The 72,089-nt window shown below is 33.4% G+C and overlaps 4 protein-coding genes across 4 annotated transcripts; 2 read left to right on the top strand and 2 right to left on the bottom strand.

Annotated features, from left to right (window-relative positions):
• The first annotated feature begins 18,425 nt into the window (after positions 1-18,425).
• On the top strand, positions 18,426-19,003 carry LOC139901093 (uncharacterized). Its single transcript, XM_071883832.1, has 2 exons — positions 18,426-18,620; positions 18,671-19,003. Exons 1-2 carry the CDS (start codon positions 18,426-18,428, stop codon positions 19,001-19,003), a joined length of 528 nt encoding a protein of 175 aa, XP_071739933.1.
• A 612-nt stretch (positions 19,004-19,615) lies between these two features.
• On the top strand, positions 19,616-37,499 carry LOC139897457 (uncharacterized). The gene is made up of 10 exons (XM_071880158.1): positions 19,616-19,801; positions 19,931-20,002; positions 20,317-20,409; positions 20,572-20,653; positions 20,744-20,800; positions 34,746-34,810; positions 34,896-34,991; positions 35,536-35,622; positions 35,729-35,809; positions 36,942-37,499. Exons 1-10 carry the CDS (start codon positions 19,703-19,705, stop codon positions 37,377-37,379), a joined length of 1,170 nt encoding a protein of 389 aa, XP_071736259.1. The 5' UTR covers positions 19,616-19,702; the 3' UTR covers positions 37,380-37,499.
• Positions 37,500-38,110: 611 nt separating this feature from the next.
• On the bottom strand, positions 38,111-44,761 carry LOC139901092 (protein SEMI-ROLLED LEAF 2-like). Its single transcript, XM_071883831.1, has 20 exons — positions 44,750-44,761; positions 44,331-44,516; positions 43,778-43,852; positions 43,547-43,662; positions 43,246-43,360; positions 43,027-43,155; positions 42,892-42,939; positions 42,628-42,791; positions 42,357-42,553; positions 41,965-42,257; positions 41,602-41,751; positions 41,175-41,510; positions 40,924-41,073; positions 40,616-40,691; positions 40,346-40,473; positions 40,047-40,244; positions 39,681-39,809; positions 39,108-39,233; positions 38,474-38,686; positions 38,111-38,388 (listed from the first exon to the last, which is right to left on the bottom strand). The coding sequence occupies exons 2-20, from the start codon at positions 44,463-44,465 to the stop codon at positions 38,227-38,229; spliced, it is 2,940 nt and encodes a 979-aa protein (XP_071739932.1). The 5' UTR covers positions 44,466-44,516; positions 44,750-44,761; the 3' UTR covers positions 38,111-38,226.
• A 2,606-nt stretch (positions 44,762-47,367) lies between these two features.
• LOC139897456 (gamma-secretase subunit APH1-like) lies at positions 47,368-50,838 on the bottom strand. The gene is made up of 6 exons (XM_071880157.1): positions 50,640-50,838; positions 49,922-50,077; positions 49,553-49,638; positions 48,830-48,955; positions 47,855-47,982; positions 47,368-47,733 (listed from the first exon to the last, which is right to left on the bottom strand). Exons 1-6 carry the CDS (start codon positions 50,750-50,752, stop codon positions 47,587-47,589), a joined length of 756 nt encoding a protein of 251 aa, XP_071736258.1. The 5' UTR covers positions 50,753-50,838; the 3' UTR covers positions 47,368-47,586.
• Positions 50,839-72,089: the final 21,251 nt, after the last annotated feature.

Here is a 72,089-nt window from a genome sequence, read left to right as displayed (position 1 = left end):
AAAGTAAGCCATAATTACTAAAATGCCCTCAGAATGGTTTGAGCGATCAATGAAAGCACCTTATGTTCATGATTTCAGCTATATGTTAAAACAAAAGGTCGAAATTTGTCTAGGATAACATCTAGTTATAACTAGTGAGGAAGAATTTGTTTAGTGAAAACACATAGACACCATAATTATTTAAGGTAACTCCTTTAGAGAGGATAGCGAGGATCATAATTTATATTTCTGATAGGAAATCGCACGAGAGGTGTGATCTCTTGATGAGAAAGACGTTCTCACACCTATGGCGAGTCAATCTATGATTCACTTATGAGTTTAAGTGCGGATGTAAAGAAATATGAATCATTGGCTACAAAGAATAATTTACACCGGGTGAGGAAATATCTGAAAAATGCTTTCTTGTGCCAAAAAGATATTAAATCATGGAATTGACGTTTTACGAGGTTGCTGTGGTTTATCCGTGAGATATTAAAAGTAAAATCTTCTCAACGGTCAACCTTACAAGGGAAAAGTTACGGAGAACATAGAGTTTCAAATGATGAACTCAATGGTAAGTTTCGAAGGGCAAGAGGAATTGTGATTACTACATGGTGTAGAATAATACGAAAATTTTTATATAAACAAGCAACGAAAATTTTTATAGAAGTTCGATTCGTTTAAGGTGACAATTTAAAAAAGGAAACGAAGTTCTTAGTAAAACTAGAGTTATGTACAACATGTACTATTTTAAGTAAAATATCTTTTAAATAAAAGAATTGATTTATAAAAAGTCAAAGTATAATTTTATATGTACTAGTCAAAAATACGTAAGGGTAAATTACTTTATTATATACGATTTATAAAATTTGCAAGAATGACAGAATTTTCCCATTTTGGAGGTTACGGGTTGGAAAAAGTTCGGTGAAAATCAGGTGATGGAATTTTGAAAATTTCAGGCTATTTTTAAGCAAAAATCTTGCGTGGTAATGAATTCTATTGTATTTAAATGCGGTTGTTGACTATCATAAGTTTTTGGAATTCAAAATGTTCATGTGTGAAGCTGTTGCTGGCAAGTGAGATATGGATGGTAGATTATGAGAACGGGACAGTGAATGTGGTGTTTATAATATATTCAAATGAAAATCTTGCGAGTGGTTGTCGCTTATCTTCGACGGGTTTCCTAATGGGTTTATGAAAATCTACACTAGGAGCGTAATTACAGATAACAGGAGGCATGCTTCAAAGAAGTTTCGGGGGTGTCACTTGCCTATTGTTAGGACCATTAATATAGGATCATTTGATGATACATCTAACATGCTTTTAACACCGAGGCAAAATCGTAAGATTTTTCGTAAAAATGGTTAATGATTCAAGGGTCGCGACTTATTGTTTAGGTACAACAAATCACGCGTTGTTTGACCATAAGTAACGTAATGATAATCATATCAATGCTACCTTTGATCATATGGAGCGTGTGAGGGATTACGTGCTTTTCAATATGGTGATGGAAATATATGTACACTTCAGCCTTAACTGGCCAGAAATGTGGATACTATCCACTAGAGTAGTTTTAGATGTGATTAGGGGGGTTTAGCTCAAGCCACAGCTCACGAGAAAATGGAAAAACTTCAGGTCACTTAAGAATATGCATCCTTCCTTCCAGCAAGGAGCTTTGAATATTAAGCGTCAAAGATAAAGAGATAGGTTGTTTAAGAAAGAAAGATTGCAAAGTCTTACAACCTTTATGGTATAGGAGGGATTGTTAATCTACTCATGGATATGAGATAGATAGTTTGGTTAAAACGAGCTCTTGATATATCTGAAAATCGGATAATGATTACCCTTCATGTAATAACATTGAGATTTTTGAATGAATGGCTTGGAAATTTTTCTTTGATTCACTTTCTATTCCATATGTAATGATATTGGAATTTCTATATGAATTACCATAATATAATCACGTCAGCCAAGCATCATTATATTTCACTAATTCATATTTCCATTCCAAGGTCACTCCATAAGGTCAGGACACGTGATCAAACTTAGATAGTTGACGTGGGAATATTGAGTCATGAGTGACATCCCTTCGTGTGAGTCAAAGAATACTTTGAATCACAATGGCAAAGTCAGGTCATAGGATATGTATGGTTATGATAACAATCACACACTAACCGATCCTTTAGAGTCGGGATCAGGCAAGATGATAGGGTTTTGGCTTGATATCCTTAGGAAAGGATACAAAATATCAATAGAGGTAAAAGCAGGTAGTAAGATGAATTGGCAGTATAAAGATTAAGGGAAAGCACTTAAAACTAAGGCAGGAAAGGTTATAGACCTAAAGATTGCTAAGGCACCCATATAAGGCACACATAGAATGCAATCCTGGTTCTCTATAACAAGCCTTGGCTCTCCTAAATTATATAATGGGATAGGTAGGGTGGCATTCTATTATTGGAATACAAGTAAGTCATGGCTCTTATTCTAAGAGTCAGACGTGTAAATATAGTTCCTGTAGCAAAGTGTTTCTAAAGATTTGGATGGTATAGGAGTTCCAAGCATAACAAATATAAGTGAACTTAATGCACATAATCTAGAATGTAATGCAAATAATTAATGCAAATGAACAACTCGGTTATAGACTAGACTCACTAATGCATCCTAACTATTCATGTTAGTCACACTAATGTAACCTAGTTCCCTATAACCAGAGCTCTGATACCAACTGTAACACCCCGCCAAAATCGCCATTGACGCGGGTGTTAACTCTGGTCCCAGTGCTCGGCTTGACTTCTAAGTAACAGCAGAGTTCTACAACAGAAGCAATATATCTAAGTACCTGAGACAAAACATGCTTAAAAGTATCAACCAAAAATGGTTGAGTGAACAATATAGGTTTATCAATAATAACCAAGTTTTTAGACCACAAGATTTAATTATAAAGTTTAATCAGTTCGGTAGTAGTGCTGGTGTATATGATATCGATACTAACCATAAGTTACCCTAAACATATCACGTTCGTGTCGTTCATCGTTATTATGTATCCATTGACCAGCGGTCATCCGGATAGAGACGTCACCCTCAATAGCGCTATCACAATAACTAAGCTTACCAAATTCCAGTAATTAATGATATCATGGTAGGGATTAAGCATGAATCAAAGCATGTTAGCAAACAGTTTGAACTGATCAAAATAAAGTTTGAGTACTTGTGTCTAAGCGTAAAACAGTTTAAAAGCAAGCATGTGTCTCACCCCAAAGTTTATAAAACAGTTAAGAAATAGTAAAAAGATGGGCTATGAAGTTCACCTTAATAGCAGATAGATATTCCACGCAAGTTATATGATCGGAGTGTTGAATATGGAGATCTCAACCTAGAGATATTATGTTTGATTAGTTAATGTCTAATAGACATAAAGTTTGTTTATTAATATAGTAAACTATATTAACAGTAACCGTTCTCGAGAAAAAGTTATATTTATATAAGTGATAATATACTTAGTGTACTTAAGTGTTACTATATAGATAAGTGTATATGTTATACTAATAATAGTATTATTATTTAATTAATCAACTATTATGTATACTTATCATTATACAATTATACCTATGTGATACATACATATATATATTTTTATATTCTTTATTATTATTATACATGTATGTACTCATAACTATACTGTATATATATTCAGTAAGTGTATGTGTTACATATATATAAGTGTATGATGGTACATATACATATTCTTATTACTTTTCTTATTATGTTTACTAACGTATACAACTTACATAATGAACATTCATACATACATACACACGTACATATGCATACACATATACACATACCGTGTATACATGCACATACGTACGTATGCATGCATGCATGCACGTACACCATGATCATAATTACCTTACTAATTACAAAACCATAACTTAATTATCATAACCTTAAATTAGTAACTTTAACATAAAATCATGAGTTTTTAACATAATTGCTAGTAGTCTTTTTAGCCATAATCAATTTATAATCTTTATCTATCTTTACTAACTAGTTAATAACTCTCCACAAAAAAAATCATAATCAATCACCTAACCATATTCTTTTATCTTTTAACCATCTACTTACATATCAAGATCAATCTTTAACCTTATTAATAACCATAACACTTTTAATTTTCACATTCATAATCTATTTTTAACTTTTTCACCTACATAAAATCATAAACCTTATATTTGTAGTAACCATAATATTAACATAATCCTTACAACCCTAACATGTTAAATCTTATTGAGCTTACCCTATGTCATATTCATATTCTCATAATCACATTCATTATCAATTTTTAACACATAAAATCATAATCTTCTTATTAATCATAAAACTTGATCAAGATCATATTTCATACTTCATTATCAATTCTTATACATAATACTTAATATAATACTTATGAGTAATTAAATTAAGTACAAGATTAACTAGGGTTTTTAGACTACCTTAAGAAGATTGGAGGCCAAGAATGGATGAGCTTTGTGGTGCGTAAACAGACAGAAACCAGCAGCACAACAAGACCCAAAACAGATGGGTTATTGGGTCAGTTTTATCACGCAGAAATAGAAAAAAAACACTGCAACACAGGAGCAACGAGCAGGCTTGTTTGGGTCTGTTTTTGGGTCACGAACACCAGCAACAACAGACAGAAAAATGCAGCAACTTAAATCGATCTTGGGGGCTATTTTATTGGCGACTTGCAGCAGTAAAACAGAAGTAAATCGAGCAGGAACTAGGGCTGTTTAGGTGGCGATTAAGAGCTGTGGTGGTGGTCGAATTGCAGGCTGTTTTGGTGTGATTGTATGTCGACTGCACAGCAGGTTTTTGGGCTGCACAAAGCTGTCAAATAAAGGCTGTTGTGGAGGGTTCTTGAAGTCGATGCAGCAGGCTGAATGAGGGCTGTTTTTGGTCGACAAAATAGAGGGAAAAAGGGCTGGCTAAACTGTCGACCAATGCAGTTTAATATGGGATTTTTGGGGTTTATTTGGTGGTGCAAATTATGAAAGAGCATGAGCCTTTTTATAGAAGTTTAGCAAGAGTTGTGGTTTAATTAGGATTCATGAAAACTTGGTAATCAAGGATGATAATTAGTGTTAGACTAGGATTAGTGAATTAGGGATCAAGTTAATATTTTTTTTTTCCACAGCCGATGTACATATACATGCACTATATTTATTTTAATTTTTTTTTATTACGGCATTTATTATTTATTAAGTATTATATATATATATATATATATATATATATATATATATATATATATATATATATATATATATTATTAATATTACTTAATATTAGGGTTACATTTTATTTAAATATTAGACCCTAACTTTTATAAATTTTACTAAGTTCATTTGAGTTCTTATAAATTTTAATTCATATAAATGTTACATTTAATTTATGACATATTGTTTATATTATTTATTTAGGATTATTAAAGGTTAGGGTTATTATGTAATACTATATGGTATTAGGGTTTAGCATATACTGCATAGGGTTTGGTTTAGGGTTTTAAATTATAGTAGGGTTTTAGTATTAATTAATTTATTTATTATATCCAGATAACAACCCTACTGCTAATACGCAGAGTATGACATCGAAACCCTATGGGCAACTTGGTAAATTCGGAAGGGAAAAGTGAGGGTTGTTATACAAAAATATTAGATTTTAAAAGTGGGACTATAACTCACTTTCACAGATTTTTACTTCATCGGGAAGTAAGACTTGGCCACGGGTTGATTCACGAACCTATAACAAATATGTACATATATATCAAAGTATGATCAAAATATATTTACAACATTTTTATTATGTTTTAATGATTTGAGTTTGTTAAGTCAGCTGTCCTCGTTAGTAACCTACAACTAGTTGTCCACAGTTAGATGTACAGAAATAAAGCAATATATATTATCTCGAATCAATCCACGACCCAGTGTCTACAAGTCTCAGACTCGATCACAACTCAAAGTATATATATTAATTTGGAATCAACCTCAACCCTGTATAGCTAACTCCAGCATTACTGCATATAGAGTGTCTATGGTTGTTCCAAATAATATATATAGATGGGTCGATATGATATGTCAAAACATTGTATTCGTGTCTATGGTATCCCAAGATTACATAATATATGTTAGAATACATGTATCATACAATATAAGTTAGTTAAGTTATGATTTGTATAGATTTGTTACAAATTTCACGTAGCTACAACAAGCAAAATTATCCAATCTTGTTTTACCCATAATTTCTTCGTTTTAAATCCGTTTTGAGTGATTCAAGTTGCTATGGTTTCATAATGAACTGAAATTTATGAAACTAAACAGAAAAAGTATAAGTTTATAGTCGGAAATATAGATTACAAGTTATTTTTTAAAGAGGTAGTCATTTCCGTCGAAAGAACGACATCTTGATGACCATTTAAAAAAACATACTTCCACTTTGAGTTTAACCATGATTTTTGGATATAGTTTCATGTTCATAAGAAAAATCATTTTTTCCAGAAGAACAACTTTTAAATCAAAGTTTATCATAGTTTTTAATTATCAAACCCAAAACAGCCCGCGGTGTTACTACAACGGCGTATGTCCAGTTTTACGGTATTTTTCGTGTTTCCAGGTTTATCATTAAGTTAGCATATCATAAAGATATAGAACATGTGTTTAGTCGAATTTAAAAGTAAAGTTAAAAGGATTAACTTTATTTGCGAACAAGTTTAGAATTAACTAAACTATGTTCTAGTGATTACAAGTTTAAATCTTCGAATATGATAGTTTTATATGTATGAATCGAATGATGTTATGAACGTCATTACTACCTCAAGTTTAGTAGGTAAACCTACTAGAAGTGACAAAATTTGATCTAGCTTCAAAGTATTCTTGGATGGCTTGAAAGTTATTGAAGTAGAATCATGACACGAAAAACAAGTTCAAGTAAGATTTCCACTCGAAATAAGATTGTTATAGTTATAGAAATTGAATCAAAGTTTGAGTATGAGTATTACCTTGAATTAGAAAGATATCTTACTGTAAATAATAAAGATTTCTTGAGATTGGATGATCACTTGAAATGGATTTGCAAGATTGGAAGTAAGCTAGTAAACTTGAAAGTGTTCTTGGTGTGTTCTTGAGTTGTTGTTTTGTATGTTGATCTATGTTAGGATTTATGAGCTAGATTGAGCTAGATTTTGATGAAGATGATGAAGAACACTTAGAACAATGGAAGAACACTTGAGAGAAAGTTGTTTAATGCATGAAAATTGTGATCAAAATGTGTTTGTGTGTGTGCCCATTCACGTGAACTAGGGGTGTTCATAAAGGCTCCATTAGTTTGTAATTTTATGTAATCATTCATGCTAGTTGCCAAATGATGGTTCCCATGTATGTTGGTGATTCACAAGGGCTGCTAAGAGCTGAATTATTATGTGTATATACCAATAGTATATACATCTAGGAGCTGGGTATTGTACGAGTATGAATACGGGTGCATACGAGTAAGATTGTTGATGAAAATGAATGAGAATGCGATTGCAAGCATTTTTGTTAAATAGAAGTACTTTGATATGTGTCTTGAAGTCTTTCAAAAGTGTATGAATACATCTTAAAATACTACATGTATATACATTTTAACTGAGTCGTTAAGTCATCGTTAGTCGTTACATGTAAGTGTTGTTTTGAGACCTTTAAGTTAACGATCTCATTTAATATTGTTAACCCATTGTTTATTATATCTAATGAGATGTTAAATTATTACATTATCATGATATTATGATGTATGAATATATCTTAATATGATATATATACATTAAAGTGTCGTTACAACGATAATCGTTATATATATATCTCGTTTTGAAATCCTTAAGTTAGTAGTCTTGTTTTACATATGTAGTTCATTGTTAACATACTTAATGATATAAATAATTATCATTTTATCATGTTAAATATAGTGTAACAATATCTTAATATGATACATATGTACTTAGTAAGACATTGTCATAACGATAATCGTTATATATATCGTTTCGAGTTTCTAAATTCAATAGTCTCATTTTATGTATATAACTCATTGTTAATATACCTAGTGAGATACTTACCTTTCATAATATCATGTTAACTATATATATATATATATATATATATATATATATATATATATATATATATATATATATATATATATATATATATATATATATATATCAACTTATAGTTTTTACAAGCTTTAACGTTCGTGAATCGCCGGTCAACTTGGGTGGTCAATTGTCTACATGAAACTCATTTCAAATAATCAAGTCTTAACAAGTTTGATTGCTTAACATGTTGAAAACATTTAATCATGTAAATATACCAATTTCATTATATATATATAAACATGGAAAAGTTCGGGTCACTACAGTACCTACCCGTTAAATAAATTTCGTCCAGAAATTTTAAACTGTTGAAGGTGTTGACGAATATTCTGGAAATAGGTACGGGTATTTCAGCTTCATTTGATCTTCACGCTCCCAGGTGAACTCGGGTTCCCTACGAGCATTCCATCGAACCTTGACGATTGGTATCTTATTTTGCTTGAGCCTTTTAACCTCACGATCCATTATCTCGACGGGTTCTTCAATGAATTGTAGTTTTTCATTGATTTTAATTTCGTCTAAAGGAATAGTGAGATCTTCTTTAGCTAAGCACTTCTTCAGATTCGAGACGTGAAAGGTATTATGTACATTGACGAGTTGTTGAGGTAATTCAAGTCGGTAGGCTACTGGTCCGACACGATCTAAAATCTTGAATGGTCCAATGTATCTTGGATTTAGTTTCCCCCGTTTACCAAATCGAACAACGCCTTTCTAAGGTGAAACCTTAAGCATGACCATCTCTCCAATTTCAAATTCTATATCTTTCCTTTTAAGGTCCGCGTAGCTCTTTTGTCGACTCTGAGCGGTTTTCAACCGTTGTTGAATTTGGATGATTTTCTCTGTAGTTTCTTGAATTATCTCCGAACCCATAATCTGTCTATCCCCCAATTCATTCCAATAAATTGGAGATCTGCACTTTCTACCATAAACTGCTTCGAACGGTGCCATTTCGATACTCGAGTGGTAACTGTTGTTGTAGAAAAATTCTGCTAATGGTAGATGTCGATCCCAACCGTTTCCAAAATCAATAGCACATGCTCGTAGCATATATTCAAGAGTCTGTATCGTCCTTTCGCTCTGCCCATCGGTTTGTGGATGATAGGCAGTACTCATGTCTAGACGAGTTCCCAATGCTTGTTGTAATGTCTGTCAAAATCTTGAAACAAATCTACCATCTCTATCAGTGATAATAGAGATTGGTATTCCATGTCTAGATACAACTTCCTTCAAGTATAATCTCGCCAACTTCTCCATTTTATCATCTTCTCTCATTGGCAGAAAGTGTGCTGACTTGGTGAGACGATCGACTATTACCCAAATAGTATCATAACCACTTGCAGTCCTTGGCAATTTAGTAATAAAATCCATGGTAATGTTTTCCCATTTCCATTCCGGGATTTCAGGTTGTTGAAGTAGACCTGATGGTTTTTGATGTTCCGCTTTGACCTTAGAACACGTCAAACATTCTCCCACATATCTAGCAATATCGGCTTTCATACCCGACCACCAAAAGTGCTTCTTGAGATCGTTGTACATATTTCCCGCTCGGGATGTATTGAGTATCTGGTTTTATGTGCTTCCTTAAGTACCATTTCTCTCATATCTCCAAACTTTGGTACCCAAATTCTTTCAGCCCTATACCGGGTCCCGTCTTCCCAAATATTAAGATGTTTCTCCGATCCTTTGGGTATTTCATTCTTCAAACTTCCCTCTTTTAAAACTCCATGTTGCGCCTCCTTTATTTGAGTAGTAAAGTTAGTATGAATAATTATATTCATAGCTTTTACTCGTATAGGTTCTCTATCCTTTCTGTTCAAGGCGTCGGCTACCACATTTGCCTTCCCCAGGTGGTAACGAATCTCAAAGTCGTAATCATTCAACAGTTCAATCCACCTACGCTGTCTCATGTTCAGTTGTTTTTGATTAAATATATGTTGGAGACTTTTATGGTCGGTATATATAATACTTTTGACCCCATATAAGTAGTGCCTCCAAGTCTTTAATGGAAAAACAACAGCACCCAATTCCAAATCGTGAGTCGTATAATTTTGCTCGTGAATCTTCAATTGTCTGGACGCATAAGCAATTACCTTCGTTCGTTGCATTAATACACAGCCGAGGCCTTGCTTTGAGGTGTTACAATATATCACAAAATCATCATTCCCTTCAGGCAATGACAATATTGGTGACGTAGTTAACTTTTTCTTCAACAATTGAAACGCTTTCTCCTGCTCATCCTTCCATTCAAATTTCTTCCCTTTATGCATTAATGCAGTCAAAGGTTTTGCTATTTTGGAAAAATCTTGGATGAACCTTCTGTAGTAACCAGCCAGTCCTAAAAATTGGCGTATATGCTTCAGAGTTTTCAGGGTTTCCCACTTTTCAACGGTTTCAATCTTTGCTGGATCCACCTGAATACCTTCTTTGTTCACTATGTGTCCGAGGAATTGAACTTCTTCCAACCAAAATGCACACTTTGAAAACTTAGCTTACAGTTTTTCTTTCCTCAACAAATCTAGCACTTTTCTCAAATGTTCTTCGTGTTCTTGATCATTCTTTGAGTAAATAAGTATGTCATCGATGAAAACAATGACAAACTTGTCAAGGTATGGTCCACACACTCGGTTCATAAGGTCTATGAACACAGCTGGTGCATTAGTCAACCCAAACGACATAACCATAAACTCGTAATGACCGTAACGCGTTCTAAAAGCAGTTTTTGGAATATCATCCTCCTTCACCCGCATTTGATGATATCCAGAATGTAAATCAATCTTCGAGTACACTGACGAACCTTGCAGCTGATCAAATAAATCATCGATTCTCGGTAATGGGTAACGATTCTTGATGGTAAGTTTGTTCAACTCTCTATAGTCGATACATAATCTAAATGTACCATCTTTCTTTTTGACAAACAAAACAGGAGCTCCCCACGGTGATGTACTTGTTGCCAAATGATGGTTCCCACATGTGTTGGTGACTCACAAGGGCTGCTAAGAGCTGAATTATTATGTGTATATACCAATAGTATATACGTCTAGGAGCTGGGTATTGTACGAGTATGAATACGGGTGCATACGAGTAAGTTTGTTGATGAAAATGAATGAGAATGCAATTGCAAGCATTTTTGTTAAATATAAGTAATTTGATATATGTCTTGAAGTCTTTCAAAAGTGCATGAATACATCTTAAAATACTACATGTATACAAGGTTGGAGAATTCGGATCTCGGGGAGATCTCGTTTGAACTTTTTTAGGGAGATCTCGGCATCTCGGAATAATCTCGGGGAGATCTCGGACGTTGACTTACGCTGACTTTATAGTTTTTTTTAATAAAAATATACATAAAAACATAAATATATGTATATTTATATACGTTTTTATGAAATTTTACAAAAATATTCGAGAAATGAGCGTTAAAATCTTAGAAATTACGAATTTTACAAGAAAATCTTACAAATTAGCAAGTAAATCCGAGAAATCGTGGCTTTGACTAAGTTTGACCCCGTAGACCGAGAAATCTCGGGAGATGAACATCTCGTCTCGGTTGCCTTCTAAAAACGAGATCTCGGGGGAGATCTCGGGGAGATCTCGGGAGATTTACAACACTGCATGTATATACATTTTAACTGAGTCGTTAAGTCATCGTTAGTCGTTACATGTAAGTGTTGTTTGAGACCTTTAAGTTAACGATCTCATTTAATATTGTTAACCCATTGTTTATTATATCTAATGAGATGTTAAATTATTACATTATCATGATATTATGATGTATGAATATATCTTAATATGATACATATACATTAAAGTGTCGTTACAACGATAATCGTTATATATATATATATATATATATATATATATATATATATATATATATATATATATCGTTTTGAAATCCTTAAGTTAGTAGTCTTGTTTTACATATGTAGTTCATTGTTAACATACTTAATGATATAAATAATTATCATTTTATCATGTTAAATATAGTGTAACAATATCTTAATATGATACATATGTACTTAGTAAGACATTGTCATAACGATAATCGTTATATATATCGTTTCGAGTTTCTAAATTCAATAGTCTCATTTTATGTATATAACTCATTGTTAATATACCTATTGAGATACTTACCTTTCATAATATCATGTTAACCACATATATATATATATATATATATATATATATATATATATATATATATATATATATATATATCAACATATAGTTTTTACAAGTTTTAACGTTTGTAAATCGCCGGTCAACTTGGGTGGTCAATTGTCTACATGAAACTCATTTCAAATGATCAAGTCTTAAAAAGTTTGATTACTTAACATGTTGAAAACATTTAATCATGTAAATATACCAATTTCATTATATATATATCAACATGGAAAAGTTCGGGTCACTACATGTTAGGCCCAATAGATCTATCTTTAGGATTCGCGTCAATTAGGGTGTATGTTCCCTAATTCTTAGATTACCAGACTAAAAAGGGTGATATTCGATTTCGATAATCCAACCATAAAATGTAGTTTCGATTACTTGTGTCTATTCTGTAAAACATTTATAAAAGCAGCGCATGTATTCTCAGTCCCAAAAATATATATTGCAAAAGCATTTAAAAAGGGAGCAAATGAAACTCACGATACGATATTTTGTAGTAAAAATATTCATACGACGACACTGAACAATGCAAGGTTGGCCTCGGATTCACGAACCTATATCATTTATATATATGTTAACAAATATAATGGTAATCGAACAAATTTATGTATTATTAGTGAATCAATTGTTACTTTAATTATGTGTTTCATTAATAACCTAATTAATTACATTTTTTAATTATAAAAATATTAATATAGTTATGTTATATGTAGTAAATATGGTTTTATATAACTAATAGTCATTTGATAAAATAATATTGATAATAATAAATAAAAAGCTGTTTCATCCGATTATAATAATAATAATAATAATAATAATAATAATAATAATAATAATAATAATAGCTATAATAATAAAAATGGTAATTTTTATAAAAATGATACTTGTAATAATAATTAATACTAATAATAATTATTATACGAATAATGATTTTACTAATAATAATAATACTAATATTATAATGATAATAATACTACTAATAATACTAGTACTTATGATAATAATAATAAAAACAGTAATAATAATAATAATAATAATAATAATAATAATAATAATGATAATAATAATAATAATAATAACAAAAATAATAATAATAATAATAGTGAAAATGGTAATTTTACTAATAATAATAATTTCAATAAAAATGATAGTTTTTAATAATAATAATAATACTTACATTAATAATTCTTATGATAATCATAATAATACTAATACTTATTTTAATAATAAAAATGATAAAATTAATAATCGTAATAATAATAATAATATGTAATAACAAGGATGATAATAATAATATCTAATACTTATTATACCATCTCGATTATTTCTGATCGCGACGGTCGATTCGTCTCTAGATTCTGGAAAACTTTACAATCTGCTCTTGGAACTCAACTCGACATGAGTACCGCCTATCATCTCAAACTGATGGTCAAAGTGAACGAACTATTCAAACCTTGGAAGATATGCTACGTGCTTGTGTAATCGATTTTGGCAAAGGATGGGATAGACATCTACCTTTAGTTGAATTTTCTTACAACAACAGTTATCACTCCAACATTAAAGCTGCACCTTTTGAAGCTTTGTATGGCCAAAAGTGTAGATCTCCTTTGTGTTGGGACGAACTCGAGGACAGACATTTAACTGGTCCCGAAATCATTCACGAAACTACCGAAAAGATCGCTCAGATTAAGTAACGATTAGAAACTGCCCGTAGCCGACAAAAGAGCTATGCCGATAAGAAACGAAAGGATATAAAATTCCAAGTTGGAGATAAAGTCATGTTGAAAGTATCCCCTTGGAAAGGTGTTGTCCGCTTCGGTAAACGAAGTAAACTCAGTCCATGATATGTTAGACCTTTCACGATCACTCAAAGAGTCGGTCCCATGGCATACCGATTAGAACTACCAACCGAACTCAGTCAAGTACATGATGTGTTTCATGTCACAAATCTTAAACGGTGTCTTGCTGATGACACACTGGTTATTCCTTTGGATGATGTCCGCATTGATGAGCAAATGCACTTCGTTGAAGAACCTATAGAAATTATGGAAGGAGAGGTCAAACAAACGCGTAAAAGCAACATACCTATCGTTAAAGTTCGTTGGAATTCATGTAGAGGCCCCGAATATACATGGGAACGCAAAGTCCACATGAAACGGAAATATCCCCATCTCTTCCCAACTGCTGATGTAAACGAGGAATCTACCTAAAAACTTCGAGACGAAGTTTTCAATAACGGGAAGGTACTATAACGACCCTCATTTTTCCATTCTACATTTCTCATTTTTCCATTCCATATTTTCCTTATTAAATGCCCAACTAAATAATTAAACTTAATAATTAAACTTTAATTAATGATTGTTAAGAATTATATCAATTAACTTTAGGTAATAATTAACAAATTAATAAAAGATAAAAATAATGAGCTTATTAACTTTTGAGAATAATCAAATAACTTTAAAACTTGTGTACTTAAAATAAATAAACTTGGATAATTAATGAACCATTTAAGCTAAATTAAAGTGCAAGGTTTAAAGTGAAAAAGTTAAACCCTAACCCTAAAAATGCCCTAGCCGAATTTTAAAAAAATAATAATAATATGAGTTACCTAAAATACCCCTCTAAATTTCGGCTCCCATCACCACCCTTACTTCCTCTTCAAGTCCAACTTGTTCCCTAAGTAATTCCTAATTAAACCCTAATTCTAGAATTTTCCTAACACTCCTATAAATAGAGGCCTAACCTAAACCTTTTCATTGTACCAAATCACAACAACAATTCTCTCCCAAAAATCTCTCTCCCTCCCTCTTGTTTTCGGCCAAAACCGAAACCATCATCATCATCACCATCGAAAATCATCAACAATCTTCAAGGGTTTTGCAAGTGATCTTCAAGCGTTCTTCGTGTTCTTCAAGAATCTTCAAGGTGTTCTTCAAGTTTTTTAAGGCTTTGATCTTCAATCTTCATCGTGTTCATCTTTTCTTTGTTAGTCATCTTCGAATCTTCAAAGGTATAAACATAAACCCTAAACTATCTACATAATCTTTGATTTTGTTTAATTCATATTCATGATTATAACTCATTCATACATAAACACACCTAGATCTATATATACATGAAAAGTTTTTTTTTTTTTTAAATATGTATGTATATGTATGTCGACCAAAAGAAAAAAAAAGGGAAAATGAAGTTTGATCTTTAAAACCTAGGTGATTAGATAAAGATTTGTTTGTGTTAATTATGGAAACAAAATAAACATATATATATATATATATATATATATATATATATATATATATATATATATATATATATATATATATATATATATATATATATACATACATATACCAATCGATACATATATACATACATGTAAAAAAAATATTTTAATATATATACATATACATTCGGTACATATAAAAAAAATAATATATATATATACATATACACGAATTATATATATATATATATATATATATATATATATATATATATATATATATATATATATATATACACACACACACTAAATCCTAATTTACTAAACCCTAATACATTAATTAAAACCCTAAAACCCTAATACTACCTTAATTAATTAAAACCCTAATCATTACTTAATCATTACTACACTAAACCCTAAACCTAAACATTTATTACTAAACCCTAATCATTAAAATACTACTTTAATTAATTAACCCTAATTAATTAATGAAACCCTAATATTACTTATACTATTATTTAACATATGTACACTATTACTATTACTAACACTTATAACCTACTACTTATATTATAACACATATAAACGTTTTGGGATATATATTGGATATATATAGATCTTCGAACTTTCTTGACGAATGGTTTCTACGAAACTCTAGGCGGAAGGGTTTGGATTTTCCGATTTAAAGGATCCTATATCTCAAGCCCCTAGACCTGAAATGGCCATTCGAAGGGAAAGGGGTGATTGGAAGTATATCTAGTATGGCAAATATCCTAAAATGGAAACACTTTTAAAAATAGGAACTTTCTAATTATAAACTTATTAAAAATGGAAACTTTCTAAAAATGGAAACTTACTAGGAAGGGAAACTTAGTAAAAGGAACTATACTTAAAACACTTTCATACCTAAACTTAAACATGGGCAAAACACTTAACTATTCTTAAATGTCATTATGTTGACTTTCTGCTTACATTCATCCAACTTTCTATTCCGAGGAATAACCATCTCTCTACTTACTAAGGTGAACTCATAGCCCCTCTCTTTATTGCTAGCAAACTTACTTATTTGGGGTGAGACACATGCTGTTTAACTGGGGGTGTGATAAGAGGTTTCTTGGTTAATGGAGTATGGCAAGAAGATCCGGGGTCATAAAGGATGAAGTGATAAGATATTACAAGGAGCTATTTAGCAGCTCAAATGGGGTTCGGTCATGTTTTTATAACCCCATTTCCAACAGAATTTCAAGAGAAGAAGCTAACAATCTAGAATCACCAATACTCGAGAAGGAAGCGTGAGCTGCTGTAAATGATTGTGGTGGCTCTATAGCCCCGGACCGGATGGTTTCAATTTTAAATTTTTAAGAAGTATTGGCCCATCTTAAAAGATGATCTCATGAAGGCATTCAGGTGGTTTTGGGAGAGAGGAAAGATTTCTAAAGGGTGTAATGCTTCTTTTCTCACGCTACTCCCGAAGAAAAAAAGACCCCTCCACTCCCCGTGCTTATAGACCGATTAGTCTAATAGGATCATATTATAAAATCTTATCAAAGATTTTATCAAACAGGCTCGGGGGTGTTATTGCTAAGATCATAGGAGTAGAGAAAAGTGCGTACATTAAAGGGCGGTCGATTCTTGATGGTGTCTTAATATTGAATGAAGTTGTCGCTAACTTAAAGAAAAGAAAACAAAAAAGTTTCATTTTCAAAATTGACTTTGAAAAGGCATTTGATAGTGTAAACTAGAGCTACTTATTAGAGGTGATGGAGCTTATGAGTTTCGGATTGAAATCGCAAAAATGGATTGTGGCTTGTCTTAAATCTGCTACGGGTTCAGTGCTTGTTAACAAATCTCCCACATCGAAATTCTCACTTGAAAGAGGCATAAGGCAGGGCGATCCTCTTTCACCATTCCTTTTCATCATTGCCGGAGAAGGATTGAATCTACTTGCTAAAGCTACTTGTGAACACGGGTTTTTTTATAGGAGTAGAAATTGGCTGGGAAAAAATACTTCTCTCCCACCTCCAATTTGCTGACGACACTATGTTTATAGGTGTGTGGGGTGGAAGAAATATCCGTAATGTCATGAAGTTGCTTGAATGTTTTGAACTAATGTCGGGTTTAAAGATCAATTTGTCAAAATGTACTTTATATGGCATCGGTGTTAGTAGATTAGAAACCGAAAATTGTGCTTTAACATTGGGTTGTAAAGATGGACACCTCCCTTTCTTATACCCGAGTCTCCCGGTAGGTTCGAGGATGAATAAGTTAAATGATTGGAAGCCGATAATTGAAAAATTCCACACTAGATTCGCGGAGTGGAAGGCTAGGTCAGTCCCGTTCGGGGGAAGATTAACCCTCATCAAATCGGTCCTCACTAGCTTACCGTTGTACTGCTTCTCCCTCTTTCGTGCTCCTACATGCATCATCAACCTTCTCGAAAGCCTAAGGCGTAAGTTTTTTTGGGGCAGGGCGGGTGAAGTCAACAAAATAGCTTGGGTCAAATGGGATGACATTCTTTTTCCTTATGGGTCGGGGGGTTTAAATGTGGATTCTTTGATGGCCAAAAACTTGGCTTTAATGTGTAAATGGTGGTGGCGTTTTCGGGTCGAAAACAAGGCCTTTTGGGTGAGAATCATCAAAAGCATATATGGTCGGGACAGAAGGGTTGGGTGGTAATGAGTTCTCTAATTTTAATACTTCGTGTCCTCAATTTTCCGTCTTGATAGTACTCTTTCTAATGTGGGTGTCGCACTTAATTCCTCTTTTGTGAAAACAATTGGTAATGATAGTGACACGTTGTTTTGGGAAGATACTTGGCATGGTGACGTATGTTTTAAAGTTCGATTTCCAAGATTATTCCAACTTGAAACTGTAAAAATGGCACTTGTATGCAATAAGGTCAGTTGGAGCAATGCCTGTACAAGCTTTCTGTGGCAATGGACTAGACCGTTATTTGGTAGATCGAGTGCTGATTGTGAGATGCTAGAATCATTTTTTGAGTATGCTTCTGTTGATTGCGGCAACACCGACAAGTGGAAATGGCTCATGAATGACAATGGGTGTTCAAGACTAGTATTATGGCAACCGAAATTGATTCTAAACTACTGCATCACTTGTTTCAGGCTAAGGAAACTGCAAGAAATAAATTGGTACCCAGGAAAATAGAATTATTTGCATGGAGGTCATTACGTAAAAGAATCCCGGCCCGGGTTGAGTTTTATAAAAAAGGTATCGACCTCAACTCGGTGAGGTATCCCATGTGTGATGACGGACTAGAGACTGTAGAACACGTGCTTATCTTTTGCAAATACGCAATGGATATTTGGGTTCAGGTTTTTAATTGGTGGGGACTTGGTAATGTGACAACACTCTCTATCGAAGACATATTCAGAGACTCTTCCCCATTACACGGTTCGGGTAATATTAATAGATTTGGCAAGCCGTCAAGTGGGTGAGTGGATACTTAATATGAAAGAATCGAAACAAAAAAATCTTTCGTAACAAAGTATCATCGAGTCCTAATATACTCATCGAGATCCAATCCAAAAGTTTTGAGTGGTCAACCAAAAGATCAAAGAAATTGAACTTCAAATGGCAACAATGGTTTACATGCCCAAGAAGTTGCAGTTCATTTGTTCCAAACCATAATGGGATCGGTTGAAGCTCCAGTTGCAGATCAGATCAAATCATAGTTTTCTTCGAGTTGGTCTTATGTTTTTTCGATAGGGCCTGTTGTACATATGTATTAGAAAGTGCTTAGCTTGTAGAATAGGTTTCAATTGAGGTTGCTTGGATACTTCTCTTGATATCCCCATGTACAGTTTGTGATTTTTCGTTTGATTAAATATACCTTTGCTTTTCAAAAAAAAAAAAAAAAAATTAACAAAAATTAGAATCAGTATCAGTATTGTTAATTATAGCAAATTATTATTGTATTATTGTTATTGTGTTACTTTTACAATTCTATTGATACGGTATATGGTTTTTTTATTTATAATAACTCTACAATTAGTTTTTTTATATGTTTTTTATTTCACGAGGTTTATTTTATTTTACACAGCAAAACACAAAATAAACAACTAGGGTTTAAACTTAAAACCCAAACAAATACAGTCCCAAACGAGAACCCTTCTTCGTTGTCTGTCGTAGTAAGAATGAAAGCTTTAACCTCGAAACAGGTTTTGAAAGAACACAATACAACTGATCCTAACTCCCTTTCCTCTATTACTTTCACACACAGAGCTCTTTCCGATGTACTTGCACTTCCTCTTAATTTCTATTTTAAACTTTTATTATTATAAAATTCTATAAGTTTATTTTATTTATTATAAATTTTCATCGCACCTTCTTGTTACTTTGGTATGTTTAATGTTTATTATTAGGTTTCCTGCTTGTCTGAATTCAAAAAGTTGGAGAAGTTGGACCTTACCTTTAACAATTTGTCATATCTTGAGGTATTTCACTTAACAAATATACGAGTAATAAATTTCAAGACTTTTTTTACATGTTCTGTTATATACATATATTTATGAATTTGAGTTAAATGTGTAGGAGATAACGCGTGGGTGGTTTCTGTCCAAAAAAAAAAAAATAAAATAAAAAATAAATAAAAAATGCTTGAAGTTTCAGTTACAGCCTTAAATGATACTCGTACATTATTGGATGTTATAATGCTGAAATGTTGTTACTTTTGTTGTCTTTGTTGTTGAAGATGATTTAAATTTCTGTTATTTTGTAATTTGTATTTATAAATTTATTTATAAACCAGGGATTGAAGCCATGTGTGAATTTGAAATGGTTATCGGTTAAACAGAACAAGCTTCGAAGTTTAAAAGGCATTGAAGGGTGTATCAATCTTACGGTGAGTTGCATTTGTTTCATATTGAGTTATGTTGCAGTGATATAAAGGAATGCAGTTTCAGATCTTGAAGACTAATTGCTGAACTTGGGATATAAAAAAAATAATAATAATAAAATAAACGACGTTAAGAAACTAAAAAGTTTGGTATATTATGTAAATTAGGTACTTAATGCTGGCAACAACATGATCCAATCAATGGATGAGGTCAGCACTCTTGTGAGATTACGTGCATTAATCTTGAACGGTAACACTCATTTGAATTTTAAGTTTTTGGTATGTTTTTTGGGCTGTCTCTATTTTTTATGAGACTAATACTTCGCTCTATTTTTGACAGACAATGAGATTGTTTCTATTTGCAAGCTTGATAAGATGAAAGAATTGAATACCTTAGGTATGAACAAGATTACGATATATTTTTATGCAAATACTTGGTATATAGCTGATTAATACTTGGTCATGATCTCCTAATTTAGGGGCGGGTAGGCTTAGAGGTGTTAGAGGTGGTTGTAGGGTAGCCACCCTTGGTAGGATTAGAGTGGGTAGCTGGAATATAGGAACCTTGACTGGTAAGAGGAATGAGCTCGCTGATACCTTTCTTAAATGTAATGTAGACATTGTGTGTGTTCAAGAGACTAGATGGACGGGTGAAGAGGCGATAGAGATTGAGGACTATAAGTTGTGGTACTCGGGTTCTAGGATAGCACGGTACGGGGTAGGTATCTTTTTTGGAAAACTTCATAAAGATAACGTTGTTGACGTGGGCAGGTTTAGCGATAGGATTATGTCGGTTAGTTTAATTATTAAGGAGGAGACTTTCACGATCATTAGTGCATACGCACCTCATGCGGGTTTAGGTGATGCAGAAAAGAAGAGTTTCTGGGAATTGTTAGATGAGGTGGTGAAGGGGGTGCCCAGCTGATCATCGACTGATTATAGGTGGTGATCTGAATGGACATATAGGAGCGCAGGCAGAAGGTTATGAGGGAGCCCATGTGGGCTTTGGGTTTGGTCCTAGAAATGAAGAGGGGCGCTCTATTCTTGAGTTTGCCATTGCCCACGAGTTGGTGGTAGCAAACTCTTTCTTCAAGAAGAGGGATGCTCAGTTAGCCACTTTCCATAGCGAGGGTCGTAGCACCCAGATTGACTTTTTGCTTCTTCGTAAAGGGGAACTTAGGACCTGTAGGGACTGTAAGGTCCTTCCAGCTCTGACGTGCTCCTCCCAGCACAGATTGCTGGTTATGGACCTAGTCACTAGGGGAAGGGTTGGCAGGAGGGCTAGGGCTGTACAACCTAGAATCCTTTGGAAGAACCTCTATGAAGCGAATGCGGAGACTTTTAGAGCGACTGTTGTTGATAGATTGAGTGTAGAAGGGGATAACGTTGCCCTACTGACGCAGACCAGATATGGAATCGCATGGCGTCCACTATAAGAGATGTGGCAAAAGAGACCTTAGGAGTGGCAATAGGGACATAGAGAGCCCATAAGAGTAGAAGAGAGTCGTGGTGGCTTAGTGACGATGTCCAAACGAAAGTTGCGTTAAAGCAGATGAGATGAGGTTTAGGGAGCTTGAAACAACCCAACCCGTACTCCGTACGATAATTTTTTTTTTTATAATACACATTTACGCGCCAATTAAATATGTAGACCAAATCACAAGTTCCATTAAACCATACAACCATTACCAATGTTTACAAAAGGGCACAAAGGCCATTAGTTAAGTAAATATAAGTTTGACCGAATACAATGATAGTTTATAAACCAAACGACCCAACGAGCATGGTTTGGGACTAAACTACCCAAAAGGTGGTCAACTTCCAGAAGCTCCTACAAGCACATCATCAAGGACATCTAGTGTCCGACAATCCCCTTCCCTTTATCCTCGCCTGCAACTAAAAAGATAAACAACGAGAGGGGTAAGCTAACGCTTAGTGAATGCAATAATTATACATGATCATATATAACCTACTTACTTGCATACACTTACACAATACCACATACGAGCTAGCAATTCAACAAACATGCAATCCATCATGCATAAACTACTATCCACGTTCCACATTACGCTAGCAACAATAATAGCATATAGTTCACAATATAATATGCTAAGTACAATTCGCACAACCATGGTTAACCAAGTATACAAGAGAACGGTACATGTAAGTCCGTTGGAGTTCATAACATCCACTAGTGTTACTTATACACCGCGTAATCACTAGTCCCCCGGGTGATGTCTTGAACACCGCGACTAACTCACCCTTACAACAATGTGGCGTCTTAAACACCGCGACGAATCCACACTTCATTCAATACAATGAGTGGTGTCTTGAACACCGCGACACTTCCACTCTCACGACATTGTGGTGTCTTAAACAACACGACAATCCCACAAGTCAATTACACAAGGAGTAGTGTCTTAAGCACCGCGACAATACTACTCGTTACCTAGAATGTGGTGTCTTGAACACCGCGACACTTCCACATTCATACCACACAAATAAATACATTATATACGTTCACGCATAATTATTCCACTCACCTTGACGCAAGGATGATGAATAATCGCTTCCAAACTTCAAAGCCAAGTACCTAATACATTAAGTACCAATTCAATACATAAACTAGTGGAATTAACCACATTACATTTACTTGGGCATTTAATGACTCAATTTTGCATTAAATGACCCAACCACACCACAACCGCCCTCTTAATGGCCAAGACTCGACTTTAATTACCAACATTAGTGCATTAAAGTCTACTAGCCTCAATTGACATCCACCTAGGGTAATTTACACCCATTTTACCCAAACTAGGTCAACTAGTACATTCTTGACCCAAATGACATCTCTTTCAATTCTAACAAGTGTTTAATGCTTACAATACCATTAACACTTTCAAACTCACAATTACAAGACCAAAACCCTAGATTATGGCCATTAGGGTTTCATTACAACAACCTAACCCAAATTCACCCATTTTACTCCCAAATGGGTCATACAAGCTTCTATTAACCAAAACCCTAGCCATAATCAATTAAAACTCGAAACTTAGAGTTAGAACTTACCGAGACTATCACCACGTAGCTAGAGTCACAAGGAACAACTTTAATACTTGCTCCAAGGATTAACCCTAAATCCTTCCTCTCTCAATCTCACTTTGAATCCAAATGGGTGTTAGAGTTTTGGGAGAGAAATTGAAAGAAAATGAAAAAGGAAAATGAAATAAATGAACTAGTGGACCAGATTTAATGCACCCATCTGATCTATACGTCCATTTACCATTTTGCCCCTCAAAATCTCTTAATTTAACCTAAAACCGGAACCTGACCAGCAGGCCTGCCGCGGCGCGGCCCTAAACGTCGCGGCGCGACGAATCAAAGTAAAATTCACCATGCTTGTCCTGTTCTGATCTGGAAACGCTTGATGGGTCGCGGCGCGGACCCGTTTGTCGCGGCGCGACATACGCCTGGGTCTGGCCACTTCGACTAGTTAGTCAAATTTCCAAGGTTTCCACAACTAATTCCTTCATTCTCGTTCCCAATACACGTCTAAGCCTCACATCTGAGTCTCACGAGACCTAACACTACACAAGCTCATTTGTACACTTATATACGCACATGTTAACTAGCACACAATAAATTATATATATACGTTTATCTATACAATTACGCATAAGCTTCCGAATCATAACGTACAAATGGTTAAATATGTACCTTTAGTCACGTACGGGAAAAACGGGATGTTACAACTCTCCCCCACTTAGATCGGAGCGCGTCCTCGCGATCCAAGCCGCATGACAAGCCGGAAGATAAACCAAAGCAAACTCTTCGGATTCCCATGTAAACTCGGAACCCTTTCGATGTCGCCATTGCACTTTGAAGGTTCTAACTTCCTTGTTCCGCAACATCTTAACCTTTTCATCAAGGATTGCAACCGGTTCTTCCGCATACTCTAACTTGTTATTCAAAGTAATCTCATCCAATGGCACCCAAGTCGAGTCATCCACAAGACACTTGCGAAGATGGGAAACATGGAACGTATTATGAATTCCCGCAAGTTCTTCGGGTAACTCTAATCGATAAGCAACCTCACCAACACGTGCCAATACCTTGAAAGGACCAATAAACCGAGGAGCTAACTTTCCTCGCTTTCTAAACCGAAACACACCCTTCCATGGAGAAACCTTAAGCATCACCATATCACCTTCTTGAAACTCAATCGTTCTTCTACCTTTATCGGCATAAGACTTTTGTCTATCTTGCGCCGCTTTAAGTCGAGCCCGAATCATTTCAATTTTACTATTCGTCTCCAAAACCAAATCGATACTCCCGATTTCCTTTTGACCCACTTCACCCCAACAAATTGGAGTTCGACATCTTCGCCCATAAAGCATTTCATACGGTGGCATCCCGATACTAGTATGATAACTATTATTGTACGAGAATTCCACCAAGGGTAAGTGCTCGTCCCAACTTCCACCAAAATCAATAATACACGCCCTTAACATATCCTCTAGCGTTTGGTTAGTACGCTCGGTTTGACCGTCCGTTTGAGGATGATACGCCGTGCTCATTTTCAATTGAGTACCCATATCTTCATGAAACTTGTTCCAAAACCGAGATGTAAAGCGAGTATCTCGATCTGAAACAATAGATACCGGAACCCCATGTCTTGATATCACCTCCTTTATAAACAACTTAGCTAAAGTCTCCGATGATATCGTTTCCCGAATGGGAAGAAACAAGGCACTCTTCGTCAATCTATCAACAATCACCCAAATCGTATCGTATTGGGTTCGCGCCGTCTTCGGTAACTTGGTAATAAAGTCCATGGTAATGTGCTCCCATTTCCATTTCGGGACTTCCAATGGTTGTAACTTACCGTAAGGCTTTTGGTGTTCGGCTTTGACTTGCAAGCACGTGACGCATTGTTCAACATACTTAACCACATCACGTTTCATGCCGGGCCACCAATAATCTTTCTTCAAATCATAGTACATTTTCGTTGCACCCGGATGAATGGAATACTTGGACTTATGTGCTTCATCAAGTAGCATTCGCCGGCAATCCCCCATCTTGGGTATCCACACCCTTCCTTGAAAGGACAACAAGCCACGCGGGCCCATTGTAATGAACTCCGATTGGCCAACGATTCGTTCCGTGTGCTTATTGTGAACATAAGCCTCTATTTGATCTTCACCCATCTTTTCAAGAAAGTCATTAGTGATAATCAAACGTAACGATCCCACCTTTATCGCCGGATGTGTACTCTTTCGACTCAAGGCGTCCGCAACAACGTTCGCCTTACCCGGATGATAAAGTATCACGCAATCATAATCTTTCACTACATCCATCCACCTACGTTGACGATAATTCAAATCTCGTTGAGTAAAGAGATGTTTCAAATTCTTGTGATCCGAATATATCGTACACTTGACACCATACAAGTAATGGCGCCAAATTTTCAACGCATGCACAACCGCCGCCATCTCTAAATCATGAGTCGGGTACCTCGTCTCGTGTTCTTTTAATTGTCGAGAGGCATAAGCGATGACTTTACCTCTTTGCATCAGAACACACCCGAGTCCATTCAACGAAGCATCACAATAAACCACCATGTCTTCAATCCCTTCCGGTAACACCAACACCGGAGCTTGACATAACTTCTCTTTCAACAATTGAAAGGCGACTTCTTGTTCATTTTCCCAATTAAATTTAACATTCTTCCTCGTCAACTTCGTCAAAGGAGAAGCAATCTTAGAAAAGTCTTGAATAAACCGACGATAATAACCGGCCAATCCGAGAAAACTTCGGATTTCCGTAGGCGTAGTCGGTCGACTCCAACTTTTCACCGTTTCGATCTTCCCCGGGTCTACCATAATACCTTCTTGATTCACAATATGACCAAGGAATTGAACTTCCCTTAGCCAAAATTCACATTTGGAGAACTTAGCATACAATTTCTCCCTTCGCAACGTCTTCAACACTTCACGTAAATGGTGTTCATGTTCCTTCATACTCTTGGAATAAACGAGTATGTCATCAATGAACACGATTACCGACTTGTCCAACATAGGTTGGCACACTCGGTTCATTAAATCCATGAATGCCGCCGGTGCATTCGTGAGACCAAAAGGCATAACCACAAACTCATAATGCCCGTAACGCGTCCGAAAGGCCGTTTTCTCGATGTCTTCCTCACGGACCCGCACTTGATGATAGCCGGACCGTAAATCGATCTTAGAAAAATACGTGGCACCTTGGAGTTGATCAAATAAATCGTCGATCCGAGGTAATGGATAACGATTCTTGATCGTCACTTTATTCAACTCCCTATAGTCGATGCACATTCGCATGCTTCCATCTTTCTTTTTCACAAACAAAACCGGAGCACCCCACGGCGAGGAGCTTGGTCGAATGAAACCCTTCTCAAGCAACTCTTGGGTTTGATTAAGCAATTCTTGCATCTCCGTCGGCGCTAAACGATAAGGGGTTTTAGCAATGGGAGTAGCTCCCGGAACCAACTCGATGCGAAATTCGACTTGTCTTTCCTCCGGAACACCCGGTAATTCATCCGGAAAGACATCTTCAAATTCGTTAACCACCGGAATCTTACGAATAGGTGGTGGCTCATCACGAGTATCAACTACGTGAGCAAGATAAAACAAGGCACCGCTCTTGCGAAAACGTCGTGCCCTTGCATAAGTGCACAATGGTACGAGTCTTCTCCGTCTATCGCCATGAATAATCAACTCTCCCCCACTTGGGGTCCTAACACGAATGAACTTATCATGGCATGCAATATCGGCTCTATAACGATCGAGCCAATCCATACCAACAACAATATCGAACTCACCCAAAGTCATCGGAATGAGGTCAATTTTAAACGTTTCGGTACCAAACACAACATCACAATTCTTACAAGCATCAACCACTAGCGCCGTCTTGCCATCCGCTATTTCGACTTCAACCGGACGACTCAACTTAACTAGCGGTTTATTTAACTTAGATACAAATCGAGGCGACACAAAAGACAAATTAGCACCGCTATCAAATAATATCTTAGCCGGTTTAGAGTTAATCAAGAAAGTACCTGAGACAACTTCGTTCGATTGTTTAGCTTCATCATTAGTCATCAAATAATTTCGACCCCGGCCCGTACCCGCCGCCTTCTCTAACCGCTTGACATGATCATTAACCAACTCGGGACACTCGGTCTTCTTGTGTCCTTCCTTCCCACAATTGTAACAAGTGAATTTTGTAGTAGAAGATGGTTTGGTGCAATCACGGGCCATATGTCCCCTTCGCCCACAATTATGACAAGAATAGGGGAAATCCCCCGAAGCACCTTTCTTCACACTCCCCACACTCTCGGAGCCTTTCTTAAACTTCTTGCTAGAAAAATTAGATTGACTAGTAGCTTCAAACTTTTTCTTGCCCAAGGTAAGGCTATTCTTCCTCATCACAAGCGCCTCGAAGCCCTTGGCCATGTTAAACAATTCATCAAAGCTTTTCACCACATTCACACTTATCTTCTCTTGATAACTATCATTCAAGATCCGATAAAAATCTTCCTTTAACATCTTATCATTCCCGACATACTCCGGGCAAAATTGAGTCTTAGACAAAAACACGGATTTGAGAGTGTTCAAATCCATTGACCCTTGCCTTAAAGAACGTAGCTCGTCCTTAAGCCTAGTGAGATCGGCCGAAGTTCGGTATTCTTCGAAAAATTCCACCTTAAACTCATCCCAAGAAAAGTCCATGCATTGTTCTTCGCCATAGACTTGAATCTTTGCATCCCACCATAGCTTGGCATCACCTCTTAGCATGCTACAACCATACCTTGTCTTTTTAGCGTTAGGGCACTCACATGTACGAAAAGCCCCCTCCATATCGGAGATAAACCGGGCACTCTTAAGTGGGTCCCGTTCACCATCAAAGGTAGGAGGTTGAGCATCCTTGAAGTTCTTAAAGAAAAAGTCTCGCCTCCCCACATTCTCTTCTTGAAGAACAATTTTAATTTGTTCCTTAACCATATCGACGACTTGTTCTTCAATAGTGTCTAGAAACATCTTCTTAATATCAACAAGAAAATCCGCCCTTTGGCGTTGAAAGATGGCCTCAACCTTGGCCGTGAACTCGGGGTCCTCGCTCGTGCCCCCATTATCGGTGTCGTGTCCGTTTCTCATCTTCATTCTATAAAACGGGAAAGATTAAACAACGAAACCAAAGACATGACACATATATACCATACCACCCCATCTCGCTCAACAATCGTCATACATCGCTCGTTTGACACGATTTGCACCCGTAGCAAGGGTAGCTAGTCATTGCTACACGAGCACGTCGCATTAACTTGCTAGTACAACGTCTATCTCGCTTGATGATTCCAACTACAACACAAAACAATGAGTGCATGGTTAGTTCATATAAACCTACGCACTACCATTCCCGATTCGACCCGAAGTCGTACAAGTCCCGCCTAAAAGCGCATACACATAAAAGTCTAAGTCTAGGCACCTATCTCAAGTCGCCTAAATCCCTTAGACCATGCTCTGATACCACTTGAAACAACCCAACCCGTACTCCGTACGATAATTTTTTTTTTTTATAATACACATTTACGCGCCAATTAAATATGTAGACCAAATCACAAGTTCCATTAAACCATACAACCATTACCAATGTTTACAAAAGGGCACAAAGGCCATTAGTTAAGTAAATATAAGTTTGACCGAATACAATGATAGTTTATAAACCAAACGACCCAACGAGCATGGTTTGGGACTAAACTACCCAAAAGGTGGTCAACTTCCAGAAGCTCCTACAAGCACATCATCAAGGACATCTAGTGTCCGACAATCCCCTTCCCTTTATCCTCGCCTGCAACTAAAAAGATAAACAACGAGAGGGGTAAGCTAACGCTTAGTGAATGCAATAATTATACATGATCATATATAACCTACTTACTTGCATACACTTACACAATACCACATACGAGCTAGCAATTCAACAAACATGCAATCCATCATGCATAAACTACTATCCACGTTCCACATTACGCTAGCAACAATAATAGCATATAGTTCACAATATAATATGCTAAGTACAATTCGCACAACCATGGTTAACCAAGTATACAAGAGAACGGTACATGTAAGTCCGTTGGAGTTCATAACATCCACTAGTGTTACTTATACACCGCGTAATCACTAGTCCCCCGGGTGATGTCTTGAACACCGCGACTAACTCACCCTTACAACAATGTGGCGTCTTAAACACCGCGACGAATCCACACTTCATTCAATACAATGAGTGGTGTCTTGAACACCGCGACACTTCCACTCTCACGACATTGTGGTGTCTTAAACACCGCGACAATCCCACAAGTCAATTACACAAGGAGTAGTGTCTTAAGCACCGCGACAATACTACTCGTTACCTAGAATGTGGTGTCTTGAACACCGCGACACTTCCACATTCATACCACACAAATAAATACATTATATACGTTCACGCATAATTATTCCACTCACCTTGACGCAAGGATGATGAATAATCGCTTCCAAACTTCAAAGCCAAGTACCTAATACATTAAGTACCAATTCAATACATAAACTAGTGGAATTAACCACATTACATTTACTTGGGCATTTAATGACTCAATTTTGCATTAAATGACCCAACCACACCACAACCGCCCTCTTAATGGCCAAGACTCGACTTTAATTACCAACATTAGTGCATTAAAGTCTACTAGCCTCAATTGACATCCACCTAGGGTAATTTACACCCATTTTACCCAAACTAGGTCAACTAGTACATTCTTGACCCAAATGACATCTCTTTCAATTCTAACAAGTGTTTAATGCTTACAATACCATTAACACTTTCAAACTCACAATTACAAGACCAAAACCTTAGATTATGGCCATTAGGGTTTCATTACAACAACCTAACCCAAATTCACCCATTTTACTCCCAAATGAGTCATACAAGCTTCTATTAACCAAAACCCTAGCCATAATCAATTAAAACTCGAAACTTAGAGTTAGAACTTACCGAGACTATCACCACGTAGCTAGAGTCACAAGGAACAACTTTAATACTTGCTCCAAGGATTAACCCTAAATCCTTCCTCTCTCAATCTCACTTTGAATCCAAATGGGTGTTAGAGTTTTGGGAGAGAAATTGAAAGAAAATGAAAAAGGAAAATGAAATAAATGAACTAGTGGACCAGATTTAATGCACCCATCTGATCTATACGTCTATTTACCATTTTGCCCCTCAAAATCTCTTAATTTAACCTAAAACCGGAACCTGACCAGCAGGCCTGCCGCGGCGCGGCCCTAAACGTCGCGGCGCGACGAATCAAAGTAAAATTCACCATGCTTATGTCCTGTTCTGATCTGGAAACGCTTGATGGGTCGCGGCGCGGACCCGTTTGTCGCGGCGCGACATACGCCTGGGTCTGGCCACTTCGACTAGTTAGTCAAATTTCCAAGGTTTCCACAACTAATTCCTTCATTCTCGTTCCCAATACACGTCTAAGCCTCACATCTGAGTCTCACGAGACCTAACACTACACAAGCTCATTTGTACACTTATATACGCACATGTTAACTAGCACACAATAAATTATATATATACGTTTATCTATACAATTACGCATAAGCTTCCGAATCATAACGTACAAATGGTTAAATATGTACCTTTAGTCACGTACGGGAAAAACGGGATGTTACAGAGCTCATTACTTTTGGAGAAGGGACACCTGAAGAGAGAACTAGGGTAGAAGAAAGATATAAAGAAGCTAAAACAGAAGCAAAGAAGGCCGTAGCAATTGCAAAAGACAAAGCATATGAAGATTTATATAGGAAACTAGACTCTAATGAGGGAGCTAATGACATATATAGGATATCCAAAGCTAGGGAGCGAAGAAGCAGGGACTTACGTAACATCAAATATATCAAGGATGTAGCGGGTCAAAGTATAGTGAGAGAAGACCTTATTAGAAAAAGATGGGAAGAATATTTTGCATCCCTTTTCGGTAGGGGAAGACCAGAGTGGAACGGTGAACCCCATGAGGCTCGAGAGTTTCAAAACAACTGTTTCTGCACGAGGATCAACCAGGAGGAAGTTAGATTGGCCTTACGAAAGATGGGGAGAAACAAAGCAGTTGGACCGGACCAAATTCCGATTGAGGCGTGGAAGTGCCTAGGAGGCGATGGGGTTAGATGGTTGACAAACCTTTTCAACACGACGTTTAGAAGCGCAAATATGCCTATGGAATGGAGACTCAGTGAGGTTATTCCCATTTACAAGAACAAGGGAGATGCGCAAATATGTAGTAACTATAGAGGCATAAAGTTACTTAGTCATACTATGAAGCTTTGGGAGAGAGTGATTGAGACCAGGCTCCGACGCGAGACAAAGGTTTCAGAGAACCAATTCGGTTTCATGCCAGGACGCTCGTCGATGGAAGTTATTCACATAGTTAGAAGCCTTATGGAGAAGTATAGGGAAAAACAAAAGAACCTACACATGGCGTTCTTAGACTTGGAAAAAGCTTATGACTGTGTCCCGCGTGAGTTGATTTGGAAGACTCTTAATGTTAGGGGTGTCCCAAGTAGATATATACGATCTATTAAAGATATGTACGATGGGGCGAAGACTCGTGTACGAACGACGATAGGAAACACAGAGTTCTTCCCCGTAGAGGTAGGTTTACATCAGGGATCTGCCCTTAGCCCTTATCTTTTCGCTTTGATCTTAGACGAGTTGGCTCATAGAATACAAGACAACATCCCATGGTGCTTGATTTTCGCCGACGATATTGTATTAGTTTCGGAATCCCAGGATGAGCTTAACAAAAGGCTTGAGCAATGGAGGATCGCCTTAGAATCAAATGGCCTACGGATTAGCAGACTTAAATCGGGGTACCTTAGATGCGATTTCAAGACGAGCGAAGAGGAACACGACGATATAGTGGATACCCGAATTGGGGATCAGATTTTACCCCCGCAAGAGTCCTTTAGATATTTAGGCTCAATGCTTAACAATTCGGGTAGGATAGATGAGGACGCGACACATCGCATACGAGTAGGATGGTTGAAGTGGAGGGCTGCGAAAGGGGTGTTGTGCGACAAGAAGGTCCCCCTTAAAGGGAAATTCTTCAAGGTGGCAATCAGACCAGCCATGTTGTACGGATCGGAGTGTTGGCCAATGACGAAGGCCCAAGAGAGGAGGATGGAGGTGGCAGAAATGAGGATGCTTAGGTGGACGTGTGGTAAGACAATGCTAGATATGATACCAAATGGAGTCTTTAGGGAGAAATTGGAAGTTGAGAACATCATCAACAAACTAAGGGAAGGACGACTTAGATGGTTTGGGCATATTAAGAGGCGCCCACCTTTAGCCCCGGTTAGAAGAGTCGAGACCCTCGCCTTTGGCGGCGTAAGGAGAAGGGGTAGACGTAGACGTAGGATGGAGGATAGATTGAAGCTTGACATGAAGGAGCTTCTACTGACGGAGAACATGACTTCTGATAGGAGCATGTGGAGGAGTAGAATTAGTATAATTGAGTAGGAAAACTTTTTTTTTTTTTTTTTTTTTTTTTTTTTTTTTTTTTTTTTTTTTTGCATTTTAGAAATAGAATATAGGCGTAAGAGTTTTTTTTTTTTTTTTTTTTTTCAATGTGTTAGATACATTTATTATACAACTACATATATAACTATAACTAGTTATTCTGTAGCTACACTATATATATCCCTCTACATGGTATATGTTTCTATGTATATGTATTTAGACTATATATGTATCGATGTATATGCTTGTATCTATATAGGTATCGATGTATCTAAGTGCATGTATTCTTGGTGTATGTATCTTGGCATGTCTTGTATATATATATATATATATATATATATATATATAGGGTCATAATCAAGAGGGAAGCACTTTTTTGGGGAAGGGGGAAGCAAATTTTTTTTTTTTTTTTTTTTTCGTTTTTTGAAAAAACTTTGTTCACGAACATTATAGATTAGATGAATATATGAACATTTAAAAAAGACACTTTGTGATGAATGTCATTATTTTGGCGGGAAAACGCTCGAATAAAAAAATTAAAACATTCAATGCATTGAATATTTTGCTGCTGAGTTTATTTGCATCGTTTTGTTTTCATCTTGTGTGAAGTGTTTTTTTCGAATTTAGCCCGATTTAGGGTTTTGGGTTTTGGGTTTTCGGGTTTATAAACCCGAAAACCCAAAACCCTAAACTCTAAACCGTCCGTGTTAAAATATTCAATCTAAACCCTAAACCCTAATTTCTAAACCCTAATTTATAACCCCCTAATTTGTAAACCCTAATTTCTAAACCCTAATTTCTAACTCAGCAGCAAAACATTCAATGCATTGAATGTTTGTATTTTTTTCTTCGAGCGTTTTCCCGCCAAAATAATGACATTCATCACAAAGTGTCTTTTTTAAATGTTCATATTTTCATCTAATCTATAATGTTTGTGAACAAAGTTTTTTCAAAAAACGAAAAAAAATTACTTCCCCCCACTTCTCCCCAAAAAACTTGATTAAATCTCTCTCTCTCTCTCTCTCTCTTGTATATATATATATATATGTTTTTTTTTGTTTGCCTGTATGTCTACTTGAAATTAAATGGTTATGTGCACTATATTATCCATGCTATTTGCTCTATTGTTGTGTATTACTGCTATATGTGCTATCTTTTATGGTTACTGTGTATTGTTACATCTTTCTAGGCGCACATAACTCTTACAGGTACGTATCATTTGCCCTCTCTTTTTCGTTTTTATGAGCATTTTCTGGCCGGAGGTCCTTAGGAAGCAATCTCTTTTGCTCTAGAGTAGAGGGAGGGACGACCTTATCTAGTCGCAGGTTCTATACTCGCGGGTGGAGTAGTGACTTCCTTTTAATCTAGGGTACGAGGAATGATTGTCTACACCCACCTCTCCCATACCCCACTTCCGTGGGATTGGGTATTGTGCCGCCGCCGCCGCCGCCGTAGTATTAACTTGGTTGTCATTGGTTTTATATTAACACTTAACAGGGTTCTGATCTAATTATTTGACAGTAAAAGTAGTTACCTTTTAGAAAAGCTTTAAGTTTTGTGACTTTGTTGTGTATTAATTTGGAAAATAAGTCACACTGAACCACTTTGTAATCAGTTGTTCATTTTTGACCTTATTAAACATGGTTTATATCTTTTATTTGAGGAATTAGTTGTGAGTTGTTTCATATCATTCTCTAATATAGCATAATACGGTCTCAATTTAAAAATATCTTTTGTGTTACTTGCAGTCCTTTCAAAGAATCCAATTCGTAAAATTGGTGAAAGTCTGAGCAGGGTTAATTCAATCACAAAAGTAAGCAACATGTACAAACTTTTATAAATTAGTGGGTTGTTTATTTTTTTCTCGGTAGTATTAACGTGTTGAAATTTGACTGTAGTTGTCCCTATCAAACTGCAAAATCCAATGCATCGATTCTTCAATCAAGTCCTGTACGGAGTTGAGAGAGCTCAGGCTTGCTCACAATGAGATCAGGGTATGTTTTGATTCTTCTTTAGAAGTTGGCAATTTTGACCCATTTACTTATAAATGGGTTACTTTGGGTTATACCTAACCTCAAAGGTCAAACCTGTAAAAACACTTTCCTACTCAAACATGCCGAATGGGATAAAAGTAAACTAAGGGTGTATTAAAATTTTAAATGTTGATAACCTTGATAGTATATTCTTTCTTTCTTTTTCCTTTATCTTTTTCTTCAAGAATTAGAGTAGAATATATATACAGGTGTTTTCTTTAATCAAATTAAACACGTTTTTCTATACAGTTGTAAGTGACAAAAAATGTTGGCCGGACGACTTAGTTTTTTTAAATCTTCTTGAAAAAACCACCCTTTCAACAATCACGCTACAAATCTAACTCGCCCATTTTGTCACCTCTAGCAGTTCTTTCAAATTTGTAATGTAGCGTATGTACTGATTTGAAACATCATTACCTACCCTCAGTTGTACTCTCTGCTAATAGAAAACTTAACTTTTACAATCTCTGATTATACTGATATGCTCGGATGATCATTATGTTAGACTCTCCCAAGTGAATTGACTCGAAATACAAAGATACAAAATTTGGATGTGGGAAACAACTTGATTATGAGGTGGTCGGATCTTAAGGTTAGTCAATTCATACAGCCGTTATTTTTAACATCTTCATTTGATTATGTAGTTATTTATTATTATTTTTTTTTTTTTAAATTATAGATTTGTTATGGATTTTTAGATACTTTCTTCGTTGACAAATCTGAAAAATCTGAACCTAGCTGGGAACCCAGTTGCTGAGAAAGATGGATTAGCGAAAAAGGTAACATTCGGTTTCACCATGAGCATCTGTTTATAGCCTAAGTGAGAGAGAGAGAGAGAGAGAGAGAGAGAGAGAGAGAGGGGTGGGGGGGGGGGGGGGGGGGGGTTGGGGTGGGGTTGATATTTTATAAGAATACGTCACAACATATGAGTTTTTTATATGATACTTGTATATACTATATAGTACACACATAGGCAACATAGAGATATCGATATTGTCATACGTTTCACAAATACACTCAGAGATAAAAAAATATGTCAATCGTATACATATACTCAGTCACAGTGTTGCAGAACTTGGGAGTACTCGGGGAGTACGGCAAAGAAGTCTATCGATTACTCGGTCAAACTTGGTCAAACTCGGTCAACACTCGGGATTACTTGGTCAAAACTCTGGATTAATTGGAAAAACTGTCAAAACTCAATCAAAATTGGTCAAAGTCAAATTTGGTCAAAATCAAACTTGTTCAACATCCGAGTACTCCCGAGTTTCTGATTACTTCCTAAAAATTACCGACTGAGTAGTGATTTTTGAATATTTGCTCAGTCATCTTGATTACTTCATTTTCATTCAGATCTAATCAGTGTAAGTGGTACATTGTTGACAAGAGGATTAGGGAAACAACTATGTCAAGTAATTTGTTCAAATTTGACTTTATAAATGTATTTGACATGATTTTGAGTGTACAAGCAGGAAATATATAATAATATTTGTTTGAATCTATCAGGGCATAGCTAGAAGTTTCAACCTCTCAATGGGTCCATTTGGTTCTTTTATCTTAAATGGGTCCAATAAAAAATTTCGTTATCAAGGAAAAGGGTCGGATGGGTTGGAAGTTGTCCAACGTGTATTGTTAATGTATACAAAATCAAAAAGCGTTTTTTGTTAAAAACTAAGACAATCGTTGTGAAATTATGGTTTTTGTAATCATGTTAAATACAGTATTTTTTCCCCAGTTTTACCAGCCCGATTTGTTTAAACTCACTTTAAAAATTATCCAATTTGACCCAAATCTGCTATGAACGCCAGGCAACGTGTCTGATGCACACACTTTGCATTCTCTAGGCACACTTTCTGTTTTATCCTAATGAAAAGAGCTCATATCTAGAAATAAAATGTTTTAATACTGCAGATAAAGAATCTTGTACCGAGCTTACAAATATTCAATGCAAGACCGATTGATAAAGTCATGAAAAAGGCGACAACAGTTGGTGCAGATGATAATCTTTTGGCTGATGCTGCGGATATTGAGAACAAAACGGTAGTTGATAATCCAACAAAAGCAGATAATGAGGAAAATATCACTTTAATGAACTCCGATTCAGTCAAGAAGTCAAAGCGCAAATCGAAAGGAAGCATCACAATGGATGAAGCAATAACAAAGTCAAAGAAAGTCAAACATGATGAAGAAACGGTATCTCTTAGTTTCACTGAAAAAAATGAAAATAGAGATGATACAGTTGGAAAGGAAAAGAAGAGAGTTAAGAGCAAAACAAGAGGTACTTCTGCTGTGCAGTTGCTTAGCTCGGACGCTGATGTCGGCTTTGGTGGCCCTTCAGCATGGGATTAGGAGAATTCGTAGCTTGTCTTGTAACGAATTAAGTTATAACTAAAATGTTAACCTTTTTTCAAATTAGTATTTTGATCTTTGTGAATTTTTGGTATCTCATGTTGTTTTATTAGTTTTCGACATGCATAAGTATCTGTTGTGCTTTATTTTTATTTTTTATATCGTTTCAAATGAAAGTTTGCTTTAGCAAAGCTTGTGGTTTCTTTTGCTACTTTCGTGATTTCTATGTTGCATTATTTTTTTATGAGCATGATTGCAAACGGCGGTTGTGGGGGTTTGGTGACTAGCGGTCCTGTTTCGTCTGAATATGTTTAACCAGTCAGTCAATGCTAAAAGGTCAGTCAAAAACTCTGTTGGGTCAAAGTCGGTCAAAAGTCTGATTTTTTAAAGTATCTAAGACCAAAATGATAAACACGTTTATTCTATATAGTGAAAGAATCCAGAGAGAACTAAGGGCGGGAGAGAAGCTATAGAACTCACAGATTGATTCAATCTGCACCTAGATTGGGTATTGGATCAATCTGCACCCAAATTGGGTCAATTTGCACACAGATTGAGCTCGATTTGCACACATATTGAGTCAATTTGCACCACATATTGAGGTTAGTCTGAAAGTTCTCTGAGTTCTCTCCTACCCTTGGTCACCCTATAATTGCAACTCGATAAGTTTTTATTACTGTAGTTTTTATGGAGTCAAAACTTTGTTCAACAATAAATATTCAAATGCTGAAACAAGGTTGTATAACAAAACAAATACAACATCTAGAGGGTGATGGCAACAATTAAAAAGAATGAATGAATGCAATCATTGCTAATATGCATATCTACAAGACACAATGTCAATTAACTAAATTTTAGTCGCCTTCAAAAACTTGTCGTATGGACTTAGAGCCGGTAACTTGAAAGAGTCTTGTTGTCCGTACTCTTTCAAACGGGAGTACTTCAGATCACGCACTTGATCCTGATCACTCGCTGAAGATTTTTCTTCCGCTTCCGCAAGTTCCATCTGCTGCCACAACAAATAATTAATAAAAAAACTTACAAATTTTATTTCTGTGCAAATAAAGATGTTACGAAAGGAAATAAGATTTTACATTATTTGATGATATAATTGGAGTATGCTGTTCAATTTCACTAGAAGATTTATGTGCCATGGCTTCTTGTTGTTGTTCTTTAAAACTCTGAAGAACACATAGTTTTTGACGTTTACCCATCAAAAGTGCCTCACATTGACTTTTCATTTGATCGTAAGTTAGAGGATCAGACGAATCCTGCATGTTTTCGGCTTGACGCGCTGTTTCTACTACCTGTTAATCACACAAATTAGACGTATGCCGTCATTAGTTATATTAAATAAAAATTACTAGGGTGGCAGTCTCGGACCATTTACATATAAAAATGTCCATTTGGGCTATATGATTTAGCTTTGAAAGGTAAAGTATAAATAATTAGGTGAGCTAAAAAGGAAACGGGTCAACAGAGTGTATTTGCATATAAAAAGATCGATTTGGGCTATATTTAGCTCTAATGAAAAAAAAAAAAAAAAAAAAAAAAAAAAAAGTGTTCGGGTCAATCCAATCCGGCTCATTTTGACACAGACAACAAAAGGCTCGTTACTCAACCCAACCATGCTATCATTTCTGATTTCTTCATTTATCCAGTTTTACAATTGTGAGAATAAAATGATGATATTGGAGAAGATATAAATGATCGATTAAACAATTATACCGATTCCATTAGCTGGTTGACACTTAGAATATCATGTGAATTTTCAGAAACTGAAGCTTTGGAATCTGATTGGTTTCCATATTGATCTGAAGCATCTTCATCTACTGATTCTACATTTGGCATAATCTGGGGAAAAAAAACATTGGAAGCGCAATTTGTAAACATCGAGAAACATAAATATCTACTCCTTTTGTTCCAGACAGTTGCAACATTATTGACTTCAAACGAGCGTTTGACTAAAAATTAAATATCCAAAGATCACCCAAGCCTAGTGTTTCCTTTGAATACCCCACCCCTGTTAGAGCCAGATGCCTGTAAAATACCACCACCGAATACCCCTGTTAGGTTTGAGTATCATTCTATGTCAAGGGTTGTAAACCCCATGCGCCCATTTTGGCAAAAGCTTCTACATGGTAGGCCCCAGCTTTTAAGTCAACGGCTACCACTAAGTTATTAGCTCATTGGTGAAGGAAAAAAACTTGGATTTACTTGAAAAGAGAAAATGTTGCAATTTGGGATAAAGGATATTAAAAAGACAAAAAGAAAATAAGATATAGGAAGCATATATAGAACCTCATCAAATGCTTGAATTTCTGGTGGACATGGATTTTGTGTTCCCAAAAACAATGGGGCTCCCAAAGGATAGTCTTCATCAGGCACAAACCATTGTGAAATTTGTGCCTTTATATTTAATCGTTCTTCCTGAACAACATTTGAAGATATAAATTAAAAAAAATAATAATGTATAAAAAGTACAATGTTCTATTTTTGACACTGAGTTCCAGGCTCCAAGTGTTTAAGTGTATATAGAGTTAGGATCGTGTAAGAACCTTTATATACTACGAAAATGTGAAACCGGAGAAAAATGCAGAAATAAGCACACATACTTCGACAACGTGAAAAAACGTGTTTCAGTTTGGTAAAATATAATGTAGATACCTCAGATGATTTGCCACGAGTAAATACAAAGTGAGACGAAAGTGTATCTTTTAACTGTTGATCCTTTGATTCTATTGCAGAAAGTGATTTCACTGCAGAAGCATCATCTGCTTGTGATCCATAACAGTTTTTGTCATTTGGATTTGTACAAATTGCCTGAAGCCTGATATCTTTATCCAACAAAAGATAAGGATCCACCTGTCGTACGAGCTAGCTTTATTAGTAAACGAAACAACTGAATGAAAAAATACAATAATTTATAAAAAAACGACTACATAAAAATATGAAATAAAACTAACTGTTTCTTCTGTCAATGTTGATTTAACCATGGAAATTAGCTCCGGAAGTTGGCACGCTTTTGCGGTAACAATAATCATGTATGAAGCCAACATGAACAGAGGCCTTCTTCGGGATGGTTGTGGGCCTCCTTTATGAAATTGAAAAAAAAATCAACATTAAATTATTAACCACAGATACCAAGAGTATTACTTAGTACTAGACAAAACCTAATCTGTGATCCAAATGCATTGTACTCTATGGTTGTGATATTTAATAACTAAAGATGATACCTTGTCGATTCAAAGAGATGCTTCTGAGTGAAAATGACAACTGGAAAAAACGAAGTAGGGCCACATGATTTGAAGCCTTGAAAAAACAATGTATACAATTTGAGAAAAATAGACATCATATACAATGTACACACAAACACACACACATACACAGACACATACACACACACACGTATATAATTGCTTATGGCGGATGTATTAAGCAACAACTTTCACAAAGAGAGAGCATTTGGAAAGTATTATTACACACGACTTGATAAAAATATATAAATTAGTACCATAGAAACCGATAATGAAATTATCATTACCTTTGACAAAATAAACGATAAAGCAAGAGTATATGTTTGGGCCATAGCCTCAATATTTGCAGGTGTATTTTCCATGGATGTTGCCTGAATCCAAATCGATGAAAGAACAAGACTCACTTGATGACTACTCAATCTCATGGAACTAGGGGGCTGCACAATTCATTATAAACAGAAACTAGAATTAGATGCATGGAAAGTATTTAATTATAAATATATGAACATATAAACAAGTATACATGTTTTTCTCATACTTTTTTACTACCACCGTTAGAAACGTTATTGTTTCCGCACGATAAGGATTCAGTAGTGGGCTTCACATGTTCTTCATTATTATCATCCTCTATCTCCTTTGTATCTTCATCAATGGTTTCAAGTATACTTTTGTTACCATCTGCTACCCGTTGTGACATCATCGATGAATTACCCGTTTGTGAAGAAGAAGAAGGTATTAAATCGTAGATTGACCAAGGTTGACTTAAAGATGGGACAAGCACAATAGAGAAAACACGGTGTGCAAGAACCCGTGTTTCATGATCCGGGTGCGACATTGCTAAGAGCAAGTGGTGAAATAAAGCGTCCGGGAATGCCTGATTTAAAAAATTTTGTTTTAAAAAAAAACACTATTTGAATTAAAGAAGTAGTATACAACATAATCAATATTATACTACTTGCACATACCTTTTGGTAGTAGGTTTTGTTTGGAATGGAACTGATAACTTGTGCAGTTCGATAAACAGCCGAAATATTTGCTCTGGCCATATCAGCATTTATTGGGATTTTCTCGAGCACTACAACCATCGTATCGAGAATGGGCCCCACATCTCCAACCTACTTACAATCAAGTAAAGTTAACAATATTTCTTGATTTATTCTACATTAACAAATCAACATAAACAAAAGCAAACTAATACAACAGTATTGCATACAGTACTGTATTATTATCATATTCATTTACATTTTAATTTAACTATATAATGGGCTTTAACAAATCTTTAATGAAAAACATAAAACTTGAAAGACCAACTAAGGTGCATTACAAACCTTACATGAGAGATTTGAGATACAGTTTTCTAAAGCACGTTGAAGGTCATCGTAGTAGTCATCAGAGCTCTGTATAGGGCTGGATGATTCAGACGATCTCTGCAGGCACTTGCGTAAATGTTTTATGAGATCAGCTATTGCACCAACAACGCTAACTGACGCATTCTGTTTTACATACTCTGATAGTTGTGTAACAACGTTTACAATTTGCAACTGCAATATCGGCTGCTTGGTAACTTCCTTATTATCCAGATGCTTAATCAACATTGGCAATAATAAATAAGATCTTTCATCTGAGTTCACATAAAAAAAAAAAAAAATTTCAAACGATATAAACATTAAAAATCAAGCAATCCCAAATATGCTCTCAGAATTTTAAATAAACCGGTAACCTGATTCATCAAAAATCATCTGCAGATACTTCAAAACAGAAAAAGCAAGCCCTTTTTCTGGGACCCACAGCTTATGGGTGTCGAATCTATTAAAAATTGGTTCCAGTACACGTCGAACATTCGTTACCCCTTTTGCTGATCTAGCCATATTACACAAACAAACTCGGGCCCAGTAACATGGGTTCTTGTGTGCATCTCTGAAAAGAACTCGAGCTTTTAATAATGCGGTTATTACCGAAAATCCACATTTGAATATATGAGTTTGACTTACTCAGGTGGGTCATCTTGTCGGTAAGAGTTGACCGTATCTGCAATCTTGTTTAAGTCAGCGAATGAAGGCGCGTGTGCATGTGCTTGAGAAAGTTGTTTGTCGTACTTTTTGGTGTCTTGATTCAATGAAATGTCCGTATAATTCTCCAATGTCACTGATATAATCTATTAAAAATGCAAAACAAAGACAAATGTATAATTAAAAACAGACTAACAAAAAAATATATCAGTGAACTACAAATTCATTACTGAGAAAACAATGTACATTCTCATAATCCACCGAGACATGAGGCTGCTCTCCCATAAATTGCACCTAATTCAGAATATTCATGTTATACGATGTAAAAATTATAAAGACAAAATAATTCAGTGTTATTTTATTTTATTTTATTTTTTTTACCATAAAGGTCAACACTTCAAGTCCTGCTGCTCTTAATTCTAATACTTTTTCATCGTCTCCGACTTCTTCAGCCAGTTGGCAAAGTTTTGGAATAAGGCCTTCTAAATTGTACAAGTAAGCACTGTCCACCTGGCGTTTATGCAACAGAAAAACTTTACTATTTTAAAGTTTGTAAAAATGGTAATTTTTCGCTATAGAGACGAATATGGTTAATTGTACCTGGTTTTTTATGAAGTTAACAAGAGCTTGACAACCAAGAATTTGCATTTCATGATGTTGTGTTTGCACCAGTAGGGTACCAACTATCTCCAAAAAACTACTAGCGAAGAGTGGCCTGTAAATGTTATAAGATCTTCATAATTCGTGGTTAAATCAAATCAAACACATAATGTTATTACAATTATAAAATTTTTGCAAACAGTAAATGAAAGTTAAACGAAAATAACAGAGCACAACTTAAAAAGTACTGAGTAAATAATGGTCAGATGAATTGTCCAAAGACTTAATGTATATAACTTACATCTGTTTCTTACAAGAGGATAGCGACTTCCCATAAACAAGCAGTACAGTTTTAACCGCCACAATGTTTTCATTCCGCAAATTTTTATAGAACTTTTGCTCTAAGTAATCGGAGATCTGTAAGAGAAAACATAACGACACATCAGGTACATACTATGACCAACTGATGTGCATTTCTAAACTAGAGTAAAAAAGATACAAATTTCTCTCTATAGTTCAAAAGGTAATATACCTTAGGTATGCGTAAAGGATTTTTAGAAGCGTATTCACAAAGCTTTGCAATCTTGCGCTCATTTGGCTCACCACCCTGACATTCAATTTGGTAAAGAAAAACTGTTTTATGTTTATAGCATTATTAACAAGTTAGACATCCAATATATTATATCAACTTTTACAACTCTTCAACAAATTGGCTTAATAAGACATGTCAATCATTTATTTCCACCATAATTCTCGATAAACCCACCAAATAATGCAATAAGTAGTTGTATTACAAGCATGAATAGTTGTTCTTTATGGTGGATTTAGCAGAAATGTTGGTGGAAATATCATTGGCCTTTCAGAAAAGGTCCAACTTTCAAAAATTATCTTGGATGGTTGACCTGTGATGTTAGCCCATTTTCAGGCTAACTAAATAGGCCTAACTATCATTTCTGTATAACAGTAGAAGACGTATTTGGTTCGGTCTAATGATGATGAATTTCCATCATTACCATTCACTACATGTACATATTTTGAACTACAAATTTAGTTTATTAGTAGTAATAATTAGTTGAAGTATTCACCTGTGAGCGTGGAAATATGTCTGCAAGAAGGTTCTTATAACGTTTAACAGGATGTCGTGACCTAGCCCTTAACGAAGGACAACATACACAGAGGTAACTGCATACGGGCAGTACCCGTCTTGACATAACCCCCATTTTCTTAACCTATTTAATTTAATTTATACTTATGTACTCATCGATCGATCTCTGCATGCAAAAATAAAAACAATTCATGAATATTTCATTATTAATCTCAGCTGCCTAAATAAATATACAAAATGAATTAAATACATAATCAAACATTCTTTCATATATATATTCTAGTGACATATTCAACAGGTTATACTTTGAATGAGTGAAAAGGTAATACAATTATAGACTGTAAATATATGATTAGAAAATGAAAAATAAGAATAATATTATAGATTATAGATACATACCAATGCAAAATGTTGATAGTAGAGATTAATATACTTGATCTGGTAATAAATCTGGAAGAATGCAGAAAGCAATGATGAAGGAGTAATAATAACTGTAATATTACAATTACAATTGCAAATTACAAATTGAATATGGAGTTAATGATGAATCAGTTACATTTTTAAAATTGGAATTGTATATTAGGGGATTTATATGAAGAAGACGAATCATAAATATAAGCATAAACACAGATCATTTACATAAAAAATTGTTATAAATTGTTTGTTTTTTCAGTAAGAAGAGAGGAAGAAATGGGTGAATTTATTTACACTACGTGGAATGCATGTCCGGTCCTTGAATTGAATTGAATCATACGAGAAACCCATTTTAAACGGGTCAGGTCTTATTTAATGGGTCGGAACTATGTCTACATATATTTTTGGCCTGGCCAAATTGAAAGGTATCATAACAGCCACTTTTTTCCAATAAAAGGTAAATTCGTTTTTTTCTTGTCCACAAAAGATTCTAATTTCAATTTAGTGCGTAAAAGAGTGTCCGATTGAAAAATAGTGTTAATTGGAGTAACATGTGACGAATTTTTTTTATAATTTTTATTCATGATGTGTATTTACATGTCATATTTCATTTAGTGACTAGCATTTTAACATTTTTTAATTTTTACAATTTAGTGACTAGGATTCTTTATTGTATCTCCATCTTCAACAAAAAAATAATAAGCATCATTATCATTATCACATTCAGAATCTTTAAAAAAAAGTTTTTAAGAAAGTCTCGTACATTCAAAAATATTTATAGTATTCATTTTCTTTGTAACTTCAGGATTTGATTAAGTAATTAAAAGCAAAAACCCAATTGAACTTCACCACCACCGGCCGTCCTCCGACTGCACCACCACCGTTGATCATCCTCGCCGCCGCCCAATTTATTGTTACTTGAAGAATTGGAATAACCACCAGATCTGTAAATGAAACCCATCAGACTTGTAAATATATAACCATCGAACCCTACAGCGTTCATCGCAATTTCGTTCGATCCAAACGCCAGATCTGTAAACAAAACCCACCACTTGCTGAACGGAAATCAAGACCGACCATTGGAGATGTTGCAGGTCCGGCGAGGTTTGAAGATGACGATGATTTAAGATGATGATGAAGATTGGTTTAAGATGACGATGATGATGCTTTAAGATAATGAGGATGACTAATTTAAGATGGCGATGATGACGATCGAACGATAAAAAAAAACTCAATTTAGATTTATTGTTAAGTTTATTTTTTATTTTTTATTTTTTATTTTTGTGTTAAGTTTATTATTTTGATTGAATTGAATTGATTAATGATGATGACGAATTCACGATGGAACCAGGTAAGATGAGGATACATTAATATTTTATTTTATTTTATTTTATTGGGAAGGAGTTAAAATTAGATTAAAAATATATAATTAGTGATGTGGTAATGAAAGTTTTACACATGTAATATACAAGTCATAAAAAAATAAAATAAAAATTCCACATGTCATCTTTTACCTCAATTGCAATCATTTAGTTGCAATCATTTTCAAATCAAGTTACCTTTTTGTGCACTAAATTAAAATCAAACTACTTTACGGGCAAAGAAAAAACCGATATACTCTTTATTGAAAAAAACTGACCTTTATATTACTTTTTTGGGCAATTTGCCCTATATTTTTCTATATAATAATTTTATCAAAAATATATACATATCGTCTCAAATAAGATATTCAATCCGTCCCAATTTAATTGTCGCCAAACAAAAAAACACACCAAAAAAATGTCATATACTATACTTCTGTTTACTTTCCTGTAAGTACATCAATACAACTTACATGGTGTGCCTTACCCACACTTCATTTGTCGTATATAAGCGGATCGGAGTGAAAATGTTTATGCACATCTCGTCTAGCAGTAAATTAAGAAAAATATTTTAATTATATCTGTTTTTTGATTTCGTTGATAGTGCATTATGCATAGGATACATGAAAAGTTGAACTGTTTTGGTTCTGAGAAACTTCAAAGTATGATTTGAATGTCATTGCCAAAACGCCTCATGAGATTTGCGACATAGGGTCAAGCGAACGGACTACACACTTTTTTATCATTACCAAATATGGAGTATGGATTAATTGATGTGCTAAACTAAAATCTCTGTTTTAAGAATCATGGATTTCTACTTACTTTTATAAAAACGGATAAAGTTTTACATTTCAGTGTACTCGGAGAGGGGAAGCATATTTAGTCTGATATACGCAGTCTAACGGGATGATTCCAAGACCGTTTTGACCATTTTCCTAACCATCCAAACATAAGTTCTTAGTGAGGTTTTAACCTAAAACCTGTGTTGAGAATATCCAAGACCTCAACACTAAATAGGATGAAAACATGTTTTACATCCGAATACGTTATCTAAATTTTCATTAGTTGTCAAGAGACAAAACACATCCCCTTCTTTAACAGTTCTATGCGCGAACTCAAGTGGATTACCCAAGTTAACGTTGGATTGCATATGTTAACGTTAACAAAAGACATTGTCTTGAGTTAACAAGTTCTTATAACTCATTTCTAAGGCTTATGCTATAAAACACAGTTAGTTCAATAGTAAAATTGCAAGTATATATGTCATATACTAGTTTTTTTATCATGAGATAATCTACCATACCAAGAAAAAACAATATAAAGGCAACCTATACAAGAGCAAAATGTAATCATTTTCAAAAGGCATTTTACAGTCGCCTAACCAACAATAATAAACCCTCAATTTTACAATGAAAAAACTAAAAACATTGAAAAGAATCAACATCAACCCAATCCTACCGATTATTGAGTTGGACGTTCGAGTCTAATTCGAGTTTCTGTCAATCTGCGCCAAACCATGTTTCCACAGTAGGCTAATGTTGACAGCGCAACTACATACAGCAATGGGATCCCGACAATACACCCACCTGATGCCAGATTTACGAGAGTCTGCATATAATAAGAGAAAAGAATTATCAACACCAACAAACCCTGATGACCAAATACGCGTATTCCTTTGTGTGACCGAAGGATCACATAAATAAGTAATTATATAAGCAGGAGATGTTACCAATGTTCCAGCAATTAGATGAATGGCCGGAACAATCAGCTGGTCACTTTTATTCCCTTGCGCATATCCATTAAACGCAATTACCATCGAGAAAGTGTGGATTGTGACAAATGCAAGGGAAATAATGGCTGTAAATTTCAAAAAAAAAAAAAACCCCCATCAAAATCGAAGCCAACCAGTAGAATTATAATACAACCATAAGCCACTGCTGTAAAAGTCGGCCAAGTCGACTGACGTGCCGGTTTGGGGACTAGACCGTGCCAACTCGCCCAAAACCGCTTTAAAAGTCGTCAACAATAAAAATTCGGATCAAATTTTGTCAAAGTTGGGTCGTCCGAGTCGGTTACGAGTCGGTCAAAGTCAAAATTAGGTCAAGACTTTTATATTTTTTAAATTTAGATTTTGTGCCATATATCTATGTTTGCAATGTTTATGTTTTTTTGTTTGAAATATTTATATTAATGTTTGATATACATAATTACACATATTTATGTGTAATATATATATATATATATATATATATATATATATATATATATATATATATATATATATATATATATATATATATATATATATATATATATATATATGCTTAATTTATTTATTACTAAAAGACAACGTTGGTCAACGTCCGACTCGACCGAATCGTCCCTTTGATGTACGCAGTTCAACAGGATTACACTCTGGCTGTTTCCAACCCTTCCCTGACCACCACAAAATATTTGTCCTAGACAGGATTTGTGCATGAGACCTATTGCAAGGAACTCAGGCCCCAACCACTGGGCTATCTTGTGATGGTTTAGATTATGTCAGGAGCTAAAATCTAAATCAAACAGCTTTCACATAGACAGTTTAAACCGCCACCGGTAATTTGTAAAAATAACAATGCAAAACACAACGCTTTTCCATGAAAAATAAATACTGCAAATTTCAACATAAAGTAATATACGTAGAGATTGAGAGTATACTTGCCAGAAATGAGAAAAAATGGAGCATAAGAGCACCTGTCAACATAAAATGTTGCAGGACCAAATGAAGGAGTTAAAAGACTGAGGCAGAAAAATACGGCATGAGCCACACCATGACCAAGACCACCAGCTGCACACAATTTAACAGCTGTCAATCCTATCTGTTTTCTTTTGGTTACACTGAGCTGAAATCTACATAATGAATTTGCCTATTCTTCAGGGGGGGGAAAAAAAAAAAACCTTGAAGATGCAACAAAACTTAAGTTGACAAGTTTTATTCTAACACTGACATTATACGTCTAATAACCCAAAATTTGATATTATACCATTGGGCATATATGTTAGCACAATATTCATGTTAGTTGTATATTGTTAAGTTTTTCAATTATATTTTTAAAATATATAAGGATCCAAGTATAAAGTGAAGTATATGTAAGAGGCGAGATACGATAGTCTTAACAAGATATGAATACATATATATGAGAAATTTACTGAAAACTGGAACTGAAATATAATCCAATGTCTCCATACCAAAAGTAGTCAGAGAGTAAGTAAATAAATGTACTTATAATGTCATTCAATACCTATATGTATTGTACTTAGCATCATCATATAATAGAGTTATATATGTCAATTAACATGTTTTAAGTTTTGAAAGTTAAATACATCTAGTTGAATGAAAAATATATACATATACATGGAATCATTATAGAAGTGATGATATTACCAAGGGCGATTTGCATCTTATCAGTAAGATAGAGGCGTGGTTTAGCAACTCTGTCAGCAAAGGCATCCAACACATGTTCCAGTTTCCTGATCAATGCACAAGCAGAGATTTTCATCATAGTCAACTCCTCAAAAATAAAAGTCAAAATTCTGAATTAACAAATCCAATACATCCTTTTTTGATTCATATAAAAAATGAATATTAGAAGTAGTGCCAAGACACCCACACACGCGTGAGCACACACACACACACACACACACACATCTTGTAAATATTCAAGTAGCAATTTGAAACCATTAAAAGAATAAGATACTTGTAAGTTCACCACAAAGAGTGTTTACGTAAGTAATTAAATAAAAAAAAACGTACTTGTAAGCTCTCCATAAAAGGAGGCGGAGACCTTCTTGGAAAGCAATAGAAGTCAATAGGATAATCGCATAAGGCCACCACGCTGCTGTTTTCAGTGGAAGAAACACTCTCCAAATTCCAGACAACACAATCAAACTAATCAACCACACCAGCGTACTACACAAACATACAACGTATATCAAACATCGTACATTATCATCTAAACTCAAGCTAAACCAAAAACAAAACAAAAAAAACCAAAAAAAAAAAAAATATTTTCCAAACGTCGAATTTTATCCAAAACTATAGCATTCCGTAACAATGATATACATCCCAAAAATCAAATATTTTCAATAATTGACGGATCAGGTAGGTTGACCCGGAAACACTTGATAACTTCATAAACAACTAAAAGATCAAACTTCACCATTTTATCATAACTTAGCTAATAAGTCTTGCAGGATGAATAATAAGCCTGTTCCAAATCATTTTGGCACGTTTCCTCAGCAAATTATCATCATTATAACACTTATATTAAATATTAACTTGACAGATGATATTAACTTGAACTGACCCATTTTCACATACAGAAACAATATACGGACCTTAACACATGAATCCCCAGCAAATTATCATCATAATAACACTTACACAAGATCAATATCCATACACATAACTGTATTCTACAATTTTAAAAAATGAAAAGTAACAAAATCACTTAAAAAATCATGAACATTACCTAGAAAGAAGGGTGAGAATCAAAAAGGGTTTAGAGGAGATGAGAGTAACAAAGAGGGCTAGAGAAGGCCCAAGTGCTAGTAGCACATACCCGATCCCAGCTGCTAATGTCATTCTCGATTTCTTAAAATTCAATTTCGAATTTCGATTCCAACATTCAACTGGTGTCTTTTCAATCGGGTCATCTCGATTGATTTGGGATTTTTTGGTTCGTTACTTTGATAACAAACCTTTTACACCCTTCTAATTCGGACTTCTTTATATAAATAGTCCCTACTTACATCTATAGGCTATCACTTCACAAGCTGTTTGTGTACCCAGGGAAAAGATATTACGAGTATATTATTTTAACTCGTGAAATCACGGGTTTATCTAAACGAAACAGTTTAATATGATATGTTTTAGGTATTAAGTGAACGTAAATGCTAAAGTCATTTAATTTAATGACCCGTGAAATCACGAATTTCGACTAAGAAAGTTATCGTTGTTTTTACAAACATATTGACGTACTTAAATTGATCAGAATAACTTAACTACATTTATTCTCTCACCACCATCTTTCAATTTTTTATCATAATTACTATCTTTCTTGTCATAAAAGCATACACTACATCTTTTATTGAAACATGTATTTCGTATACATTTATAACGTAATTAATCCCGTAAAGAGAACTCACATTTGAATAATAATATAATAATAATTTAATTATTATTATATTATTATGGGGTGTTTTGTAAAAGATTGTACTATTTGTTTTAAAGTTTATACATATGATTATGAATATGTTTTATCATAAGGTTGTACATAATGTCTCAAATATTGTACATATGGTAATGAGATGTTTTTTCATAAAGTTGTACATTATGCTTCATATATTATACAATTAACATGTTAATTTTTTTTATTAAATACAATAATTATTTTAATGACATCATCATGAGTATTTAAAATTTTCTCTTTTATTTTAGAATTTTTTTGAGCTTAAATAAGATTTATTTATGACATTATCATTTTAGAGATATAAATTAAATGTACAACACATGACATATACAACTTTTGATAGATATTCTCATATGAAAATTTAAAAGACAATTGTTTAAACATAGTTAAAAATTAATAACTTTAATAGCACTTGCACAAAAAATACGAAATCATACTATACAATAGTAAGCTTCTTTTAATATTTTCAAAACAAAATTAGTAGATTTTTCTAAGCTTATGGAGTGAAGAGAAATATTCAAATAAAACCAAGTTTTAAGTTGAGATTCAAGGGATCAATCAGAGTGCGACACATGGCGCGATAATCACATGTGATTGAAAAAAAAAAATTCTAAATTTTTTTTCGAATTTTTTTTTAATCACATGTGATTGAATTGACATGCAGTAAATCACATGTGATTCTGCATGCCAATCACATATGATTGTAAAACCCAATCACATGTGATTCTGCATGTCAAATCCAATCACATGTAATTGAAAAAATTTTATTTAGTAAAATGACGAATTTCAGTAAATTTGTGCTAAAATCTTTAAACACCAAGTTTTTGATCAAAACTTGATCAAGTCACCGAATTAAAGTCTGAGATTTTGAAGATATGATCACGAAACGCTAACAAACTTAATCAAATCACCGAATTAAAGTCTATTTCCTATTGAAATTTTTTTTTTGAAAAAAAAAATTTTGAATTTTTTTTCCAATCACATGTGATTGGATTTGACATACAGAATCACATGTGATTGTGTTTTACAATCACATGTGATTGGGTTTGATAATCACATGTGATTGAATTCGACATGCTAAATTAAAAAAAAATTCGAAAAAAAATTTTGAAAAAAAAATTTCAAAAAATTTTCAAAAATTTTTTTAAAAAATAAAAATTTTGAACTTTTTTTTCAATCACATGTAATTGTCGCGCCACATGTCGCACTCTGATTGGTTCGTTGGATTTCAAGCAAATTATTGGATTCAAGGGATTATAACTCATGGAGTGTAAGTCACATTATAAAATTAAATTTTAATATTTTAAGAAAAAAATGATAGATTTAAAAGCTTGTTTTTTCAATTATGGTAATAATCATTTCCTAAATTGTTTTATTTATTTATATAAATTATTAAAATATTAATGACATCACCATGATTATTGTGGAGATGATTTCAATTATGGTAATAATCATTTCCTAAATTATTTTATTTATTTATATAAATTATTAAAATATTAATGACATCACCATGATTATTGTGAAGATAACATGTGTCAAATGATAGGTTAAAATAGAGTTAGGATGATATCATTATTTTAGTATTTTAATAGAAAGTATAGATTACAGTAGAAAAATAAGAATTATATAAAAATGTGAAAAAAATTCTCATAAAAATGTTGAAAGTTTCAAATGAATACAACCAAAGTGTTACAACATTTAACGAATTCTAACAACTGTACAACATACATATTACAAATATAAACAAACTTCCACTTGTCACTCAAAAATCGAATTGTCACTCAATTAAACCATCAAAAATCGAATATGTTGCATACTTGAAGCCATAAACAACATTAAAACCACATTTCTATCTTGACTTTCATTGTTATCTTAATTAAACGAGATCCCAGTTAACCAAACGCAGTTTGTCCTGAATATTTTTTCGAAATTCGGCCTAAAAAACATTCAATTTTAACGTTTTCGTTGATTTTAACTTTCTTTTGTATTTGACCGCTCATAACTTACTATAAAACAATCTAATTTGTGATCCATTAAATATAGGGCAAATAGCCCAGAAAAGTAATGGAAGTTATCAAATTTTCCATTAAAAGTATCATTGATAAATGTATGCCCAAAAAGGATTACAAACTCAAAATCGATGCAATTAAAGGAGTGGATTACCTTTTAAAAAGGCAATCGATTATAAAGTTTAGGTGGACTGATTATGTGTCTTTTGTTATAATTAAAATAATTTTTTTTTGGGAGGTCGACGGACTGGGTTCAAATCCTGAATGTATTCGGAAGAAATAGGGATAACACCCGCGGGTTACGGGCACATATACTTAATAACCGCGACCCGCCTGTTAAGAATTTTCTTTGCCCGCGGGTACCCGTTTACCCGCCAACGGGTAACATGTTGTGCCCGTACCCGCGACCCGCGAGTTTACAAAATGTGCAGTTTAACTAATATTAAATCACAGATACTCGCTACTCGGGGGTGAATAATTATGAAAATACATTAAAAAAAATTAAATTATATATTATATAATTAAGTATATATATGCGGGTAAACGGGTAAACGGGTCCACCCGCAGGTAGCTCAAACGAGCATCGCAGATTGACGGGTCGGCTTTTACCCGCGACCCGCCCGCGACCCGCCAATGGGTACAAAATTTTACCCGACCCGTGCCCGTGGGTACATTTTTTCGTAACTACCCGCCCTCACGGGTACGGGTACCCGCGGGTCACAGGTTTTGTTTCGCCCATTGCCATCCCTAGGGAGAAAACCCCCCAGTGTCAATCTGGAGCTCAAAATTTCAAATAGATAAATTATGAGGGTGAGCTGAGCGAGACTCGAACTCTTGACCTCAAGCCTAGCCCCAAACATAAGGAATATGGATGCCACTCGGCTAGAAGCGTTGTGGTTGTTTTTGAATTTTTAATTGAGTGGTATATATTTTCAGTTCTTTATAATAAATTCAAAGGAAAAACTAAAATGAAGAACACATTTCCATTTTGTTTTTTGTTTTTTAAAAGCATAAAACTTTTAGGAATTATCACTAAAATGCCCATTTTTTCTCCCTTTTTTGACTCAGAGCCCATTAAAAAAAAAGTTGACAATTTGCCCGCGCAAGGCGCAAGACCATGTTTGCGACCTTGCTTCTCGGTGGACGCAAGGACGCAAGGTGCCTCTTGCGACATTGCTTCCCGGGGACGCAAGGATGCAAGGTGCCTCTTGCTCCCGCCTGATATCACGATTAATGTTTTCTTTCAGACATTTCATCAAACACCTTACGTGCATCTTGCGTGATACGGTTTTTTGCTACCATTTTTATATGTACGATATGTTTGAAAGATGCATGTAAAGTGTTTTATTGTGAGTCATATTCTATTTTATTGTGAATTGATCAATTGGTCCATTACGCACCTGACATCCACGAGGTACACAGCCTCATCAAGAGTCAAATATATAATGCAGTTTCCTAACCATTTTGCAACACTTTTATTTGAAAAAAGAAGAAAGAAAAAAGATATTCACAATAATATCAATATCAGTATCGAATACGGAGTACCAATCAAACGTAATATTAATTTTATTTATTCTAATACACAAATAGTAAAGCAATAAAGCTGAAAATATCATATCGTACATATATATGGGCTGTGATGGTTAATGGTCCGTATCACAAAAGACGCACGTAAGGTGTTTGATGAAATGTCTGAAAGAAAACAGCATTGATCATGATATCAGGCAGGAGCAAGAGGCACCTTGCGTCCTTGCGTCCCCGGGAAGCAAGGTCGCAAGAGGCACCTTGCGTCCACCGGGAAGCAAGGTCGCAAACATGGCCCTTGCGCCTTGAGCGGGCAAATTGTCAATTTTTTTTTTAATGAGCTCTGAGTCAAAAAAGGAAGTAAAAATGGGCATTTTAATGATAATCCCAAACTTTTATTATTATAAACTTGATACAAGTACCCACACATAAGTGTAGCTCAAGAAGCTATGCTAATTTACACGAAATAGAACCAAGAATTGAAAGAAGTTGACTACAAATACAAACTAGAAAGCTTTACAGATTAATCATGATCATTGAAGCTGATAGGGTTTTGTGACGATCGCTCCAAATCCATATGGATGAACACGTCATTCATCGATTTCATTGCGATGTATTTGACCTCTATATGATACGTTTTATAAACATTGCATTCTTTTGAAAAGGCACACCATAAATGAATATTTAAATCAAAGGTTTTCGACATCTGATGATTTCTACATATAAACAATCACCGTAATATAATAGTTTACAATAATACTTCCGTTGATAATGCAGTCAAAATAAGATAGATGGTGATGATTTGTGAATGCAACGTTTTCTCGAATAAAGCATGTATGACTCGATGCACATATCTTGTATATCATATAAGCAAACAGCGAAAGACTTCTAGGAACCTGAGAATAAACATGCTTAAAAGTGTCAACACAAAGGTTGTTGAGTTCATAGTTTTAATGTTGCGCATAATCTGTATATAAAGGTGGATCACAAGATTTCAGTTGTTTCATCCAGAAACGTTTATCAAAATATTCTACGAAATTGAGCACCCTGGTAACTAAACTTAACGTATATATATTTTATACCCTTTGTATAATCATCTTAATAATACACGCAAACCAATGTGTACGCTTCTCAAATAGCATACGTCCGTTAAAAGGCTAGCGCTCTAGCTCGGACGGGGATATCAAGCCCTATGGATCCATATACTACTACTCGCGCCCACCAGTTCTTATAACTGGCAGTTACTAGTTACCAAAGCTAAGGGATTTTCGGTTTAAACTCAGTGTAGAATTTAGTATGTACTTGTATCCATTGCATTTAAAATAAATTGCATGTATTCTCAGCCCAAAAATATAGATTGCAAAAGCAATTAAAAAGGGAGCAAATGAAACTCACTTTAGCAGCATATAAAGTCGTTCACCAAAATGTGACTGAAACTCGGATTACCAAATAACCGTAGATCTCAACCTAGAGAACATATGTTGGTCAATAAATGTCTATTAAGCTAGGTCAGGTCATAGTGTATCACAATCCTAATGCTCGAGATTGACATACAAAATTTATCCAAAGTCGTTTCAAAAAGTCAATTTTGACAATAGTTCAACAAAACGAGACGTGCCTTACATAAGAATTCATTTACTCGGCTAGTAGTATTCAAAAATCCAATTTATCAATCTTATCAATCTTATACACAAAAGCAATTTCAATTAACGTCAATCATAATTCAGTTGACCACATCTTTTAATTCGTTCATCGAAATTACGCGATCTCTAAATGAAAAGTTATTGATTTTTCGTCAGCTTTCCAAAAACATGCATACCATATACCTTATATCAGTAATATATATATTAAATTCGTGATCTATCATAAACTATTTAACGACAAAATTAATCGTACTAGCATGCATAATCCTATATACTCGAGCACTACTCAGGAATACACTATTAATATATAATAGATAAGATATAAATGCTTACGTATCAATATTGTGATTCAATATTGTAGGAAAGTACGTAGACGCAACGAAAATGATAAACGCTAGGTTGACCTTTGACTCATGATCATAACCCCCAAGCAATACCCATAACCTCCATAGTTATAACCCATAATTTCCTTAGCTCTATCTCGCTCGAAAAGCTTGTTTTGAAAATAATTCGCTCATGACCTCGTCGTAGTATTTTATGTATAATAATACTAATAATAATACTCCTAACTATAAGATTAATAATAATATTAATCTTAATAATAATAATAATATAAATAATAAATATAAATAATAAATATAAAATATAATACGGAGTAATATATATATTAATATGTGTGTGAATGTGTTGAGCAAACTGGCCAATTTATAGAATGTTTCTGAATTCTGACTGCCATGCGATCGCATGGGTTTTATGCCTATTTTTCATGCGGTCGTATGGCCCCAAAATCCAGCTAACAATTTTTTTGTTTTCTTGTTTGTCGACATATTATTATATATATATAATATATATAATTTATATTAATTATATATATATTATATTATATTCATGTACATAGTTGACTTGTAATTTTAGGTCCGTTGACTCGTAAGTTGATACTCGACTCGTGTACCACTTTCGGTTTTTCGAACGCACTTTCGTACGTTTAGAAAACTAGCCATTTACGTTACGCGACGTGTACCTGAAAGGACCCGTTCATATACATTATAAACGATTCACAATAGTTGATTACATTGCGAGGTATTTGACCTCTATATGATACATTTTACAAACATTGCATTCGTTTTTAAAAGACAATCTTTCTTTACATCAAAAATTGACAGACATGCATACCATTTCATAATATCCACTATCCAACTATAAATTGATTTAATAATAATCTTTGATGAACTCAATGACTCGAATGCAACGTTCTTCGAAATATGCTATGAAAGACTCCAAGTAATATCTTTAAAATGAGCAAATGCACAGCGGAAGATTTCTTTAACACCTGAGAATAAACATGCTTTAAAGTGTCAACCAAAAGGTTGGTGAGTTCATTAGTTTATCATAATAATTTATTTCCATCATTTTAATAGACCACAAGAATTTCATTTCCAGTTCTCATAAATATACGTCCCATGCATAGAGATAAAAAATAATCATTCATATGGTGAACACCTGGTAACCGACATTAACTAGATACATATAAGAATATCCCCTATCATTCCGGGATCCTCCTTCGGACATGATATAATTTCGAAGTACTAAAGCATCCGGTACTTTGGATGGGGTTTGTTAGGCTCAATAGATCTATCTTTAGGATTCGCGTCAATTAGGGTGTCTGTTCCCTAATTCTTAGATTACCAGACTTTAATAAAAAGGGGCATATTCAATTTCGATAATTCAACCATAGAATGTAGTTTCAATTACTTGTGTCTATTTCGTCAAACATTTATAAAAGCGCATGTATTCTCAGTCCCAAAAATATAAAGGGTAAAAAGGTAAATGAAACTCACGCATATAAATATTATAAAACAGTTAATAAAGCATTTGCATGTATTCTCAGCCCAAAAATGTAATGAGTAAAAGGGAATCAAAAGGAACTCACGCATGTAAATATTGTAAAATAGTTAATAAAGCATTTGCATGTATTCTCAGCCCCAAAATATAAAAGGGTAAAAAGGCAAATGAAACTCACCATACTGTATTTCGTAGTAAAAATACATATAACGTCATTGAACAAGTGCAAGGTTGGCCTCGGATTCACGAACCTAAATTAATTATATATATTTATGTGTTGGTCAATATTTGTCTAACAAATTAGGTCAAGTCATAGTGTACCACAATCCTAATGCTCGAGACTAATATGCAAAAGTCAACAAAAGTAAATTTAACTCAAAATAATTTCCAAAAATCTATACATGATTAATATATAGTTTAAATATCGTCGTTTTATAATTTTAAATATTTTTAAAAGATTTATTAGAGTAAATAATATAATTTATTTATTAATAAATAAAATTTTATATTATATTTATATAATAAAATATACTTTTATATATATTAAGTAATAAAATTTATAGGGTTCATTTAATATTATAAAGATAATATGATAGGTATTATTAAAGTAAGTTATTACATGTAGTAAAATATGTTTGTATCAAATATTTATTTGATAAAATAATATCTATAATGATAGTAAGTAAAGTTGTATTATTTTGTAATAATAATTATTATTATAAAAATATCAATATTTATAATTACTAAGATGACATTATGATAAAACGATAATTCTAATTATGATAACTTTAATATTTACGATAATTTTTAATATTATCTTTAAAATAATAATTCTATTTAAAATAATAATAATATTAATGATATTTTATAGTAACAATGACATTTCTATTAAAATGATAATTTTTGTTAAAATGATAGTTTTAATACTAGCGATAATTTTAATAATAATAGTAATGATAAAAATAATAAGAACGATAATTTTATCTAAATCAATATCTTATAATATTTTAATTTCATCATGATACTCTTACCCATTATTTCCTAATCGTTTCGTTTAATAGCTTTTAATCGTCTTTTATATCGTGTTCGTAATAATGATAATAATAGTAATCAAAATAATTAGGTGTTACAGATATTTATTTTAATTACACTAATATTAATAATGATAGTTACTATAACATTATTAACGATAATACTAATAATTATCTTAATGATAATTTAGTAATAATAATAATAATAATAACAATAGCCATTTTTAAATAATGATATATATATATATATATATATATATATATATTAATAATGATAATAATAATAATAATACCAATAATAATAATAATAATAATAATAATAATAATAATAATAATAATTGTATAATAATAATAATACTAATTATAACTTTAACGATAATAACGATACTAATAATAAAAAAAATAACAATTTTTAATGATAAATCCTTTTATTGATAAAGATAATAATAATAATAATAAGATAAAACTAGAACGACGATAATAACGACGATAATAATAATCATTTTTAATAATAATAATACAAAAATTCGATGGACTATAACTTCAAATCCGTTCATCAAAATCATTCGATATCTAAATGAAAAGTTCTTAATTTTTCGCTAGCTTTCCAACGACATGCATATCTTATACCTTATCTCAGTCGCATATATAACTAATTCAGGATTCAACATAACCTAACTAAAGGCAATATCAAAAGTACAAACATGCATAATCCAATATACTCGAGCACTAGTCAGGGATACACTATTAGTATGTAAAAGTTAAATTATGAGTACTCACGTATCAATATTGAGATTCAATATTACAGGAAAGGTACGTAGACGCAACGGAGATGATAAACACTATATTGACCTCACGAGCATACCCATGAACCATACCCAATCACCTCCATAGCTATAACCCATAATTTTCTTAATCCAATCCCACTCGAAAAACAATTTTGAAATCACTCGGACAGCACTCTGACGTAATATTTTATGTATACTAATAATATCTTAAAATAATACGGAGTAAATATATATATGTAAATCGATTGAGAGAGTTTAGAGAAAAATATTTTCAAGTTACTTATGAAATAATGAAACCTATTGAATTCTATTTATAATAGATTTTTGAATTATTAAAGTATGAATTATTAAAGTGAATTATTAAAGTATGAATTATTAAAGTGAATTATTAAAGTATGAATTATTAAAGTGAATTATTAAAGTACGAATTATTAAAGTGAATTATTAAAGTATGAATTATTAAAGTGAATTATTAAAGTTAAAGTAAAGTAAAAATAAAGTAAAGGTAAAGTTTAAGTATAGTAAAAGTATAAAACTATGTACGTATAATACGCGTATAAATATATATAATATTAATTTAAATCGTTATATATATTTAATAAAATAAAATATAAATATCGTTATCTTTATCATACTGGTTAAGTAATGAGTTGTCAAAAGTGGTTCTAGATATTTATAAAAGTTATATACGTTTTAATAATAAAGTTCTTTTTAAACTGAAAACGTTTTTGTACGTTTGAAACTAAATCAAATAAATATAATAATTTTGTTTTCCAAAACCAAATATATTTTTAAGAATCATTTTGTTTAAAGGTTAAAATAATGGAAATCGTTATATCATAAAATATTTTAGAAAAGTAGAATCATATATATTCATAATAGGTTTCAAGTTTTTAAATTACAGTTTGTTGGTGAAGCATGGGATAAAGTTCAAAGATTAAATAAACGTATGAAATCATCTTAATGAAAAATGTCGAGTTACATAACTTGTCGATATCCAACATCTAAGTTATTTACACTTCACGTTCTTACTTATAAATCACTTTACCATTTTCCGAATGTTGTCAAAAAGAATAGATTTCTTAAATCACAGTGGACCTCATAACATAGACCCGTAATCATATCATAATGTATCTGATAAATCAATCATTTGATATTATCTTCTAATTCCATCGATAAACATATTGAAACAAATGCGTTCATGTAAAGTATTATACGTTTAATACTTTATTAATATTCTCAAGTTATAATATATATATATACATATATATACATATTTATTTATATATAACGGTTCGTGAATCGTCGGAATTTAGTCGAGGTTATAATGAATGTATGAACACAATTTAAAATTCTTGAGATTTAACTTAACAAACTTTGCTTATCGTGTCGGAATAATATAAAGATAAAGTTTAAATTTGGTTAGAAATTTCCGGGTTGTCACAGTACCTACCCGTTAAAGAAATTTCGTCCCGAAATTTGAGTGGAAAGGTCGTGAATGATAATAAGTATGTTTTCATGATGCATACAGGTTGAAAATTAGAGTTTTATCATCAGCGAATAATTTGGATAAACAATCCATTTATATGAAGAGTACAAATGAAGCTAACATAGAAGAGTGAAATGAGTAAGTGTGGATTCATCTTATCATTTGACGTAGATATGATTGATTTCCAGATTTCAAGGAATCTGAAGAAAATCTTTGTAATAAGATTTGATTCTCCGGTAACAAAAGGAATTAGGATCCGCTTTAAATGCGATCGTCCATTTTAATTGTTCTGTCGGAGATTTTCTTATAAATTCACCTCCTTCGTTTTCTTACAACTCACACCTTCTGTTGATGCATTTTATGCAAGTCCCTAGACATCTACCCACGTCCATTGCAGGTACAACAGTTTACAGGCCACCATGATCGTTCGTTATTATCCTATCCGTGTTTGTATGTGGTTACAGCAACTGCAGGAACGAGATTTGGATGTTTGACTATGTTAGACTTAGTCAGACGTCCGAGTGAAGCCTCACTCATACGGCTGACAGGCTCATACGCACGGTTGATGCTGAGCTAAGTCACAATTACAACCTAAATGAGAAGACACGAGTGAGTGATCACCCATACGGCTGATGAAGCCAACTCGTATGTGTGATGGATGAATCGTACGGGTGAGTCAATAGCAGGGGTATATAAAGTCTTATGTTCTTCATTTTAGGTAAAGCCTCTCATTTGTTACACACACTCAGATCTGGTGAGCTCCTCCGATTCTCTCTCAACCCAAATCACCCAGGTGGTGAATAATAGCTCTAGGTGTTGATCTAATCACACTTGATTTAGTTGTGGTATGACTAAATTAATCCCAAAAAGCTTAACCTATTCACTAGAGGGTTTGATTCACTTATTTCGTCATTGTGTGAGTTAAATCTGTTGATTTCTAAGTTCCTAGTCATGTTTCATCGCCTTCTATTCTTTTTCCCTCAACTCATATTTTAAAGTATGCATCAATATGCTCCATCCAGTTCTGATTCTCGATATACTTATAACTTTCATATCGATCATTCTTCTTTTTCATCTACCGCCGAAAGAATCTATTTACTTCTACTATACTCTTGGGTTTATAGTGTTTCTAGTTCTCCCGTGTCTTTATATTGCTATATGCATCGATATATATGGTTTAAAATTTTTGGTTTGTCGTTGGGCTTTATATCTTCCTTTATATTTCAAAGTCTCTGTTTCTATCTTCTATAATCATTGTCATCCATAGTTAATGCTCTCTTTTATTTGCTGCAATTTATACCCCAATTTCTATTTCGGAGTTTTGTCCTTTCGTTTCTTCTTCTTACGATTAAGCACCGCTTGTAATGGTCCAGAATTCACAGATATGAATTTCAGAATGAACATTGTTAATGTTCTAGGAAGGAAATTGTGATAGCACGATCTTGACTTGTCAAATTACTAGAATACCTTGAAAAAGTCCGAATCATCAAGAAATATTTTCTTGATATTTTAGAGGTTAAATAGAATACAAGAGTCGTATAACATGGCACATGATGATGTTATGATCTGTGAATCATCACGTTCCATTTAGAAACTTAGCATGAATTACTGTAATATAATCACGTTGATCAAGTGTCATTATATTATACTAACTCATGCTTCAGTTTCCAACACTACTTCAAAAACATTCATATTTTAAACTCAAAGGTTTACAGAGTATAGGAACTAAACAGTTTCCTTTTTGATGTAATACAGATAGCGCAAAGAGATAAATGATTCCAGATAAGAATAGTTATGGAAATATCTTCAGAAATATGGAGGATATTTATAATGAAAGATACGGTGATATCTTAGAATTTCTAATATCAGAGGATGATGAAGAATATTGTCTGTAAGGGTTTAGTGTTAGGAGAAAGGTATTCGTTAATGACTTCAGCAGACACTGAATCATTTGGATTCTTTGAAGGCAGGTTCAGTCTTTGTGATTTGTCCACAGCCTCCTTCATACTTTGCTCAATCCGTTTTCCAGTTCCAAAACTTCTCTATTTCTGAGCTTTGTAAATACACTAATATTTATCATCAAACTTTTTACTGCTAAGGTCGTTTACAGTTTTTGTTGCTTCATCAGCATTTCGAGAACTAGTTCGCGGTTCAGAGTGTTTTTCAGAAACTTCTCATTCGAAGTATGTAATCCTTGGAAATAGACGTTATGTATAACTGTTGGCGTCAACATGCTGTGAGATTTCAAAATACTGATTGCTAATTCCCAATGATTCGTATGGCAATTCTCGTTACAAGAGACAGATGAGTAAATGATGAGGTTTCGATAAATATAAAGATTCTTCGGAATGCCCAAGATCAGTGAAGTTGTTGGTAAGTTTATAGCTAATGTGGTGGAATATGAAAGGTTCTCCGGTAACAAAAGGGTAATCACATATATCAAAATTATGATAAGGCTACTCCGAATGAAAAAATCGAAGTTGTCTTGCTGGAGCTGTGATATAATTTGCTACTTTGTAAAGGAATTGCAAGGTTATTTTTGCTAATAAATGCCAAAAGATCTGACACAGATATGTGTTGAATTATGACTTTGGTTTCGAGAGCTTTTTAAGTACATAACTGTGGGTAATATGTGGTTGGATCATCATCTCGATTGCTCATTATTTGAAGTGTCTTCAGCGATTTTCGAAGGGTTTGAACACAGATTGTAATCGTTTGTATACATTTGATGTTCTAACACACTTTTGAAGTCAAAGTATAGCTTTGAAAGATGTAGGAATCTAAAAGTGATGGTACCGGTTATATCTCGAATTGAATTCTGAGATTTTAAAAGCAGAATATGTAATTGGGTTTGAATGAGTATGATTGTTTTGATTTCTATGAAAGAATGTATATTATTGTGAAAGTAGGAAGTATAATTGATAATTTGCTTAATCTGATTCGAAGAATGTAACATATTATTTGTGAATTTATATATATCTCTCGGGTATTACCTACCCGTTAAAATTTTTTTTACAATTAATATTTTGTACATAAGAATTTTATTACAGTCTTTATGAAAATATATATGTATATATTCTCCTCAGATGTAACATAGATTTTAATGAGTTAATACTAAATTAAACTCATTCGATTTACGGTTGGAACTAGAATTGAATAATTCCTTGAAGGCTTTAGAGGTTACATAAGTATTTCTTCAATAATATTGAAATTATGAATCAATACTTCGTTATTTGTTGAGATGTGATGTTGGTTTTCGTTAAATTCTTGTGAACTTCGCAAAGTACGAATGATGTTATCTGAAAAGTTTCGGTTACATCAATGATGAAGTGTAAAATCAAATATATACTTGATTTATTAGGAATTGGAACTTGTTGAATTGAGACAGAGATTGTAGTTAACGATGGTTAAGTTGCGGGCGAGGGACGTACATTATTGCATATTTGTAATATGAATTAACCGAGTAGTTAAGATTCACACACAATAGCTTAGAACGGAAAGATTTATTTTTTATTTCAAAATATATATATATATATAAAATATATATATAATTTCTTCAGAGGGAATGAGTTAATTCTTCATAACTTGTTGATACAATATACACGTTATTGATTCGTAATGATGTCCACAGTGATTCTTGAACTGACGGAGTTTGTGATGTTATAGGTGTTGTTGATTCTGATATTGACTGTACTGACGATGCTGGTGACGTTGACGGTACTGTTGATGCTGTTGGTAAAACAAGTTTAACTTGTTAATCACACACCATTTTTGTCAGGGTTTCTACTCTTCCTTCTATCATTTTGGTTCGCTTAACTGATTTATGGCTAGGGCTAGATTAGATATTCTCTAAGACTTTAGAGATTATATAATCGCCCATGTTTCTCCAATGAAGTTATGAATTAATACTTCGTCAGTTATTGTTGTTGGTACTCCTTGGTATCTATGGTGCGTATGACGTTGATGCTCGTGGGACAGATTGTGAAGTTGAGGTTTACAACGCGGTTGTGGTTAGAGGTGGTAATGGTACTGTTGGCGTTGATGATGGTGGTACTGGTTATGCTGCTGGTGCTGCTGCTGGTGTTTGTAATCTCTGCACCATATTCTCCAAATCCACTACCCGAGCGCGAAGTTCGTTGACTTCTTCTATTATTCCAGGATGATTGTCGGTCGGAACGAGCGGATAAATAAAATATAGAATTTGATGTAGTATATAATCGTGACGAGATACCCTGAAAATGTGAGAGAAAATGGTGTCTCGAACAGGTTCGCCGGTAAGTGCTTCAGGTTCTTCGCCAAGAGGGCAATGTGGTGGATGGAAAGGATCACCTTCTTCTTGTTTCCAATGATTGAGGATGCTACGAACTCATCCCCAATTCATCCAGAATAGGTGATGACTGATTGGTTGATCCATTCCGGTCACACTGCTTTCGGAGCTTGAGTGAGATTCCATTTTGGAATCCGAGTGACTTGTACTGATGACAAATTCCATTTTGTACGATTGGTTAAAGGATTTTCGATATAAAATGATTTTTCGGCTATCGGGTGGTATTCTATTTACATAGGATATCTATATATAGAGATCAAAAGATTTCATAGATTACGGAGGAATTTGCGGGATATGTCAGGCAAAGTTTAAAGTAACAGATACGATAAGATATGATTTAGCAGATACGCTAAGATATGAATTTTGTCTATACACTACTCATGCAATTAATATAGCAAGATGTGTCTAGACTAATAATGATAAGCAGGTAATTTCCTGTGGATGATAAGCAGATGATTTCTGACTAGAAATGATAAGCAAAACTTTTGACATGCAGACACGGTCGAAGTCCAGACTCACTAATGCATCCTAAAGACTTATCAGTTAGACACACTAATGCAGACCTAGTTCGCTAAGACCACCGCTCTGATACCAACTGAAAGGACCCGTTCATATACATTATAAACGATTCACAATAGTTGATTACATTGCGAGGTATTTGACCTCTATATGATACATTTTACAAACATTGCATTCGTTTTTAAAAGACAATCTTTCTTTACATCAAAAATTGACAGGCATGCATACCATTTCATAATATCCACTATCCAACTATAAATTGATTTAATAATAATCTTTGATGAACTCAATGACTCGAATGCAACGTTCTTCGAAATATGCTATGAAAGACTCCAAGTAATATCTTTAAAATGAGCAAATGCACAGCGGAAGATTTCTTTAACACCTGAGAATAAACATGCTTTAAAGTGTCAACCAAAAGGTTGGTGAGTTCATTAGTTTATCATAATCATTTATTTCCATCATTTTAATAGACCACAAGAATTTCATTTCCAGTTCTCATAAATATATGTCCCATGCATAGAGACAAAAAATAATCATTCATATGGTGAACACCTGGTAACCGACATTAACTAGATACATATAAGAATATCCCCTATCATTCCGGGATCCTCCTTCGGACATGATATAATTTCGAAGTACTAAAGCATCCGGTACTTTGGATGGGGTTTGTTAGGCCCAATAGATCTATCTTTAGGATTAGCGTCAATTAGGGTGTCTGTTCCCTAATTCTTAGATTACCAGACTTTAATAAAAAGGGGCATATTCGATTTCGATAATTCAACCATAGAATGTAGTTTCAATTACTTGTGTCTATTTCGTCAAACATTTATAAAAGCGCATGTATTCTCAGTCCCAAAAATATAAAGGGTAAAAAGGTAAATGAAACTCACGCATATAAATATTATAAAACAGTTAATAAAGCATTTGCATGTATTCTCAGCCCAAGAATGTAATGAGTAAAAGGGAATCAAATGAAACTCACGCATGTAAATATTGTAAAATAGTTAATAAAGCATTTGCATGTATTCTCAGCCCCAAAATATAAAAGGGTAAAAAGGCAAATGAAACTCACCATACTGTATTTCGTAGTAAAAATACATATAACGTCATTGAACAAGTGCAAGGTTGGTCTCGGATTCACGAACCTAAATTAATTATATATATTTATGTGTTGGTCAATATTTGTCTAACAAATTAGGTCAAGTCATAGTGTACCACAATCCTAATGCTCGAGACTAATATGCAAAAGTCAACAAAAGTAAATTTGACTCAAAATAATTTCCAAAAATCTATACATGATTAATATATAGTTTAAATATCGTCGTTTTATATTTTTAAATATTTTTAAAAGATTTATTAGAGTAAATAATATAATTTATTTATTAATAAATAAAATTTTATATTATATTTATATAATAAAATATACTTATATATATATTAAGTAATAAAATTTATAGGGTTCATTTAATATTATAAAGATAATATGATAGGTATTATTAAAGTAAGTTATTACACGTAGTAAAATATGTTTGTATCAAATATTTATTTGATAAAATAATATCTATAATGATAGTAAGTAAAGTTGTATTATTTTGTAATAATAATAATTATTATAAAAATATCAATATTTATAATTACTAAGATGACATTATGATAACTTTAATATTTACGATAATTTTTAATATTATCTTTAAAATAATAATTCTATTTAAAATAATAATAATATTAATGATATTTTATAGTAACAATGACATTTCTATTAAAATGATAATTTTTGTTAAAATGATAGTTTTAATACTAGCGATAATTTTAATAATAATAGTAATGATAAAAATAATAAGAACGATAATTTTATATAAATCAATATCTTATAATATTTTAATTTCATCATGATACTCTTACCCATTATTTCCTAATCGTTTCGTTTAATAGCTTTTAATCGTCTTTTATATCGTGTTCGTAATAATGATAATAATAGTAATCAAAATAATTAGGTGTTACAGATATTTATTTTAATTACACTAATATTAATAATGATAGTTACTATAACATTATTAACGATAATACTAATAATTATCTTAATGATAATTTAGTAATAATAATAATAACAATAACAATAACCATTTTTAAATAATGATATATATATATTAATAATGATAATAATAATAATAATACCAATAATAATAATAATAATAATAATAATAATAATAATAATAATAATAATTGGATAATAATAATAATACTAATTATAACTTTAACGATAATAACGATAGTAATAATGAAAAAAATAACAATTTTTAATGATAAATCCTTTTATTGATAAAGATAATAATAATAATAATAAGATAAAACTAGAACGACGATAATAACGACGATAATAATAATCATTTTTAATAATAATAATACAAAAATTCGATGGACTATAACTTCAAATCCGTTTATCGAAATCATTCGATATCTAAATGAAAAGTTCTTAATTTTTCGCTAGCTTTCCAACGACATGCATATCTTATACCTTATCTCAGTCGCATATATAACTAATTCAGGATTCAACATAACCTAACTAAAGGCAATATCAAAAGTACAAACATGCATAATCCTATATACTCGAGCACTAGTCAGGGATACACTATTAGTATGTAAAAGTTAAATTATGAGTACTCACGTATCAATATTGAGATTCAATATTGCAGGAAAGGTACGTAGACGCAACGGAGATGATAAACACTATATTGACCTCACGAGCATACCCATGAACCATACCCAATCACCTCCATAGCTATAACCCATAATTTCCTTAATCCAATCCCACTCGAAAAACAATTTCGAAATCACTCGGACAGCACTCTGACGTAATATTTTATGTATAATAATAATATCTTGAAATAATATGGAGTAAATATATATATGTAAATCGATTGAGAGAGTTTAGAGAAAAATATTTTCAAGTTTCTTATGAAATAATGAAACCTATTGAATTCTATTTATAATAGATTTTTGAATTATTAAAGTGAATTATTAAAGTATGAATTATTAAAGTGAATTATTAAAGTATGAATTATTAAAGTGAATTATTAAATTATGAATTATTAAAGTGAATTATTAAAGTATGAATTATTAAAGTGAATTATTAAAGTATGAATTATTAAAGTGAATTATTAAAGTTAAAGTAAAGTAAAAATAAAGTAAAGGTAAAGTTTAAGTATAGTAAAAGTATAAAACTATATACGTATAATACGCGTATAAATATATATAATATTAATTTAAATCGTTATATATATTTAATAAAATAAAATATAAATATCGTTATCTTTATCATACTGGTTAAGTAATGAGTTGTCAAAAGTGGTTCTAGATATTTATAAAAGTTATATACGTTTTAATAATAAAGTTCTTTTTAAACTGAAAACGTTTTTGTACGTTTGAAACTAAATCAAATAAATATAATAATTTTGTTTTCCAAAACCAAATATATTTTTAAGAATCATTTTGTTTAAAGGTTAAAATAATGGAAATTGTTATATCATAAAATATTTTAGAAAAGTAGAATCATATATATTCATAATAGGTTTCAAGTTTTTAAATTACAGTTTGTTGGTGAAGCATGAGATAAAGTTCAAAGATTAAATAAACGTATGAAATCATCTTAATGAAAAATGTCGAGTTACATAACTTGTCGATACCCAACATCTAAGTTATTTACACTTCACGTTCTTACTTATAAATCACTTTACCATTTTCCGAATGTTGTCAAAAAGAATAGATTTCTTAAATCACAGTGGACCTCATAACATAGACCCGTAATCATATCATAATGTATCTGATAAATCAATCATTTAATATTATCTTCTAATTCCATCGATAAACATATTGAAACAAATACGTTCATGTAAAGTATTATACCTTTAATACTTTATTAATATTCTCAAGTTATAATATATATATACATATATATACATATTTGTTTATATATAACGGTTCGTGAATCATCAGAATTTGGTCGAGGTTATAATGAATGTATGAACACAATTTAAAATTCTTGAGATTTAACTTAACAAACTTTGCTTATCGTGTCAGAATAATATAAAGATAAAGTTTAAATTTGGTTAGAAATTTTCGGGTTGTCACAGTACCCTTATTAATAATTTGACTTACTCATCAATAAATTACCTTATAAAAAATGTAACTTATAAAATTGAGCGTTTTGGTCATTTGCTTCTATAAATCAGTGACTCGTTGTTTATCAAAATATATTATTTTAAATCAAGACGTTTTTTTTGACTAAGTTAATATTATATTTTTGTAATATATATATATATATATATATATATATATATATATATATATATATATATATATATATATATATATATATATATATATATATATATACACGTATATTTTCCAATCCAATTTTAATGATTCGTGAATCGTCAGGGTTTGGTTAAGGTTAAATGAATGTATGAATACAGTTTACACTTCTTGAGATTCAACTTAACAAACTTTGCTTATCGTGTCGGAATAATATAAAGATAAAGTTTAAATTTGGTCAGAAATTTCCGGGTTGTCACAGTACCTACCCGTTAAAGAAATTTCGTCCCGAAATTTGATTGAGATGGTCATGGCTGACAATAAATACGTTTTCATGATGCTTGCGAGCTGAAAATTAAAGTTTTATCATCAGCGAGTAATATAGATAAAACAATTTGGTTACACGAAGAGTATAAATGAAGTTATCATAAAGGAGTGAAATGAGTAGGTAAAGTTTCGTCATATCTTTTGACGTAGACAGGTTGATTTCCAGAGTTCAAGAGATTTGGAGAAGGTCTTAGTAATAAGATTTGATTCTTCGAAAATCAAGAAAATTAGGATCCGCTTTAAATGCGATCATCTGTTTTGATTACTCTGTCGAATATTTCACTATAAATCCACCCCTTCGTTTCCTTACTTTTACCATTCCTATACTCAATTCCCAAATTCAAAAGATTGTGAAAATGCTTAATCCAGTTCTGATCTTTGTCCTTATCCTTACTATCGCAACAATTATTCTCCTTTTCCAACTTCCGCCAGAGGAATCTGCTTACTTCTACTTTGCCCTTGGGGTTATAATGTTTTTAATTCTCCGGTGTCTTTATGTTGCGATAAACATTGATATACACGGTTTGTAATTTATGTGTTGTTATCGGACTTTGTATTCTCCCTTATATTTCAAAGTTCCTGCTTCTGTCTTCTATAATTATTGTCATTCCCAGTTAATGCTCTCTTTTATTTGTTGCGATTTATACCCCAATTTCTATTTCGGAGTTTTGTCCCTTCGTTTCTTCTTCTTGTGACTAAGCATTGCTTGTAATGGTCCAGAATTCGCAGATATGAATTTCGGAATGAACATTGTTAATGTTCTAAGAAGAAAATGGTAATGACACGATCTTGATTTGTTAAATTACCAGAATACCCTGGAAAAGACCGAATCATCAAGAAATATTTTCTTGATATTTTAGAGATTAAATAGAATACAAGAGTCGTATGACATAGCACATGATGACGTTATGATCTGT

This window comes from Rutidosis leptorrhynchoides, chromosome 3 (assembly GCF_046630445.1).
Source record: "Rutidosis leptorrhynchoides isolate AG116_Rl617_1_P2 chromosome 3, CSIRO_AGI_Rlap_v1, whole genome shotgun sequence".
NCBI lineage: Eukaryota > Viridiplantae > Streptophyta > Magnoliopsida > Asterales > Asteraceae > Rutidosis > Rutidosis leptorrhynchoides.
Note: the sequence above shows the minus strand (reverse complement) of the source record. Positions and strands in the feature narration are given on the sequence as shown.

Excerpts from the sequence above, each read along its gene's own strand:
- LOC139901093 (XM_071883832.1), top strand. The coding sequence starts at position 18,426 with ATGGCACTTGTATGCAATAAGGTCAGTTGGAGCAATGCCTGTACAAGC. Across the intron at positions 18,621-18,670 it reads ACAATGGGTGTTCAAGACTA|GCTAAGGAAACTGCAAGAAA; the intron begins GTATTATGGCAA and ends CACTTGTTTCAG.
- LOC139897457 (XM_071880158.1), top strand. The coding sequence starts at position 19,703 with ATGAAAGCTTTAACCTCGAAACAGGTTTTGAAAGAACACAATACAACT. Across the intron at positions 20,003-20,316 it reads ACAATTTGTCATATCTTGAG|GGATTGAAGCCATGTGTGAA; the intron begins GTATTTCACTTA and ends TTTATAAACCAG. Across the intron at positions 35,810-36,941 it reads AAGATGGATTAGCGAAAAAG|ATAAAGAATCTTGTACCGAG; the intron begins GTAACATTCGGT and ends TTAATACTGCAG.
- LOC139901092 (XM_071883831.1), bottom strand. The coding sequence starts at position 44,465 with ATGGGGGTTATGTCAAGACGGGTACTGCCCGTATGCAGTTACCTCTGT. Across the intron at positions 39,810-40,046 it reads CTCGTGGCAAATCATCTGAG|GAAGAACGATTAAATATAAA; the intron begins GTATCTACATTA and ends AATGTTGTTCAG. Across the intron at positions 38,389-38,473 it reads CAATTATATCATCAAATAAT|CAGATGGAACTTGCGGAAGC; the intron begins GTAAAATCTTAT and ends TTGTTGTGGCAG.
- LOC139897456 (XM_071880157.1), bottom strand. The coding sequence starts at position 50,752 with ATGACATTAGCAGCTGGGATCGGGTATGTGCTACTAGCACTTGGGCCT. Across the intron at positions 48,956-49,552 it reads TAAGATGCAAATCGCCCTTG|CTGGTGGTCTTGGTCATGGT; the intron begins GTAATATCATCA and ends AATTGTGTGCAG. Across the intron at positions 47,983-48,829 it reads TCCATTTTTTCTCATTTCTG|CCATTATTTCCCTTGCATTT; the intron begins GCAAGTATACTC and ends TGAAATTTACAG.